We start from the raw sequence: 72,089 nt of genomic DNA, 5'->3' as shown, positions 1-72,089 counted from the left end.
CTTGAGCAGGAAACAGAAAGCAACAAAGATGAAAAAGTTAAAAGAGACAACCTGAAATCCTATTGGAGAGAACAGCAGAATTTCTTCCAGGTGGCCATTCCTGGAAAAGAATTGGCAGTGTCAGAGTTAATGTTTCAGGTCAGTGACCTTACATCAGAACTGGAAAATGTTAGAGATGTAAGTGAGTTTTACATCTGGTAACCGGTTCTGCTTGTTGCTTGTAGTCTCCTCCTAGCCCCATTTTCTATTGCCAGTGTACTGTTAAGTAGAAGGTCTTTGATTCAACCTTGGTTCATGCTGCGCTAGCTAATCTCAGCTGAATTCTTGCTTTAAGGGGGAAGGGGAGGAAATCAGCCATATTTTCAGATCTTGACTGAACCCTCATGGAATTGAATGAGTGGCTGTAAGCACACACATCTGGACTTCATGCCAGGACAGAAATGGGCTCATACATAAAGGATGGGCACATGGGCAAGGTAGTAGAAGGTGCTTCACCTGGGGTAATGTGCCCTAGCGAAGAGTTACTACATTAAAGAGTTAAGGGGAGAAATTTAATGACAGATTCAGACAGACAATAAAAAAGTAATTTCAACCTCCTGCTGCTCTTTGGAAAATTTAGTACAGTTTATTTATTTTTGCAAAACATTAAATATTTTCTCACTTTCCCTTTTATTAAGATCCCTGAAGCCAGTGAACAGAGAGGCAATCAGGCAGCAAACAAAGATTATTTGTCTTTCCAACATGTACATTTGTTCATCTGAGTAAATATTACTGTGTCTTTGTAAATTTGCATAGTGGATTGTAAGTCTTGAATCTGGCATTAATTATACAATAAGGTAACTTCTTCCATACATTTTCTTCCCTCCTGAAAGCACAGTGGTGTATGTTTCCATGGAAGCTTGTAGCTCTCTGTTAACTTGCTCGAGTTACAAGTGTCAGCCTCAACAGTGATGCACACAGACTATTTGGCAATTTTAGGCTTTGCAAGCTACATCAAAGCTAGTTCTTCCGTTGTCAAATTAACTATAATCGTAAGTCATGTGCAGACAGACTTGGAAACTGATTCTAAGTAAATAAGATGTACAATTTGCTGGCTATTAAACCATTCTGTTTATCCTGCAGGGTAGTTTCACAATAGGAAAATGTGGGTTGGGGGAAACAAGTGGGAAGTAACATTTTTTAAAAATTTATTCGTTCATGGGATGTGGTCATCACTGACTGGACCAGCATTTATTGCCTGTCCCTAATTGCCCTTGTGAAGACGGTGGTGAGCTGCCTTCTTGAACCGCAGCAGTTCACGTGGTGTAGGTACACCCACAGTGCTGTTAGGGAGGGAGTTCCAGGATTTTGACCCAGCGACAATGAAAGAACGGCCGATATATTTCCAAGTCAGGATGGTGAGTGACTTGGAGGGAAACTTCCAAATGGTGGTGTTCCCATGCATCTGCTGCCCTTGTTCTTCTGGTAGAGGTTGTGCATTTAAAAGGTGCTGTTGAAACAACCTTGGTGAATTGCTGCCTGTGGGAGCAAAAGCAATGATGCACCCATGACTATCACAGAATTATGGAAGTTTCAGCACAGGAGACATTTAGCCCATCCTGGAACTGCTCAACCTTTGTCTTGTTCCCTTATTTGTAACTATTTTTCTTCTTCCAGTGTTTATAAAACTCCCTCTTAAATGTAATATTTCCAAATTTGCTGACGACACAAAACTTTGTGGGAATGTGAGCGATGAGGAGAGTGTTAAGAGGCTTCAAGGTGATTTAGACAGGTTGAATGAATGGGCAAATACATGGCAGATGCAGTATAACGTGGATAAGTGTGAAGTTATCCAGTTTGGTAGGAAAAACAAAATGACAGAGTATTATTTAAATGGTGATAGGTTGGGAAATGTTGATGTACAAAGGGACTTGGGTGTCCTTGTACACCAATCACTTAAAACAAGCATGTAGGTGCAGCAAGCAGTTAAAAAGGCAAATGGTATGTCAGCCTTCATTGTGAGAGGACTTGAGCAGAGGAACAAGGATGCCTTACTGCAGCTATACAGGGCCTTGGTGAGACCACACCTGGAGTATTGTGTGCAGTTTTGGTCTCCTTTCCTAAGAAAGGATATACTTCCCATAGAGGGGGTGCAGTGAAGATTCACCAAACTGATTCCTGGTATGGCAGGATTGTCATATGAGGAGAGATTGGGCTGAATAGGCCAGTATTCACTGGAGTTTAGAAGAATGAGAGGAGAACTCATTCTGACTGGGGGGTTTGCACCAAGGGGTCACCATGTCAGGGTCAGGATACGGGGATACGGGAACATTTAGGACTCAGATGAGGAGAAACTTCTTCATTCAGAGGGTGGTGAACCTGTGGAATTCTCTACCTAAAAAGGCTGTGGAGGCCAAAGAGTGTAAACACCTAGACATCAAATTGGCTTTACCTTAAAGCTGGTGCAAACCCACTGGTTTAAAAGAATCAGCACTGGTATTACAATTAGGTCGATCGGGAAATCAAGGTTGAGGCTTTTAAAGGAGTCCGATTCAAATTAAACAAATTGCTGCAAGAGAAAAACCATGTTTATTTTGCCATCACAAACTCAGAAGTCGGAGCTGACCAGAATATGTAATAACGGCAATCCCTCAAGGTAGCTCATTTGGAATAAATAAAACAGAGCAAAAAAGACTTCCAAGATCTGTGCACAACCGACAGGAACAGAATCACCTAATTCTTTGTCGTTGATTTGGTTCGTATTTGCACCTATAAAAGGGAAGCAGCACTGCTTCCAAAAATGCAACTCAAAACAACTTCAAAGGAGTACCCACACCACCATGACTATGGTGTTTCCATATTTAACCCTGGGAATAAGAAGTTATTGCCAGCTTTCTGTCGTGCCCCCAGATCCGTTCAGGAAGTGGAGTGAGACAAACCCAAACTCATTTCACATAGCAAAGACTTTTACAACCAGTTAAGAGACAGATGACCTTTTGAACCCTGGTCCAGATTTGAAAGGATAGCACTCCAAAACATTAACCCAGACAATCCCTCTCCCTTCAAGTATTAATCTAAAACAAAGGTTATTAAAACACTAATGTGTGACACAAGCAGAGCAAGGTTCAATACTGGTGCAGAGAAAATATTTTTTGCAATATGTTGTTTGTGTTAGTACAGCAATGGAAGAATGAATACTGGGCATGACAATCATTTGAAACACATCTGTTCTCTGACTGCTGGCTGCCCACATTGTCAAGAGGTCAATGAGCTTATTTTTTGGTAATTAAGCATTCATTTTCACAAGCTGTAATTTTCAAGATACATAAATCAAAATTAATTTTGTGTTTCTTCACTGGCCTGTAAAATGAAGATTGTACTTTAGTTTAAAAAAAACACTTGCCTGAAAAAGATGTATAAATGTTAATTCATTTTTTCTTGTGTTTAACCAATATATCCGTAACAGCTCTCTGTAATTAAGAGACTTTGTGAATTTTAACATGAATACAGTTGTTTAATGATGACTGAAGTTTTAATTGATTTTGTTAGTATCAACGTTGATTTCCTGTGGTACTGCAAAGGAGAGTGAAAAAATTTTTTCAGGGTTTGTCTCTCACTTGTTAATTCTGCCTTCTATACTCTCCATATTTATCTTCCACACCATCCAACTTCCTTTTATTCTGTGTCGAGGTATAAATCTAACGCTTTCTCGTGTTGTCATCTGTTTGTCTATGATTTATATGCAAACTCATTTTCCAAAAAACTATCTTAGAAACATCCTTGATGATACTAATCAATGTCACTTTCTCTGCTCACTTAAAATGCATTGTAACAACTTTATTAATTAAAGGAACATCTTTAAATATCACCACGATGTCAGTGAAATCTAAACCTTTACATTGAATTGTACATAATATTGAATTTTTAGAGCAGCTTTCAGTTCTTTTCCAAATGATTATATGGGATAACATAAAGGGAAGACACCTATATCCAATTGTGCAATGTGATTTAGAGATGAGGTGGGTGTCATTCAGAAGACTTTGCAGCAGCATCTGTGAGAATGACCAAAGAATGTGTTTATGAGTCAGTTTTTGAGCTTTTTTGCCTGAATTGCTCATTTTATTTGTGCTTATTCCATTCTATATGTTATTTTTAAGAATATGTAGTCAGCCAAATGGAGAAATTTCACAGTGGTTGCATGCTCCAAAAACTATCCAGGGAAGGGTAAGATTGGTATTTTTGTGACTAAAGCACTTAGCAAAGATAGTTCTGTGATCTGATTGGCCCCAAGTGACTTGGTTTAAGTGCCTCAGCCCACCCGCAACTGAAACGTTCACCTGTGCTTTCATTAGCTCCAGACCCCACCCGTCCCATTCTCTTCTGGCTGGCTTCTCATCTTCCACTCTCCATAAACTTGAGTTCACCGCCTTCCCCATCGAAAGACATTCGCTTCATATCACATGCAATTTCACAGGCTCTGTTGGCACATCGCCTCAGTCATCTTTATTTGCATGGAAGCCTGTATGACCAGTTAGAGCAGAGAGTCATCTCAGGTGAGCCCGATTTTTGACCTCATCCGGTGTCCATGTTTGTTTCCAGCAGGGGTTACTAGGCTCACCAATTTTTCAGCAACCGAATCCTGAGCTGTTGCCGCTCAATTTGGGATCCCCATAGCTAGTCTCGCAAAGGTCAGCTAATACAATGCAAATCAATCATCAAACCCAGAGCCTTCTGAGTCTGTATGGCATATTTACTCAATGGGTAAACTTGCTGAACCATCAGAGAGAACCTACTTTCAGTCAACAACATTTACATTGCACCTTTAACATAGTAAAATATCCCAAAGCACTTTACAGGAGTTAAATCAGATAAACATTAACAATGAGTGAAAATGGTACGTTTTAAGGAGAGCCTTAAAGGAAGATGGAGGAAGGTGGAGAGTTTGAAGGAGGGAATTCCACAGTTTAAGGCTGAGATGGCTGAAAACAGAATTGTCAATGGTAGAGCTAAGGAAGAAGGGGATGACCAAGAAGCCAGAGTTCTTTAACATTTAACCGAGTGGTAAGACACTGGCTTCACAGCTTTCTGGTTAGCAGAGTCCTGAATTTGGTCAGGCTACCAGAAGAATTCAGCAGATGTGTGTAATCACGGCCCTTTTGTGAAAGGGAAGGAAATTAGAGGAAAAGTCAACCCCAATTACTCTCTAATCCTGGCCTCCCAACAATCACAGAACAGTGGTATCTACTGTCTGTGCTCTCAGCTGGTGAATGTTGCTTGGTTTAGGTTAGATCTTGAGATGGTGCAGAGATTTAGCAGAATGGTTCCAGAGATTAGGGAATTTAGCTACAAAGTTAGGTTGGAGAAGCCGAGTTTGGAGTTAAGATGATTGTGGGGTGGTGGGGGCATCTGATAGAGGTGTACAAGATTATGACAGGTTTAGATAAGGTGGACAAAGAAAAGCTGTTTCCATTAGCTGATGGTGCAAGGACTAGCAGGGACATATTTAACATTTTGGGCAAGAGATGAGGAGGGATGTGAGGAAGAACATTCTAACACAGTGAAAGGTAATGACCTGGAACTAGCTGACTACCAGCATGGTGGAAGTGGAGATGATTCATGATTTCAAAATAAAATTTGTGTAAGTACTAGAGGGAAATAAACCTGCAGGACTATGGGAATGGGCATGACTAGATTGTTCCAAAGAGAGCTGGCATGGAAATGATGGTCTGAATGGTCTCCTTCTGTACCGTAATGACTGTGCCTGTTAGGGAGAGGGACAGGACATATCTAAACCGGGGGGAAGGAGCACACATCTTGTGTACAATTAGTTTTTTCTCCGGAACCAGCATCAAGAATAAAAAATGCCACCTAGTGGAAAAGTGAGACCAGCAGCTGTAGCTGACGGGAACATTGGCTTTGATGCTGCTTACAAAAGCATGTCAATTTTCAAAAGCTTGTGGGTATTTTCTTATTAAATCATCCGCATTTCATTTAGAATATTTTCAAATCAATGTCGTTAGATAAGCTCCTGTGAATTTAACATAGGAGCAAAAAGGACTTTGACAGTTATCTTTTTTCTTAAATTGCCGGAATATTCATTTTTGCAGTATATTTTCTAAGTATGCCAGAGCAGAAATGGTAGCTTTCGAAACGAAAAACGCCTTTCTACTGGACAAAATCCATTCCTTTATATCCTGGATTAGTCTGTTTGATGCACTTTCTGTACTTACTTATTTCTGTACTTTTAAATGGTCTGCTTTTAACTGGTTGCTCTCTTTTTAATTGTGATCTTCCCTTGGGGCATATTTCCATGATAGTGAAATTATGCAATTAATTGCCCAGTGCAACAAACATCCAATAATTATTTTTCTAATTTGCATATCACATCGGATTGATCATACACAGACTTGCAATAGATGTTGGAGAGTGACATCTGCTGAGGGGCACGTGTGTGCAAGAAACAAGATATGAAGGGATGCAACACCACTATCTGATATTCTGAATTATTTACACCCAAGCTCCCAAACCTGCTCAATCTCAGGACTGCATCATTCTGCTGCTCCTCCTGAAGCCCAAGTTTGACTCCCATCAACCTGGCGAGGGACTAGAATATTTTTGCATTATTATGTTAAAAACTGTATTCTTTAGATAAGAGTCCTCTATAAATACAGCTGTGTACTTTTCACAGACAGAATGCAGTCCCTCAGGTTCCAGCAAGTTCAATACTGTAACATTTGTCAATGCCTCCTAAAATCAATGTAAGACATTATCAAATTCGCTGATAAATTTCCTGGGATTGCCCCTGACTTCTCCCACTCCACACAAACTGTGACATACATATAACCTTAGGCCCAAATCTCTACACTGCAGCAGAGTGGGAGAGGCGTTAGAAAATTTGAGAGGGAGATACAGTAGATGTGCAGACAAGAAGTGCATCAAGCAGTGTGGCTGATGTGAAATAGATTCTCAGCTAAATGCGCACCAATTAATTTCAAAAGGTCAGGAACAGGATTGAGGGTTATGAGGACTCCACTGCTATGGGGTTGTTGAGTTTCTAGGACTACATAAATGTCATGCCAAAAAAGGCAACCAATCAGGGATAAATAATGCAGCATGAAAAGCTAGATGGCGGCGATTGAGTTTTACAGCTGGCTAAATGTTTGGAGAGTTTACCCTCAGATTAAATGGGTTTGGTTAATGATGGAGCAGACTATTCATTATCTTCAGAACAAACTGAATGGACCCAACTGGCCTTTTCCTATGCTTTACTGTGAACACATAGTGTACCACGCCACGCTATCAGACATCAAGGAAAGGCCATTGAATAAGGCCCTTCCACCATAGCACACTGAGAAGCTGAAACCTGTTTAAAAATCCCTCGGGCTGTTTGACATGAAATGTAAATGAATGTTGTAAATAAAACCTGTAATGGCAAGTGAGGCATACTGGAAGAAACTGATCTCTTTTGCACTTTATGTAGTGAGAAATTTGAACTGTTATGTAATGTACTTTTACAAATTCTATGAATAAAGTATATTTCTGGAAACAAGGCTAGCTTTGTTGAGGGCCAATCATCTCAGTCCCAGGACAATGATATGGGAGTTCCTCAGGGAAGTGTTTTCGGTCCAACTATTTTCAACTACTTCATCAATGATCTCCCCTCAAAGGTGGAAGGGTCATGCGGACTTGAAACATTAACTCTGTTTTTCTCTCTCCACAGATGCTACTAAATCTATTGAGTTTTTCCAGCATTTTCTGTTTTTGTGTCAGAAGTGGTGATGCATGCTGATCATTGCACAGTAGTTCAGTTCCATTTGCCATTTTTCAGATAATAAAGCAGTACGTAATTGGATGCAGAAAGACCTGGACAACCTCAGGACTTGGGGTGAGGTGGGGGTGGGGAGCAAGTAACAAAAATAAATTGGATGAGTACATGAGAGAAAAGGAAATAGAAAGAGATGAGGTAGATGGAATGGGAAGAGGCTCATATGGAGTATAAACACCAATATGGGCCAGTTGGGCTGATAGGCCTGTTTCTGTGCTCTCTATTCTATGTAATTAAATATACATGCCACAGCAAAGGTGGCATGAAGTGGAAGCTGAAGTCTGAAGAATATGGAACTCGGGGAAGGACTTGTACAGCTGGAGGAGGTTCCTGAGATAGGAAGGTGTAGCAAGAGGAGAAGGATTTAAACACAACACTGTCTTTCATTGGGTTGCCAACCCTCTAGGATTGTTCTGAAACCTTCAGGAATTAAAGATCAATCCTCTGGACACTGTGGCAAGCAACCATGGAGAAATGTTAAAGAGGCTTCAAGAGGGAACGAGGGATGGACTGGTCTTGGTGCAGAATAGGATAGTGGTAACAGCGCTTGGGTGAGTTAACAATTCTTATTTTAAATAAACATAACTTTCTGCAATCCAAGCTAGAACTGTGTAGGACCCTTATCAAACCACATGAGTATTGGGACTGAATTCTACTGGGGGAGCAGAGTCCCCAGCCCAGGCATATATGTCAGGGGCGAGCTCGCCCTTGTTTGGCTGGCTCACTCTGTAATTATTTAACAGCCGTTAGGCCGTTAATTGACTAAAGGTGGGCCTTCCGCTCCCACCGGGAAGTCCCACTTCCAGGAACTGCCAGCCAATCAAATGGCTGGGAGTTCACTTGGCCCAGCTGCACCGCCAGGCCACTGCTGGGACTACGCAGTCCCAGATGGAAGGAAGCTGTGATGGAGCAGGACTTGAAGGCAAGTCCAGGATCTCACTGGGGCCAGGCAGGCAAGCTCTGAAGAAGGGGAGGAATGAGTGTCAGGGTGGAGAGGTGGTGGGGGAGAGGGGAAACCCAGGGGTGGAAAGATATGGGGGGGCATCCGATGAATAAATTCCCAGTGGCAGCAGGAGGAGGCCCGTTAGTAGCCATTAATTGGCCACTTAAGGGTTTCAATTGGCCCACAGTCAGGTGGATCACCCAACACCTCCCCCACCTGGGGAGGTGATGGCATAGTGGTATTTTCACTGGACCAGTATTCTAGAGACCCAGGGTAATGCTCTGGGGACCTGGTAAACACTGGTAAAATTGTTGTGGGGTAGCGGGTGTGCTGTAAAATTCAGTCCTCTCCGTACTATAGAAAGGAAATAGAAGCATTGAAGAAAACTGCAAAAGATGTTTACAAGTATGGTACTGGAGCTGGTTACAGGTATTGGGAAAGATTGAACAAGTTGGAATGTTTTAACTTACAAAAAGAGACCCCCCCTCCCCTCAACCCTTCTGAACTCACATTCCTTGTTAGCCAGAGCTCAATGGGTAACAAGGGTTGCCAACTGTGTTTAAATGTATTCCTGGGGGTTGCATCATATGACTCGCCACACGTTCCTGCCATTATTCAGCCAGCACATCCATGCTTGTGACATACTGCCTTCCTACTCCAACTGGAAAGCAAAAAAACTCAATTCCCATTTGGATGAAGATTGACTGTCAGCCAAACAGCCTTAATTCCCATTGTTATGAAAGTCAAACTTAGCTTAGAGTGGAGCGGAGAGTTGAGAACAGAGATTGGGAACTTCAACTCCTGATGGGCTCTGAAGCTCTGAGGCATGCACAGACCAGGAGCGGGCTTCACATACACAAATCAGCATTTTACATTCTTTGGACCCAGTGCGCCTGTGCATAAGGAAAAGAACAAAGAACAAAGGAAAATACAGCACGAGAACAGGCTCTTCGGCCCTCCAAGCCTGCGCCGATCATATTGCCTGTCAACTAAAACATTTTGCACTTCCGGTGTCCGTATCCTTCTATTCCCATCCTATTCATGTACTTGTCAAGCTGCCTCTTAAACACCACTATCGTATCTGCTTCCACCATCTCCTCTGGCAGCGAATTCCAGACACTTACTAACCTCTGCATAAAAAACTTGCCCTGCACATTTCCTTTATAGTTTTCTCCTCTCACCTTAAATCTATGTCCCCTAGTAATTGACTCTTCCACTCTGGGAAAAAGCTTCTGATTATCTACTCTGTCCATGGCACTCATAATTTTGTAAACTTCTATCAAGTCGCCCCTCAATCTCCGTCACTCTAGTGAGAACAATCCAAGTTTCTCCAACCTCTCCTCATAGCTAATAACCTCCAGACCAGGCAGCATCCTGGTAAACCTCCTCTGCACCCTCTCCAACACCTCCATATCCTTCTGGTAATGTGGCGACCAGAATTGCACGCAATATTCCAAGTGTGGCCTAACCAAGGTTCTATACAGCTGCAGCATGACTTCCCAGCTTTTATACTCAATACCCCTGCCAATGAAGGCAAGCATGCCATATGCCTTCCTACCTTATCCACCTGCGTTGCCACTTTCAGTGACCTGTGCACCCAGATCCCTCTGCCCGTCGATGCACTTAAGGATTCTGTCATTTATTGTATAATTCCTGCCTTAAAAAATGGCACAAAAACACAGGTCAAGTGAACGGGAGCAAAACGCCATCGAGAAGAGTCCCAGGCAGAGGGCAGGGAGAGGTCCAAGAGGGAAGAGGGACAGGGAGAGGTCCCAAAAGCAGAGTCCCAGAGAGGGGCCAGGGACAGGAAGAGGCCCAAGTTCTGTTAAAATGAGAGAAGCAGAGAAAAAAGGCTCAAATAGGGAAAGGGCTGCAGATAGCAGACTTCAAGTGTAGACAGTTCAAGGGAAGTCCTGGTAATTGAAGAGGACTCAGGAAAAGCCCTGAAGATCCAAGAAGGCAGCTGAAGGTTGGTGATGGGCCACTGGGGAAAGGGTACCCCTTTGGAGCAATAGTGTTCTGCTCAGCACAGCTGAAGGTCTGAAATTGTGCTTGTGGGTTGGCGTTTGAGTGTATACTCAGCAATCCAGGGGAACAGAATCTCGGGAGACAAGATTGAAACCCTGCGCAGTGGGCAGTTGTTGATGCCATTCAAGTTGGAGTGACTTTTGGAGAGAATTCCAAGGTTAGACCTTCAAAGGTGAAGCCTGGAATCCTTCATGAGAGACAGAGTTTCAGTGAGATTGGTTGACTGACAGTGTTACTGATGTCTGGGTGGTTTGAAAAATCTGTGGACTCTGTTTCAGTCGCAGGTGGCATTTATTGTGCAGAGTGGTGCGTTCGATCACAATTTGCCTGTTAATTCACATGTACCACATATTAATCCTGAATGTTAAAGCAGAAGATAGATATCACAAATTGTTTTATCTTTCTAACCTTATATAGTAAAGTTTGTTTATTCAAAACCCATGGGATCTTGTGGTTTTATTCACTGCGCAAGTTATCTTAAATCTCAAACTTTGTCCACTTTAAACAAAACATTTTTGGTCCCTAGCTGGATATTACCAACAATTTGGGAGTCTGGTCAAGGAGCATTACACCATTTTCAACATTAAAAAACCTTGTAAAGAGAAATGCTTAAAAAATAAAAAAAGACTATCTTTTTTAATCTCCGGATGATTTTTCTCCAGGGATGCACACGGCAGTGTCCTGAAGATTGATTTTCAATTCCTGGATACTCCAGGCCAATCTTGGGGGGTTGGTAACCCTCTGAAGCAGAAGATTGTGGGTAGAAGTTCGACTGCAGAGACTTTTGTCTCAAGGACTAGGCCAGTACTGAGGGAGTGCTATACTGTCAGAGACGCTGTCTTTTCAATGTGACGTCTATCTGCTCAGGGGGACGTGAAAGAATCCATGGTGCTATTTATTTCAAATAGCAGAGGGCAGTTTTCCCCTGTGCCCTGACCAATGTTTAACTCTTGACTAGCATCACCTGAAAAAAACATCATTATCACTTGTCCAGTCCCTTCCCACCTACATCGGTGATTCCTCTGACACCCTACATCACATCAACAATTTCCAGTTCCCTGGCCCCAAACACCTCCTCTTCACCATGGACGTCCAATCGCTCTACACCTCCATCCTCCACCGGGATGGTCTGATGGCTCTCCGCTTCTTCCTCGAATAGAGGCCCGAACAATCCCCATTCACCACTACTCTCCTCCGTCTGGCTGAACTTGTTCTCATATTGAACAATTTCTCCTTAAACTCCTCTCACTTCCTCCAAATAAAAGGTGTGGCTATTGGTACCCGCATGGGCCCCAGCTATCCCTATCTCTTTATGGGGTATGTGGAACATTCCTTGTTCCAGTCCTACTCCGGCCCCCTCCCACAACTCTTTCTCCGGTACATCGATGATTACTTTGGTGCTGTTCCATGCTCTCGTCTGGACCTGGAAAAACTTATTAATTTTGCTTCCAATTTCCACCCCTCCATCATTTTCACATGGTCCATCTCTGACACTTCCCTTCCCTTCCTTGACCTCTCTGTCTCAATTTCTGATGATAGACTGTCCACCAATATCCATTACAAGCCTACCGACTCCCACAGCTACCTCGACTACAGCTTCTCACACCCTGCTTCTTGTAAGGACTCCATCCCATTCTCTCAGTTCCTTCGCCTCCGTCACATCTGTTCTGATGACGCCACTTTCAAAAACAGTTCCTCTGACATGTCCTCCTTCTTCCTTAACCGAGGTTTTCCACCCACGGTGGTTGACAGGGCCCTTAACCGTGTCCGGCCCATCTCCCGGGCATCTGCCCTCACGCCTTCTTCTCCCTCCCAGAAACATGATAGGGTCCCCCTTGTCCTCACTTATCACCCCACCAGCCTCCACATTCAAAGGATCATCCTCCGCTATTTCCGCCTACTCCAGCATGATGCCACCACCAAACACATCTTCCCTTCATTCCCCCTGGCGGCATTCCACAGGGATCGTTCCCTCCGGGACATCCTGGTCCACCCCTCCATCACCCCCAACACCTCAACCCCCTCCCACGGCACCTTCCCATGCAACCGCAGAAGGTGCAACACCTGCCCCTATACTTCCCCTCTCCACACCATCCAAGGGCCCAAACACTCCTTTCAAGTGAAGCAGCATTTCACTTGCACTTCCCTCAATTTAGTCTACTACATTCATTGCTCCCAGTGCGGTTTCCTCTATATTGGAGAGACCAAACGCAGACTGGGTGACTGCTTTGCAGAACACCTTCGGTCTGTCCGCAAGCATTACCCAGACCTCCCTGTCAGTTGCCATTTTAACACTCCACCCTGCTCTCATGCCCACTTGTCCATCCTTGGCTTGCTGCATTGTTCCAGTGAAGCTCAACGCAAACTGGAGGAACAACACCTCATCTTCCGACTAGGCACTTTACAGCCTTCCGGACTGAATATTGAGTTCAACAATTTTAGATCTTGAACTCCCTCCTCCATCCCCACCCCTTTTCGATTTCCCCCCCTTTTTCCCAATAATTTATATAGATTTTTCTTTTCCCACCTATTTCCATTATTTTTAAATGTATTTCCATCCATTGTTTTATCTCTACCTTTTAGCCTTTTTCAATTCCTTCACCCCACCCAACCCCCACTAGGGCTATCTGTACCTAGCTTGTCCTGCTTTCTACCCTTAATTGGCACATTCCTCAGATAATATCACCACCTTCAACACCTCTTTGTCCTTTTGTCTGTGACATCTTTTGGTTATCTCCACCTATCACTGGCCCTCTATCCAGCTCTACCCCCCCCTCCCCCCCTTAAACCAGCTTATATTTTACCTCTTTTCTATTTTTACTTAGTTCTGTTGAAGGGTCACTCGGACTCGAAACGTTAGCTGTATTAAAATAAAAACAAAAATATAAAAACAAAAAACTGCAGATGCTGGAAATCCAATACAAAAACAGAAATAGCTGGAAAAACTCAGCAGGTCCGGCAGCATCGGCGGAGAAGAACAAAGTTGACATTTTGAGTCCTCATGACCCTTCAACAGAACTAAGTAGAAATAGGAAAGGGGTGAAATATAAGCTGGTTTAAGGGGGGGAAGAAGGTGGGGGGGTGTTGTTGGGATAAGCCAGCAGTGATAGGAGGAGATAACCAAAAGATGTCACAGACAAAAGAACAAAGAACTGTTGAAGGTGGTGATATTATCCAAAAGAACGCGCTAATTAAGATTGGAGAGCAGGACGAGCAAGGTAGCTCTAGTGGGGGTGGGGTGAAATAAACCATGGGTGGAATACATTTAAAAATAATGAAAAATTTATATAGAAAAATCTATATAAATTATTGGAAAAAACAAAAGGGAGGTGGAAGAAATGGAAAGGGGGTGGGGATGGAGGAGGGAGTTCAAAATTTAAAGTTGTTGAACTCAATATTCAATCCGGAAGGCTGTAAAGTGCCTAGTTGGAAGATGAGGTGCTGTTCCTCCAGTTTGCGTTGAGCTTCACTGGAACAATGCAGCAAGCCAAGGACAGACAAGTGGGCAAGAGAGCAGGGTGCAGTGTTAAAATGGCAAGCAACAGGGAGGTCTGGGTCATTCTTGCGGACAGACCGCAGGTGTTCTGCAAAGCGGTCGCCCAGTCTGCATTTGGTCTCTCCGATGTAGAGGAGACCACATTGGGAGCAACGAATGCAGTAGACTAAGTTGGGGGAAATGCAAGTGGAATGCTGCTTCACTTGAAAGGAGTGTTTGGGCCCTTGGACGGTGAGGAGAGAGGAAGTGAAGGGGCAGGTGTTGCATATTTTGCGTTTGCATGGGGAGGTGCTGTAGGTGGGGGTTGAGGAGTAGGGGGTGATGGAGGAGTGGACCAGGGTGTCCCGGAGGGAACCATCCTTCTGTTAACTGTATTCCTCTCCGCAGATGCTGCCAGACCTGGAGTTTTTCCAGCTATTTTTGTTTTTGTTTTGGATTTCCAGCATCCGCAATTTTTTGCTTTTAACATTATCACATTGCAGTTTGTGGAATGGCTACTGCATTTCTTGAACCAGCGACTATGCTTCAAAGCTACTTCACTGGCTGTAAAACACTTCAAGACGACCTGAGGTCGCGAAAGCTAAATGTTCACAGATCAGAGATGGTAAGTCCAGTCAGCATGCACCTGGTGCATCTTCCACCACCTCCTGCTCAAACGTCATCACGCAATGTACATGTCCCCGCCCCGCGAAGCACCAGGTACAGGCACGTGCGCAGTGAAGGCAATGAAGCCGAGCCGTCGGGCAGAAGAGCTGATTGCGCTTGCGCATCGCCGGCGTCGTGGGAGGCCGGGCTCGCAGCGGGCCTCAACGTCATCACGCACAGTACGTCCACCCTTCCCCCCACCCCAGCCCCCCGCCGATTTATAAGCAGCGCCTCTGCGCAATGCAAGGAATGAAGCCGAGTTGCCCCGTCGAGAGGCTGACGGCGCTTGCGCATCGCCAGTGCATCGGGGTAGTCGGGTGGGAGCGCGCGCGCGTGCTGGGGTAATTTTGGCGCCAGGGTGCAAAGCGGGAGCGGTTGGAAGAAATTTTATAAGCTGCTGGGGACTCGACCCGGACTAAAGGATGGCGATTAGATTGTCGGAGGGAGCCATATCGGTGCGTACGCAGCACTTTTTGCCTCATGAGAATCGATTTTATTTTTATTTTTCACGCTCTTTGTTGTGTGGACCCGTCAGCCAGTGTCGCAGCGCGTAATTCTTAATTAAAGTTGCTTAAATGTGCCGGTGTGCTTTGAGAAGAAAAAGGGGGAGGGGGGGGAATAGCATCAGTTCATTATAAAATGGCATACTTACCTTTTTACACGAACAATTAAAAACATAAGGGGGGTGTGTGTGTGTGTGGTGGTGGGAGAGAACGTGAAGCCTCTGCACCGGGCCCTGGATGTGCAAAACAAGAGTTTAATTTGGCCGGTGCTGCAACCTTTTTTTTTAAAAAACCTCGCAACTTTCGCTTTCGGATGAAAAGGCAAATGCAGCTGGAGTTAAAATGGGTTATCCCTTTCAAGTGTAAATTCCTAGTAGTTTTTTTTTGATACAGGTGTTGTGAATTTCCGGGGTAACCCGCACAACTTGTGTTTACATATATCTCTTTTAGTGTAAATTAAAATGACTCCAAAAGGCAGCTGGAGACAGGGCTGCCAACAGTGGGGCCATCAAAATATTACTTATTGGCTTTACTTGCATAAGGAAAATATGCAGTGGTGGAGATAGGCTTAGACTTGTGTTTCTGTACTGCCTGTCATGTCCCTACAATTTCCCAAAGTAGCCAACTGAGTGAGTGCACCTTTAACACGCAGTCACTCCTTACGTCAGTGGATATGACAGGCAACTTGTGCCCACAAAGGAAGTAATTTTGAATTGCTCTAGCAAAGATCGCACACAGACACATTGGGCTGCACATGCTCATTTTTGTGCTGTACACTTCTATAGGTTAGTCAGTATCTGAAGGACAAAGGTAAAGTTCTGTTCATAAGAAACTTTTTTGGGTCAAAAGATCATAAGATGGAATCTGGCAGGAGAATGATGTTTGACATGTCGAGCTTGTGCCAGCTGCTCAAAACAGCATTCCAATTTAGTCCTATACCTTTTTGTCCCCATACTCTGCAAATTAGTCCTCTTTAAGTACATCTTTATTCAGCCTCTGCTTGCTGATCCAGGAATTTATGATTAGCATCAAGTCTAAAGATGCTGCACTTGTTCTGCATTGAAGTGTTGAATGAATCCCCCTGCCCACCTCTTCCACCCAATTAAGCCATTGCCTCAATTCTTTGAAGGGATTAATTTTTAAAATATAAATTTCCTTTGGTTTCTCAATATTTCAGCTTCTGACTTCACATTGAACCGGATCATTCTATGATTGCTGACCCATAAGGCTGCCACAAATTCGATTCCCTATATGAAGCCTGAGTCATTTATTACCAATTCAAAGAAACCTCAAAATAGTGCACCTGCATAGCTGCTTCATGCAGTAGCTATGCAGTACATTTACCAATTTCAACACCAACTACTTTGATGTTCGCAATTTAATTTTGAAGTGACATCACAGAGAAAATAACTATTGTTTTTACATATATTCTGAAGAGGTAAAGCATGTAATCCAGAGATCCCAAGCTAGTGCTCTGGGGACATGGGTTCAAATCCCACCATGGCAGCTGGTGGAATTTGAATTTGGTTAATAAAATCTGGAATATAAAACTCATCTCAGCAATAGTGGCCATGAAACTATCATTGATCGTCATACCCACCTGGTTCACTAATGTCCTTTAAGGAAGGAAATCTGCCTTCCTAACCTGGCCTGACCTACATGTGATTCCAGATCCACAGCAATGTGGATAATTCTTAACTGCCCTCTGAAAATAGCCTAGCAAATCACTCGGTTCAAGAGCAAGTAGCGATGGGCCACAAATGCTGGCCTTGCTGGTGATGCCCACATCCTGTGAAGAATAAATTAATTTCTCATGCTCCTAACCTGGTGCTTTATAATACACCCCTGATGTTAACTGTCCTTTTCACTTTTAAAGGTGTCCAAGCATATCAGTTCATCATGCAAATTTATAATCTCCCACATGTCCCTAACAGACAGGATTCCTCCAACTTTTTTTTTACTTTTCTGTCTCTGTGCTGTTTCATTGTGTTATGAAACAAAACTTGGCATCAAGCCACGTGAGATATTAGGTCAGGGTGGAAAGCGGGAGCGGTTGGAAGAAATTTTATAAGCTGCTGGGGACTCGAGCCGGACTAAAGGATGGCGATTAGATTGTCGGAGGGAGCCATATCGGTGCGTACGCAGCACTTTTTGCCTCATGAAAATCGGTTTTATTTTTCACGCTCTTTGTGTGGACCCGTCAGCCAGTGTCGCAGCGAGTAATTCTTTAATTAAAGTTGCTTAAATGTGCCAGTGTGCATTGAGAAGGAAGGGGGAGGGGGGAATAGCATCAGTTCATTATAAAATGGCATATTATGTTTTAACTGTTCCTGTAAAAAAAAAAATAGGGTGTGTGGTGGGAGAGAACGTGAAGCCTCTGCACCGGGCCCTGGATGTGCAAAACAAGAGTTTAATTTGGCCAATGCTGCAACCTTTAAGAACCCCTCAACTTTCCCTTTCGAATGAAAAGGCAAATGCAGCTGGAGTTAGACTGGGTTATCCCTTTCAAGTGTAAATTCCTAGTATTTTTTTGATACAGGTGTTGTGAATTTCCAGGGTAATGTGCACAACTTGTGTTTACATATATCTCAGTGTAAATTAAAATGATTCCAAAAGCATCTCACAAGAGTATCATCAAACAAAATCGATACCGAGCCATAGATGAAGGTGTGACGACAGATGACCAAGGGTTTGGTCAAATACCTAGGCAGCTGGAGGCAGGGCTGCCAACAGTGGGGCCATCAAATTAAGTAATATTACTTATTGGCTTTACTTGCATAAGGAAAATATGCAGTGGTGGAGATAGACTTAGACTTGTGTTTCTGTACTGCCTTTCATGTCCCTAGAATTTCCCAAAGTAGCCAAATAAGTGAGTGCACCTTTAACATGCAGTCACTCGTTATGTCAGTGGATATGACAGGTGCCTTGTGCCCACAAAGGAAATAGTTTTGAATTGCTCTAGCAAAGATTGCACACAGACACATTGGGCTGCACATGCTCATTTTTGTGCTGTACACTTCTATAGGTTAGTCAGTATCTGAAGGAGAAAGGTAAAGTTCTGTTCGTAAACTTTTTTGGGTCAAAAGATCATAAGATGGAATCTGGCAGGAGAATGATGTTTGACATGTTGAGCTTGTGCCAGCTACTCAAAACAGCTTTCCAATTTAGTCCTACACCTTTTGTCCCCATACTCTGCAAAGTAGTCCTCTTTAAGTACATCTTTATTCAGCCTCTGCTTGCTGATCCAGGAATTTATGATTAGCAGCAAGTCTAAAGATGCTGCACTTGTTCTGCATTGAAATATTGAATGAATCCCCCTGCCCACCTCTTCCACCCAATTAAGCTAATGCCTCCATTCTTTGAAGGGATTAATTTTTAAAATATAAAATTAAATTTGATTCCCTATATGAAGCCTGGGTCATTTATTACCAATTCAAAGAAACCTCAAAAAATAGTGCAGCTGCATAGCTGCTTCATGCAGTAGCTATGCAGTGCATTTACCAATTTCAACACCAACTACTTTGTTCGCAATTTAATTTTGAAGTGACATCAGAGAAAATAACTATTGTTTTTACATATATTCTGAAGAGATAAAGCATGTAATCCAGAGATCCCAAGCTAGTGCTCTGGGGACATGGGTTCAAATCCCACCATGGCAGCTGGTGGAATTTGAATTTGGTTAATAAAATCTGGAATATAAAACTCATCTCAGCAATAGTGGCCATGAAACTATCATTGATCGTCATACCCACCTGGTTCACTAATGTCCTTTAAGGAAAGAAATCTGCCTTCCTAACCTGGTCTGATCTACATGTGATTCCAGATCCACAGCAATGTGGATAACTCCTAACTGCCTTCTGAAAATAGCCTAGCAAATCACTCGGTTCAAGAGCAAGTAGCGATGGGCCACAAATGCTGGCCTTGCTGGTGATGCCCACATCCTGTGAAGAATAAATTAACTTCTCATGCTCCTAACCTGGTGCTTTATAATACACCCCTGATGTTAACTGTGTCCTTTTCATTTTTAAAGGTGTCCAAGCATATCAGTTCATCATGCAACTTTATAATCTCCCACATGTCCCTAACACACAGGATTCCTCCAACTTTTTTTTACTTTTCTGTCTCTGTGCTGTTTCATTGTGTTATGAAACAAAACTTGGCATCAAGCCATGTGAGATATTAGGACAGGTGGCCAAAAGCTTAGTTGAAGAGATTGGCTTTAAGGAGCGCCTTAAAGAAGGAAAGAGAGGCAGTGAGACAGTGACTTGGGGAGGAAATTCCTTAACTGAAGACCAGGCATCTGAAAGTGTGTAGCATTAAGTAAATTTGCCTAAAAACAAAAAACTGCGGATGCTGGAAGTACAAAACAAATACAGAATTACCTGGAAAAACTCAGCAGGTCTGGCAGCATCGGCGGAGAAGAAAAGAGTTGACGTTTCGAGTCCTCTTGACCCTTCGACAGTTCTGTCGAAGGGTCATGAGGACTCGAAACGTCAACTCTTTTCTTCTCTGCCGATGCTGCCAGACTTGCTGAGTTTTTCCAGGTAATTCTGTATTTGTTAAGTAAATTTGCCTGTTGGTTTAAAGCCCAAACCAGGTAGTATTTTATTGTGAAATGTTGAAAATGTACCCAATATTACTATTGGAGAATGCATTCTCTAAAGTAGGACTGTTTTGACAATCTAAATAGGAACCATAAACATGACTTTAAAATTCTAATTAAAGCTGTTGTGCACAACACACTGCTGAAAACCTTTTACTATTTCTTTGCATGATTTGCCACTCTCGCTGAGAGGTCAATTTCATGACATGTTTGGTATCCTTTGAGGTGATATCAGTTAAGATCTAAGGTCACGTAATGTGGTGGGCTCCATGAGTACTGTCATTATTTGCCCTACTTTGTACTTGTCATTCTTGTTAACATCGAAAATCCGCATACTTGTGAAACTGCTGCACTAGTTTTTAATGCTGATTTGGGGGTGGCATGTAGTGCTGAGACTTTGGTTTATGTCTGCAATATGAAGTCTGATGTCATGAATTTGGGGAGATGCTAAAGGGATGGCAGGACCTTCCTAACTGGAAAAGAAATGTTGCTGTACCTTCCCTGAGATGAAGTGTTTCTGAATAATCTCATATTACAAACTCTTTTCAATTTGATTGCGAAGTACTTCAACCAAAAAGCCTGTCTTTTATGGTGACTCAAAGGACTGTTGGTTTGTAATTGCTGTGAAAAGGACAATACACATCTAACTCTTCAACTTTGTTTTGTAGTCAATAGTTCAAGGAGGAACTCCTTCACAACCGCTTTTACAAGTTATTGTAAGTATCTTCTTTTCTGTTGTATATTACGGCCTTATAATTATGTCAACTGATTTGGCATTACACATCATGTGAATGTCTCTACTTAACTGTGTGCCAAAAGTGATTTTGCAGTCTTGAGTACCACAGTTTAGAATTAAAAACAAGTCCCAGAGCATTGAAATACTGGTTTGAAAATATGAACAATACATCATTTGCCTAATTTGTAATCTGCTAATTTATTCCACTTATTGGTGAGATTTGACTTCAATTCTCATACAGAATTTTTTTTTTGCCATAAAATATTAAGTAGTGTTTCTGTTTTCTGTGCCCTCCCCACCCATTTATGTGCCATGGCACTATTGATAGGAAAAAAGGTGAGGATGGAAACTGACTCCACTGCCAACGATGCTCTTGATATTCCATACTGGGATGGGGAAGAGATTCTTGATTAGTTCAATGTGTTCTCTTCGGTTTCTGTTACCCCTGTAGAAAAATGTGCTTCAAATGCGCCACATTAATAATTATCAGTTGATCTCACTGTTTCATTACAGGGTGTAATGGAAACATCTAGATAATTTAAAAAGAATTTAGCATAATATGCTGCTCTTAATAAAAATTTAAAATGTGAAATTCTTGGTTTTGTTGCTGCAGATATTTTGCAGTCAGTTGAACAGAATGGGTGTTGCTTTTGTTCCTGTTCTGTGGGACAACTGTTAATTATTTTCAACATTTATTTATTTCCTCCTACCAAAGATAGTTGAACAGAGTGGCTCGTTTAGAGCAGCAGAAACATCACAGGGATAGACCTAGAACTGTAGGGTAGAGTTTTCTTTTCGAGCGCAGTTAGTAATTCGAGAGCACGTTGTGCTCAAAATTGAGCTAATTTCGAGAAGTGCTTTTTTTCCCTGAATTTCCACCCCTAATTCACTTGCAACACAAAATCTGCCAAGAACCAACACAATCATGTATTTTAAAACATAATTTTAAAAAGTAAATCTCTGCTTTAAAAATTGATATATTTGATTGTGATAATTTGGTGCAGTATGATTAATGCAGCTAAAAATGAGTTTTTCATGAAATTAACCTGTCAGTGCAGCACCTGTAAGTAACCTGAATTTAAATTGCGGAAAATGACTTTAAAGAAATATTCAGAGCCATTTGCTAGTAAGATTGAGATATGGTAGTCACTTTCCTACTATGTAAAAAAAAAAAACCTTCAAAAGCTATTACGACAGGTTCATGAGTGCCCAAAAGGACCAGCTCAATTTTTAAAGTTTCCTTGAAGGCCTGCAAAGTTGGCAGAAATTTCCATTGGTGGTTAATTCATCTTGGATGAGGCCACTTTTGTCTAACACCATGTTTATTAGACTAGTGCAAAAAATCAATCTTTTGACCGCATTCCATCAATTTCTGGCAAATTGCACCAAAAAAGCCAACAAAACCGAATAGAAACTCCACCCTTTTGGTTCTCTCTTCTAAGTTTCAAATTGGGCTTCAACACAGCTGTTAGGATTGCAGCATTAAATTGTTCAAGTTTTGGTAATCCCAGTTTGAATGAATCTGCAAACTGGAAATGGCCCCTTCTGCTTACTATCAAGCAAATCAATTGTATTGTATAGTTGTTGTTTACAGCCAATATTGTTTCTGCCATATGAACAATTTATCTTGATTCACATAGAGTATCCGACGCATTACAAATGGGCCCCCGAGGTATCGTGTGCTAATGAGTGATGGAATCAATACGCTGTCTTGTAAGTATTGCAGATCAGAATTTGTTTGCGTTAGCTAACTAAAAATAATTTAATTGTTCAACCAATTCATTGAATTTTATGTAACATACTAGCATGCTAATAATGGTTCATGGATTTACTTCATGCAATTTTAAACTGGAACTTCTCTACAACCACTTGTATGCTGCTTTTAACATACATTTGTGAAGTGCCTTCAAGTTTAGGCAGGAATTGAAAAATGACTGAAAACTTGCCTGCAGACAGATTTTGAGGAGGAGAAATGTGCCAAGCTTGAGCGTGTGTTTTTTAAAATAATTTGAGCACAGGATCATGATAATCGAGGGCCTTGCAGTGGAGCAAGGTGGAGGGGAGGAAGCACACAGTTGTCCAAACCTAAAAGCTAAGGTTGCGCACATGCAGGAGCGGGTTACATGCAGAATGTAGAAGGATTTGGACTTCATATAGTTTGAACTAGTTAGCTTTGATCTGACAGTTGTTTAGCTGAAGGAAGGTCTTGGCTTATCCACGACTTGATGTTTGGTCAGCAGCAGCAGTTGTGTAGTTGAGGTATAGTCGGAAGTCTCAGTATACGTTTGGGTAGGAACACCATGTTTGCAGCTTATGTTGCTGAGAAGTTCAGAGCTCCCAATCTTTACCAAAGATAGGATTAACCCACATTGCATGTGAGCTAGTTCAAAGTCTGATGCCCTGTGTTGGAGGAGCTGCAGCTTTGTCCAGTTAACATTGGGAAAACTGAACCAATTCGCCTCCTCAAATTGTCTCAAGCTGAACTGTACTATCTGTGGTCTTCCTGTCCTATTTGTCTGAGTTCAGCTTCTAATCCCATGCCCTCTCCATCACAAAGGATGCCAACTTCAATCTCCAGCATTGCCCAAGTTCTGTCCTGCACTTAGTCCCACTCATCTATCAAATCTATCCTTATTGACCTACGTTTGGCTGCTGGTTTCCCTGCAACTTAAAATGATCATCTTCTTGTTTAAATCCCTTTGTGGCTTTACCTTGTCCTATTTCTGTAGCTTCTACACAATCTGAACTCTGTGCCTGTGACTCTGGCCTCTTATGGACCCCACAAACTGTTCGCCAAACCATTGGTGCCTTGCCTTCAGCTGCCTAAGCTCCATGCCCTGTGCTCTGGTACTTGTTTCATTTCCACCTCCAATTCTTCCTTTTAAGTCATTCCTTAAAACCCACCTCTTTGACCAAGCTTTTAGTTTCGCCACCTAATGCTTCTTTGATTTGGTGTCCATTTTTATCTGATTTCACTGTTGTGAAGTGTCTTCGGATTGTTTCATGTGTTTTAATGCAAAGTTTTGTTCATTTTTGCCAGCCTTTTTAGCTTTGGTACTTTGCAAAACTTCAAAGAAAAGTTGGGTGGTGATCATTCAGATATATCATTGAGACCATTTTCAATATGGAAATGTTGCTTGAAGGAATTTGCATTGTTAAATTTAAATGTTATTGAATTGCATGAACATTTATCTGACAATATTGGAAATATTTTGGAATAAAAAGGTCAAAATCTTCTTTTTGCTTTCCAATTCTTTAATTACACAAAACCTCTGATCAACATAATCACAACAGTTTTATTTAAAGAATATTAATTAGCAGTTGATGAATTGATGAGGGGTCAGAGGTAACCCTGAAATATTAGTGAGGCAGCAGCTTTTACATCTTAACCTCTTCCTTTTTTCCAATTTTTCCATGGCCCTTGCCACTCCCTATCTGATAACTCTTGCAATGCCACAACCCTCCCCCGAGGAACACTGATATCTAATTCTGGCCTTTTATGCATTTTTCAATCCATAATTGCTCCACCATTGATGGCTGTACCTTCAGTTGTCTAGGCCCTGTGTTCTGGAATTCCCTCCCTATATCTCTCTACCTTACTTTCCTCCTTAAGGCACTTCTTAAAATCTACCTTTTTGACCAAACGTTTGGTCATCTGACTTAATATCTCCCATTTGTGGCTTGCTGTAATACTTTCCTTTATAACACTCCTGTTAGTGCCTTGGGACTTTTGTTACATTAAAGATGCAATAAGTTGTTGTTGTAGAGTTGGGATGCAAGATGCGAAGTGCTCTTAAAATCAATTTAAAGTAAAATTCTTATCCTCTAGCTTTCCTGCTTGCAACTCAGCTGAACTACATGGGTGATGAGGGCCTCATTGCAGTAAACTGTGTCTGCCAGATCAACCGGTTCATCTGTAATACGATGAAGGATGGAAGGTATGTGAGCATTGAAAATTATATTAATGTTTAAATGGTAAGGGGTTTCCCTGTACAATAAAGGACACTCTCACCTGGGCTGGAGGGGGAGAAGATTCAAGGGTAAGTGAGAAATATACTTACCATTGCCTGGTTCAAGAGCAGCAAAGAAGAGAAGATTGGCAAAGACAACGCGTATGGATCAAATCGGTGAATAGGTTTGAGAGAACTTGTATTTTTGTAACATCTTGTCCCAAAATAGTAGTAATGCTCTCACCCCTAAGTCAGTTATGGTAGTTGTGGCTTTATGTCTAACTCTAGAGACTTGAGCACATAATTGTGATTCTTTGGAATTCTCTACCCTAGAGGGCTGTGGAAACTCAGTCATTGAGTATGTTTTAAGGTAGAGATTGATAGATTTCTGATTAACAGTAATGTAAAGGGTTGTGGGGAAGTGTGGGTAAAAGGATAAAAGTGTTCGGTGAGCCATGATTGCATTGAATGGCCTTCTGTTCCTATATAATCTAGGCTGATACCTCAGTGTAGTACTGAGGGAGTAGTGTGTGGTTGGAGACACCACCTTTTGGATGAAACAAACTTAGGCAGGGTTTGGAAATCAGATGGATGTAAATGATTCCAAGACACTGTTCGGAGAAGAGCAGGAGAGTCCTCCCCAGTGCCCTGGCCAATACTTAAGTCTCAGCCTACACCCTAAATCAAATTATCTGGTCATTATCCCATTGTAATTTTTGGGAGCTTGTGTATAAATTGTGCTGCGCTTCCCAATATGACAGCAATGAGTAAACTTTCATAAGTATTTAATTGGCTCTAAAGTGCTTTGGGACATCCTAAGAAAGTGAAAGGTGCTATATAAACACAAGTTGTTTCTTTCTAGTCAGTTACACAGGAAAATACAGCTGGTTTACACTCAGCAGGGTCTCAGAGACATAAAAGAACAACTAGCCTGGTAGTATGGGTTGACATAACTATTGCCCAAGACACTGGTACAACTTCCTTGCTGCTCTTTTATAGAGCCATAGAATATTTTCTATTGTAGTTTCATAGGGTCATGGTTTAATGTCTCAATGGCACCTCCAAAGATGGCATCAGGGCTTCACTGAAATGTCAGCCTAAATTATGTGCACAAATTTTGAAATGGGCCTTGAGCCCATGAAGATGGGTAATATTTAAATAATGACAGGGATTTTTTTAATTAGAGCTCAAAATAATAAAATGGTGCAGATTCTGTGCTGTTGGAAATAGTAATGTGATGTGCTACTGTCTGTTTCCAATATTCAATTTCAGGTGAAATATGCAGTTATCATTTGAAGTGTCAGATTCTGTTTTTTAAAAATAAAAATGGCCTCTAGGGTAACATGAGCTAAGATGCAGTAAGCTGTCCTTGTACCAGGTTTATCCAGACACTTGGATAAATTTGATGGGCCAGTGAAAGTGAAGTAACAGTGTTTCTTTCTGGAAATAGTGTTTTCAGTTAGGATATTGCAATAAGAAACAAACTACCTCAAACGTCAACTCTTTTCTTCTCCGCCGATGCTGCCAGACCTGCTGAGTTTTTCCAGGTAATTCTGTTTTTGTTTTGGATTTCCAGCATCCGCAGTTTTTTTGTTTTTACCTCAATGTACCTCCTGTATTTTTTTTTTTGAGGATACCCTCCATTGTGTTTTGTGGCACTACCACCGTGCTAAATGAGATCGATTTTAAACAGATCTAGCAACTCAAGACTGGGCAACAATGAGGCGCTTTGGGCCATCATCAGCAGCAGAATTGTACTTTAGCACAATCTAACCTCATAGCCCAGCATATCCCCCACACTTCTATTACCATTGAGCCAGGCTCAATGAAAAGTGCAGGAGGGCATGCCAGCAGCAGCACCAGGCATACTTAAAAATGAGATGTCAACCTGGTAAAGCTACAACACAGGACTATTTGTATGCCAAACAGCATAAGCAGCAAGTGCTAGACAGAGCTAAACAATTCCACAACCAGCGGATTAGCTGTAAGCTCTGCAGTCCTGCCGCGTCCAGTTGTGAACATTGATGGACAATTAAACAACTCTCAGGAGGAGGAGGGTCCACAAATATCCCCATTTTCAATGATGGGGGAGCCCAGCACATCAGTGCAAAAGATAAGGCTGAAGCATTTGCTACAATCTTCAGCCACAAGTGCTGAGTGGATGATCTGTCTCGGCCTCCTCTGGAGGTGCCAGTCTTCAGCCAATTCGATTCACTCCACGTGATGTCAAGAAAAGGCTGAAGGCTTTGGATAGTGCAAAGGTTATGGGCCCTGGCAATATTCTGGCAATAGCACTGAAGACTTGTGCTCTAGAATCTGCCATGTCTCTAGCCAAGCTGTTCCAGTACAGCTACAACACTGGCATCTACTGGCCATGTGGAAAGTTGCCCAGGTATGTCCTGTCCACAAAAAGCAGGTCAAATCCAACCTGGCCGATTACTGCCCCATCAGTCCGCTCTTGGTCATCAGTAAAGTATTGGAAGGGCTCATCAACAATGCTGTTGAGTGGCACTTACTTATCAATAACCTGCTTGCTGATGCCCAGTTTGGGTTCTGTCAGGGCCACTCAGCTCCTGACCTTATTACAGCCTTGGTTCAAACATGGAAAAAAGAGCTGAACTCCTGAGGGGAGGTGAGAGTGACTGCCCTTGACATCAAGGCAGCATTTAATCGAGTGTGGCATCAAGGAGCCCTAGAAAAACTGGAGTCAATGGGAATCGGGGAAAACACTCCACAGGTTGGAGTCATATCTAGCACAAAGGAAGATGTGGAGGTCAGTCATCTCGGCTTCAGGAAATCACTACAGGAGTTCCTCAGGGTAGTGTCCTCAGCACAACCATCTTCAGCTGCTTCACCAATGACCTTCCTTGCATCATAAGGTCAGAAGTGGGGATGTTCGCTAGTAATTGCACAATGCTCAGCACCATTTGTGACTCCTTAGATACCAAAGCTGTCCATGTACAAATGCAGCAAAACCTGGACAATATCAAGCCTTGGGCTGACAACATACGCATCACACAAGTACCAGGCAATGACCATCTCCAACAAGAGAGAATCTTACTATCGCCGCTTGACGTTCAATGGTATTACCATCACTGAATCCCCCACTATCAACATCCTCGGGGTTACCATTGACCAGAAACTGAACTGGACTAGCCATATAAGTACTGCGGTTACAAGAGCATGTCAAAGGCTTGGAATCCTGTGTCGACTAACGGTCACCTCCTGATTCCCCAAAGCCTGTCCACCACCTACAAGACACAAGTCAGGAGGGTGATAGAATGCTCCCCCCTTTCCTGGATGAGTGCCGTTCGACAACACTCGAAGCTTGACACCATCCAGGATAAAGCAGCCTGCTTGATTGGCACCATATCCACAAACATTCGCTCCCTCTACCACTGACGCACAGTGTACACCATCTACAAGATGCACTGCAGGAATTCACCATGGCTCCTTCAACAGCATCTTCCAAACCCACGACCACTACCATCTCAAAGGACAAGGGCAACAGATAGATGGGAACACCACCTGGAAGCTCTCCTCCAAGATACTCCCCATCCTGACTTGAAAATATATCACCATTCCTTCACTGTCGCTGGGTCAAAATCCTGGAACTCCCTTCTTAACAGCACTGTGGGTGTACCTACACCACATGGACTGCAGCAGTTCAAGAAAGCAGCTGACCATCTTCTCAGGGGCAACCGGGGATAGGCAATAAATTCTGGCCCAGCCAGCGAAGCCCACATCCCATCAATGAATAGCAAAAAAAAAAAAAAAAAATTTTTTTAGCTGGCCCTAGAAATATAACCTTGGCTTACCACTTATTGCATTCGAAGGGAAAAAGTAGTGAACTTGTCTAAATTTCTTTTGACAGTGTTAAGACTGATCCATTGCCTCGGCATCAACACAAATTTCCTGGAGCTGCTCATTTGGAGATTGGGCTTGTCTGGCTCCAGATAAACTGAACATGGGACAGCAGACAAATTACAAATGGAAGCATTGTTACATACCACAGGAAGTAACTAACCACAAGAATGGCATTGTTTTTTTTTAAACATTTGGCTATATTTCACAGAACAATATTGCAATCCATTTGGACTTGTTAGCATTCATTTGAAAGAGAGAGCACTCTCATCCACTGTTGGATTGCTCGTGCCAACTGTTAATGCAAGCATCATATTATTTGCTGCTGCTTCAGTTCTCTACCTGACCCACAGCACTGCAATCTCCACCATGGGTAGGGCAAGGAGGCAGGTCCCAACTCCATCCCAGCTGGAACAGGGATCAAACCGCATGCTGTTGGCACCAGTCTGATCCACACAGGTTATCCAGCCAACTGGCCTTCCAAGGAGTCCAAATTGCTGTGGCAATGTACACTTGTTTTTACAATCTTATTGTATTCCGGAGATAGGAATAGTGGTGGTAGAGGCTCCAATTCTCTTCCCATGAAATGGCTGACCAGGAATCTCTCCCTCTCTTCCCACTTCCCATTGGCGCATACTGGAAGGATTTGCTAATTGATATTCACATCTGTTTGGCATAATATGAACACACTTTTCTTGGCCATCAAGTCCTGGAGCGGAACTTGAACCAGGAGCTACTGGCTTGGAGGCAGGCATGCTACTTGCTGGGCCACAAACTTTCTTATCACTACTTGCCATGATTGAAAATGTGAACGTCTTTGATTGCTTTCCTACTGTCTGAACTATGTTCTCCCATTAATGATCAACCACCCAACTTCTCTTCCGCTATCCCGCTCCATGTATTGGGCAACACTGCAGCTACAACAATGAAAAGTAAGCAAATTCAGTTCTGCAGCATTTCTCTCTCATCTTTGCAACTTAAAACACCTCTGTCATGCTGCATTTAATATATATAATATCGAGTCTTATAATGGAGAGTCAATATAGGATTGAATGCACAAAATAGCAGCAGGATTAGACTGCATGGTCCACTGAGTTCGCTCCGAAGGAACAACCATCGTGCAGAAAGAGTACCTATATCTTATTCGGAAGCACAATAAGCCCTGTAATCTAACTGCCAAGATGTTTTGACAGTGGACAATTTAGTTTTCCGACTGCAGTGCTGAAGTTGGCAAAGCCCATAACCAGCTCTAGTGCACATATGAACAAATTTGTGCTGGATCCAAGTTCAATTTGAAATGTGTGAAAAGAGTTGTATTCTCTTTCTTTCTTTAGCTGCCATGCACCGTTCCAGACACTACTTAACCTAGCATGTCCCAGAAAGATTATATTTACATTGTTTTATTTAACACTACAAGGCACTTTTATACAACATAAATTGCTAGAACAGTTCAGATCTGGCAGCTTCTGTGAATAGAGAAATGGGGTTAATATTTCAAGTCCATATGACACTTCTCCAGAACTGAAGAGAAGCTACTTTTATTTATTCGTCGGACAGCCTGTCTCAATTTTGTTCCAAGTTTGTTCCCCTTCATCACAAAAGTTGTTTGCATACATCAGATGTCACCAATATTATGCACAACCTAATGATTTCTCAGGCTGTTTCTGAAACTGGCCCCTTCATAGTGCGGTACTAATGCTTCTAATTGCATATTAACAGGAATATAAGTGTAGGGTACTGAAAAGTGCAAAAATAGTTGAGAACAAACCGTGGCCTCGATTTTAAATAGTATTTTAAAAAATAATGGTAGATTAGAAAAATCATGTTGAGTGAGTCGCAAAGAGTCAACAATGAAGAGCAGAGGTCTTAAATGTAACCCAAATTAGTGGTTATGTTGCCTGCATATTCTATCAATCTATTTTGTTTTCTCCAATATCAAATGCATCAAGGACTGAAGGAAGGTAGGTACTTGCACCTTGGCACATGATCACAGCTCTGGAACTGCTGCTTATCGGCCTTGTAGAAGTCTGATGTGAAACATTCCCTGTTGGGAGGCTAACCCAAAAGACAAATGCACCCAAGGATGAATATAGCCAAAACCTCACTGGGGAGTCTCTTCAATGCTGAAAATATTTCCATTTGGCTCAGCATTGACTGCATCTTGTTCAAGTTCAGATATTCAATGTTCCAACTCCAATTAAAAGCACTCAGGTTTGGATCAGTAAAAATAGTTGCCACTATGTCAGGATTTGAATAACACATTTGTATAATACCTCAGGGTAGTGCTGAGGAGTGTTGCATGCCAGACATGCTATCTTTTAAATGAGACATGATTCTGAGGCCCTGTCTGCCTCTTGTGCTATTCCAGTGTCCTAGCCAGCCCCACTTTAAAACCAATTAACTGGTCATTTACTTAATTGCTGATTGTGAGACATTGCTGTATGCTAATTGGCTGTGAAGTTCTTTGAAAAGTCTTACTTTATGCTCAATCTGTCTCACTTTTGTTTCTTCCTTTGTCTTTGCCTTTTTAAAAAAAATACAAATCTGCTGTCTGTACACATCCAATCAGCCTTTTCCATTTTAAGCTTCTGTGCCTATATTTATCATGGAAAGCTTGTTACACTTTAATTACATCCTCTCATCCTCATTAGGGTTAAGTCATGTGTTGAAGAGTTTGGATGCAAATTGGATGATGAACCATGAAGCAGTGTATGGGGTTGTGTGTGGGTGCGCATAGAAATGTTGAGGGGGCACATGGATGATATAGAATAGAATAATGTGCTTTTGGGGCAGCAGTTGATGAGCTTGACAGTGGTTGAGTGGGTGGCACAACAGGACAATGTTGGGGGTGCTTGGTGCAGTAGGTATGAGTGCATTTAACTCAATGGAATGGTGTTTGGGACGCATTTTTTTTAAAAAATGGTGATCCTTGGATTTAATGTAGGCGTAAACTGAAAGAAGCTTAAATAGTAATTTAACATTGCTGATAGTATGAGGTTCAGTTCTTAAGTCACTTTTCTTCAATTTGTTAAACCTATTCCATCAGATTGCCTTATTCCTGCAAAAAATCTACTGTCTTAGTGCCAAGATTCATTTTAAAAATTCATGATCCTCTAAAGCAGTTCTAATTTGGTGGAGGTTTCATCTCATTAAAGGATTTCAATCTTTTACTACAGATTGGACTGTCTCACTTCTTGCTGGGATGTGGTAAAATGTGACTGTGTGACTATTCATAGAATTAAAAGATTAGCAAATTAGTAGGCTAAGCAAGTGGTCATTTATATGCTTGATTTATTTTTCCCCCATTCTAGACGTGCAGTGGTGATTGTTGACTTGAAAGTTGTCAAAACAGCCGATCAGGTGAATGGGAAAATTGGTAATCCGGTACCAATCAACGAAGGCAAGTGTCATCTAAGAGTTTTTTCACATAGTTTAACTTGTATTAAAGATGAGTATGTTTGGTTATGATACATTAGTATGATTCAATGCTTTGGGTGGAAAAGTGGCAAATGGAATTCAATCCAGGGAAGTGTGAGGTAATGCATTTGGAGAGGGTGAACAAAGCTAGGGAATACTCAATAAATGGGAGAACATTGACAGGGGTAGAGAAAGTTAGAGACCTTGGAGTGCAAGTCCCATAGGTCCCTGAAGGTGGCAGGACAGGTGGATAAGGTGGTAAAGAAAGAAGATGGAATGCTTTCCTTTTATTGTATGAGTTATTGAATACAAAAGCAGGGATGTAATGCTGGAACTTTATAAAACATTGGTTAGGCCACAGCTGGAATTTTGTGTCCCGTTCTGGCCACCACATTACAGGAAGGACATAATTTGCTGTGGAGAGAGCAGAAGAGATTTACAAGAATGTTGCCAGGGCTTGAAAATTGCAGCAATGAAGAAAGATTGGATAGGCTAGGGTTGTTTTCCTTAGAACAGAGGAGAATGAGGGGTGACATCATTGAGGTGAACAAAATTGAGTGGCCTAGATAGGGTAGATAGGAAAGAGTTTCCCCTAGCTGAGGGGTCAGTTACAAGTGGATTAGATTTAAGGTGATTGGTAGGATTAGAGGAGGCATGAGGAAAAACTTTTTCACTCAGGGTGGTGAGTGTCTGGAATTCACTACCTAAATTGGTGGTTAGGGCTGAAATGCTCAACTCATTTAAAAGGTGCTTGGATATGCACCTGAAGTGTTGTATCCTGCAAGGCTACAAACCAGGTTGCTGGAAAATGGGATTAAAAATGAGCAGCTAGCTGCTTTTTTTCCCCCTCTTTTAATATGGGCTGAATGGCCTCTTCCTGTGCTGTAACATTTCTATGGTATGCAAAATAACATTAAGTTGAGCTTTGATTTTTCTAGTTTTTCTCTCTCTCTCTCTCCTCTCTTTCTCCCCCCGCCCCGAGAATGTTGTTTTTTCATTTTAAATTGGCGTAGGTCACCAACATTTTTAAATTTTGGCATTATGCAGGTCAGACACCGCAGCCAGCTGCTCTTGCCAACCAGCCAGCAGTTAAACCACTGCAAAATAGCTATGCATCTGATGCTGCTTCAGGTAAGAAATTATGGTGTCAAGCCCTTCATATTTATATTGATAAAGTCCTGCACTGCTTCAAATGCTTTCCCACGATTTATATACTTTTTAAAAATGCTTATTTCATGGTCATAATTTTGTAAAGATGCGAATGCTGGAGCTCCTTTCTAAATATTTCAGTGAACTTAATGGAGCATGGCCCTAATAAGTGTAATTTCGTCACTTAAAAGTATTTTTTAAAGTGCTTTTTAAAAGATAAAATTGGAAGGGCAGGGAATGAGTATGTGGATAACTCTTAGAGATTCAGCATGATGGGCTGAATGGCTGCCTCCTATGCTGTAAAATGCTATGATTCTAATTAGTAAATGATAACGAAGAGGCAATCTCAGAAGAAAATAACTAATTTGCTCCTGAGTCTTATAGCTATTCGGTACACTTAATTTTGTTGAATGTGAATTTGTAAAATCAACCATGAACATTGCCTAGAGCCTTGTATAAAAGTTTCAACTTTTTTTTAAGGAAGGATGGCATTAATGTGCAAAATATCTGCTTATAGTTCACAGTACTCTAGTAAAAAATGAGAACAGGATACCAAGCAAACCTGGTGGTATCAGAGGACTACCCAGCAGCACTGGAGGGTCACAGATCAAAGTGGTACCCATTGCCTGCCTTAACCCCTACCAGTCCAAGTAAGTGAACTCCAGCCTGTTCTAGTTGTATGGCAGATTCAATGTTAGTGGGTGATTGGTTTGGTCCTGCACTTTTAGGGTTAGCATTTTGTTTCTCTGAGGTTAACAGTGCATCTGCGATTCTCTCCATAGAAATTAGGTAAATATTAATATCTTGCCTTCTGTGAAACACAAACTTGTTAATAGCAATTGCACAATTAATTTGGTCTTCAGGTTAAGTAATTGATGTTTAAATTTCACTACAGTAGTTTTCTGAATTAGAATTGCAACCTGCTTCAATGTCATTCTCCACACTTTTTTCCTTTGAAACATCTAAGGTTTTAATTTAAAAATTGGTGTTTGGATTGTACATGATAACATGCCATGCATACATTGTGAAAATTGCATCTTCATAAGTAAAAGCACAGGACACAGAAGGAGACTATTTGTCTCATCAAACCCAATCTTTCAGTAGACCAGGTATAATTTGTTCTTTCTTGGATTGTATGCTCATTCAATCTCCTGAAGGATGTGAATAACGGGTAAAAAATTTGAGAGAGATCAATATCTATGGCTAATCGCTAACTCCCAAGGGTAATCATGCAGAATTATAGGATATCAATATAGCATTACATTATTCTAATTGACAAGTTGCATTTCACATGACATTTCCATTGTCCTAGTAGTACAAAATACAATGGAGTATTTGATCCCCTTTGTCTATACTTGGGCCTATAACCTTTAGGCTATCTTAAGCAAATATTTATCCGCTTAAAAATCAAATTAGCAATAGCTGATTTTTGCTGGGTGTTTTTATATTTCTTAGAGAAGAAAGAAATTTCATGCAATTTTTTTAGTCTCATGTCCTCCAGTTTTGTAGCTTCAGCCTTATCACGTGCTACAGAAGAAAGATGTTTGCATTAACTGATGCTTCAAGGACTAGGGGATGCAGATTTAAGGTTTTGTCAGGAAATATGGAAAGATGTGAGTAAGGACTTTTCACGCAGTGAGTGGTAATGGCCTGGAACATTCTTGGAAGCTGAGACAATCGATGATTTTGAAAGGAAATTGGGTGGGCACTTGAGAGAAATAAACTTGCAGGACTACAGGGATAGTGCGAATGAATGGAACTGACTGGATTGCTCTACAGAGAACCGAATAGCAGCCTTCTGTGTCGTTATAACTCAATGGAGACGATTGACACTATTGAAAGTATCGCACTTGATTTTTAGGCCAAATGACATAACTATAAATTACAATTGAATCTTTTTTGTAAATGTTAAAAGAGCCAAGTATCTGCTGCTGATTTTCCACTGACCTGGAAAAGTTGGCCTCTGCCCAAGAGGAGGTGCTGAGTATTTACAAGCAGCTACTGATTTTTGAGCACCAGGGGTCCAATAAACTTATTCCTCCTGCTGACTTGGGAAGAAAACAGGAACTGCAGCTGACTTTTTTTTATATTTTAAAAGAAATAACAACAAACTTCCCTCTGCCATTAGCCTCTAATTGATCTTGGGATGTTCCTAATTTGGAGCATTTCTATATGTGGGGTGATAGACCGGTTAAAAGATCATTTGTCTGGTATGCTGTGCTCCAGTGGTGCTTTTAGCCTTAAGGGAACAAACCAGTTTAAACACCTTAGCAATAAACAGTTATCCTCAAAGCAGTCACACTCTATGCCTGTCGGAAAAGGGTTGCCAAGCCAAACATGTATCCTTTGTTATATAATGCGTTGTGTAGAGTATGACACAAAACTCCTGTCACTTATAAAATAGTGTAGGCAGCACCATGGGAGATCTAATTTAAATAAATTAACATCTTTATCACCAGATAATGTGATTACAACTACATCATCTTTACCTGTCATTTTGAAGGTCTGCATAATGCCCCCCTACCAACAATACTCTATTTCCCCATTGCTGATGAAATATATTTGACATTCTCGTATTGCCCTGATTCATAAATTGTCATCCTTTTATAAGCCTCTAATATATTGATGAAATTTTTAAGGATAAGATGCCCTACCACTGAACTATTACTGTGGTCTTACTAATAACAATAAAATGTTTTGATGCATTCCAGTCTTGAACATTTCAATTGATCTGCCATACACAGCTTTCTGAAGGAGTGAGCTTCAGATCCCTCTATCTTCAAGTGAGAAAGTATTTCTGATTTCACTCCTAAATGGCCAAACTCAAATGTTTAAGATTATATCCCCTTGCTCTGGATTCCCAACACACAAAACGGTTGATGCAGCAAAACTGTTGAATCCTTTTTTCAGACCTTGGTTAGATTGCTCCCTCAATCAAAGCAATGCAAACCAAACCTGTTTCTAAAATCAGTTTCTACAACCAGTCCTCATAATTTAGTCTTTTGAGTCTGGTATCAACCTGGTGAATCTGCACTATGACCCCTCCAAGGCGAATACATCTTTCCTGAGGTTTTGTGCTCAACTGAAGGCAGTGCACCAGATGTAGTTTAATAAAGGCTATGCACAGCTGCAGCATGACATGGTTACTTTTGTACTCCTCATCCCACAGATGACTTTTTTATTTTAAAAAAGCATGCTATAGAGAAGATATTTTACTTGTCTCCTTCTAAATTCAATTATTAAGTCAGTCTTCAGTTCAGCTAGCTAATTTGCAGTTAATTCTTTTAGTTTCAGTCTTTCATGTGGATCTTTTATAAAATGCCTTTTGAAACCCAATATCTTGATAGCCATCTGTTAATTTGGTTGCCACATCAAAAGAACTTGAGTTATGATTTATTGCTTTAAGAGCCAAACTTATTATTCCCAATGTGGATATACATCAGTAGCACTTCACCAAATTGCTTTTGAAAAATTATTACTTTTTTGTCCCAATTGTTTAATGTAGCTGTTCTACTTCTTGGTGTCTGTCCTTTGGAAAGATGCACCGTTGGTTTTAATAATGTCACTCCTTTGCTGGTAATGGGTCTCATTTGCACACTGTTTGCCATGGCTCTTTTTTATCATTCTCCTTTACAGCCACATTTGTGATCCCCTTAATAACCCTGCCAGTCATATGAACCTTACTTGATGGTGTTTTCCTAATGCTTTAAAGTATTGATTCTTGCCTTCCCCATCTTGTTATCTCTATTAGAAATCATTGACATTTGTATTACTTTTTTTGGAACTTCGAAGTTTTCCTACTACCATGTGGATAGCAATAGGCATTGGTTAAAGAAGGAATTTGCATTTAGATAGTGCCTTTCACAACTCTATCTCAGAACGCTTGACAGCCAATTACTTTTCTTTGAAGCGTAGTTACTGTTGTGATGTAAGAAATACCATAATTAATTTATTCACAACAAAGTCCCACAAACAGTAATGAGATAATGACAGATTCAACGTTTGAGTAATGTTGGTTGAGGGGAAATATTGCCAGGACCCCAGAGAGAATGTCCTTGCTGTTCAGAATCGTGCCAGGGGATCACTTAAGTCCACCTGAGTACAAACACAGCATCAGACTAATGTTATCCAAAAAGAGAACAACTCTTCCAATGGATCATGTTGTTACATTACTGGAATGTCAGCCTGAATTTTGTGCTCAAATCTCCAGAGTGGTACTTGAACCTGCAACCCCCTAACTCAGATACAAGAGTGCTTCTACTGAGCCACAGCTGAGATCCACCAAAAGATTAGCTCCATCACCATCTAAATTCTGATTTTAAATGAACCATAGTTTTATGCTCTTCTGCGTTAACAGCTTATCTCCTCATACTGTCTGCATCGTATCATTACTTTAAATGTTCCTTCCATTCAAATGTAGCATTAACAGCAAAAAGTTGAAATTATATAGCACCTTTCATGTAATAAAACCTATGTTTCATAATCTAACACAGCTATGGAAGATGACCTTGGGACAGGTGATCTAACACTTGGTCAAAGAGCAAAGTTTTAACTGGATTCCTAAAGAGGGAGAGCATGTTTTAAGGGTATTCAAGAATTTAGGACCTAGGCAGCTGAAGATATGGCTGCCAGTGGCGGGGCAAACAAAAGTGTGGGATGCACAAGGTTGCTCTGATGTATGCAGTTGCCAAACAAGTTGGTTATCACTTTTATTAAGAAAAATACTTTTGAGCAGCCACTTGGTTTGTCAATAAATTAAGACATTCTTGGGTAACAGGCTGGGGAGGTGAAGTCACTATATTAGTTGCTGCTTTTTAATTAACTCAGATACACCATAAAATGTGCAGTACTTGCAGTATTCTACATGTAAGAATGTTTCTGAATGTTAATGGAGCTCTGCCAGGGATGTTGCTACTGATTGAGTTTGACCTGGCCTTAGGGAATTTTTAGATGAGCAAATAAAATGGGTGTTTTTTTGAAATATGAATAGTCGGGCCAAACAAAATTGGAGAGTTGATCAGACTTCAGATATTTGTGTCTAGTCAGGTCTCCCCTGGACTGTGGGGGAAAGAAATATTGGCTGAGCAAAGTAACCCTAACCTGCCCCCCATTTGTAACTGCAATATTGCTTGCTCAAGGCATCTTAAATGTACATAGATATTCTAACAGTACTTGTTCATGGGTAACTTTGATGTAAGTTTCCAAGATGTGCAACGCATAGAAGAAGAAAAAAGTGTTCTTTCCTGAGGACAAGTCCTGCTTCTCTTTTGTTGATTACGTTAATCCATTACAGTGTTTCACAAGTAACAAAACATTTTAGAATATTCTACAAATTGATTTTTGTCTGTTTTGCCAGAGTATTAACAAGGCTGTTCGGTATAATCTCTGCTCAGAGTCTATTCTGTTGAATTGGCTTAAGTTGTGAAATAAAAAGGCTCTATTAAATCTCTCCTTTCCCTAGGTGGACAATCCGGGCTCGTGTTACCAATAAGAGTCAGATTAGAACGTGGAGCAACTCCCGTGGAGAGGGAAAGCTGTTTTCCATTGAGCTGCTAGATGAGAGTGTAAGAATCCTACTATGAATGTTTCTCTGCAATCAGTTTTGTGCTTTGTTTACTCAGCACCAGGAGGTGGTCCCAGTAAACAGCTTCATCTTCAGCAAACCTTGTGCTGGTCAGCAGGGGGCAGTCTTCAGTTGCTGCTTGACTAGGCCTTAAGGGAAATCTTTGTACATGGTGACCAAATCAATCTATCTTTGTTTGGACTGTTTATACATAGAGCATATTTTAAAGTCAACTTATTGATTGAGTTGATGGACTTATTTTTTTAAACCTTTTTAAAATTGCGTATTGATTTGTTTTAATTTTTTTATTAGCCATGTTGGTTTCATTATTAAGGCTTTTTGGGGGAAAAAATCCAATATACTATTTAAAATGATTTGTTGATAATAGCTTTTCAAATACTTGTTTGCATGTTAGAGCACCGTGCAGGCCAAAGATTTCACAGTCTGGCACCAGACTGTCCCGTGGTTTCTGAAGACCTGCCATAACCTGATTTTTCTGTGGTCTGCACAGCCAGCGCTGATCCAACATTAGGTTTCAGGCCATCCTGATGATTGCACTTAACGGAAGGATTTAGAGCTACTCTCTAATTGATTTGACAAACTGCCTTTCAGATATCATTTTCATATTGCCATGCCAAAAATATCTGCCAAAAAAATTGAAGAATCTTGTTAGCTGATCCAGTCCTGTTGTCTACCTGTTAACATTTTCTGAAGACTCAAGTGTGCGAGCTGAATTTCTATTTCCCTACTAATTTAAAATATAATTTTAGCAGCTGCAATGATTGCCACAATTAAATGCAGTTATTTTATGCAAATGAGGCTTTTAACCCTTTTTCCAATATCAGAACGGTTTCTATTAATGTAATTTATAACGGTTCTTGCACTGTTTTCTAACAGGCAGGCTGGCGAATTGTCCCCAGCTGCTGGGTGTTCTGAGTTGTGCGTCTGACTTCAGTTTAGAATGCCTGGGGTCACAGAAATATGATCCTTTGTAAACTGCGTGCATACGTCACATGAAAAAGCATTTTCTCAGATGCAGTATTTTTAAAAAGATGTAACTATTCAAAAAATATATATTTTTTAATTCTATACCCCATTTTTTTGGTCTTTCCCAAGATGCTAACTCATTGTGTAGGTGTTCTATAAACACTTGCACTTTGGGAAATTGGTTGGGCACTTGAGGGAAACAAACCTGTAGAGCTACAGGGATAGAATGGGGCAATGGGACTGACTGGATTGCTCTGTAGAGACCCAGCATGGAATCAATCAGTCAAATGCCCTTCTGTGCTGTAATAATGACTCTGACTCTAGAGGTGACTGTAAGCAGGCTAATTTGATCATGGGGAAACATCACAACTGTACTCATTGCTGATCCTGTCCTAGATATGGATGAAGAGTGGAAAGACCAATCTTTTCCCCTCACTCTGCCACCCAATCTGAGTTTTGAGGATGTTTTAGCTTACTGTAGGAAAGCTGCAGAGGTGAGCTAACTCTACTGACTAAGAACAGAATCTGCATGCATGGCTTATATACTATCAATGTAAATGCGCAATCATCAATTATAGTATTGAGTCATAGAATAGTCACACAAACAGGCCATTTGACCTGTTATGTCCATGCCACCTCTCCAAGAACATTTCATCTTGTCCCACTCCCCTGTCCTTTTCCTGTAGCCCTGCAGACTTTTCTCCTGGGACGATTATTCAATTCTCTACTGTCATGAAGCTATTAATGTATATAACATTTTTGGAAATTGTGTTTTTAAAAGAGGTTTAGTCTATGGGTGTGTCTTAATTGGATTAAAGCCAGAAAGGTAGATTACATTTGCATTTTATTGAATAGAGCATTCAAGAAGGGGAGTGAAACCTGGCACCTAGCTAGCAGAGACCAAGCAACGTTTATATTACTAATAAAATTTGTACTATGAAAGGGGTTTTATTGTTAGGAAAGGTGGAGTTCAAAGGGGCTGGTGATACAATGCAAATTTACATTCAATGAGATGTGCTGGGTATAACCGATAGTAGTTGTGTGTGCGCAGGGCAGAGGCAATGTAAGATCAAAGCCTGTAAGCTTGCCACTGTTTCCACAAAGGAGTGAAATGAACCTCATATTTTGAATTTGTAAGGTGAAAATGCTTTGCCTGGTGTCTGCATAAAGTCTATAGGTTGTTGCCTTAATGGAGATTAGTTTGGGGTCACTGACACGATGAGCAGCAAAGTCTCTCACAATACCCTGTACGAAGCTGTCCGTGAGGTCCTTCAGGGATCCCAACAGAAGTCTCGCAAGTAAATCTGTCATGAGTGCCTAATGTCTTAATGTAGGATGGGCACTTGTGGAGTGTAAACAGTTTATATCTGGTATAAGTAGACATGACGATGCACTTCATAAACATTGAAACGCTTTTGAAGCGGTGTTGTATTTCTCAATGATTTAAGTTCAGTCTGGTTAGATGTTTGTGCAGAAAAGGATTTTCTGCCCTTGTCTTCAAGTTTGCATGTTTCTTTTCTGAAAGGGATTCTTGCATTGTGGGGCACTGGTTATTGGGAAAACAATAACCCTAGAGGGGATCCTTTAAAGGCTGGTTCAAGAACAGATCTGGGTGTCTGCACATGTCACTTGCTGTTTCCAGCTTTACATGGATAAATGGTCAACACAATGCATCAACACTTGGCACCTTGGCCATTGTCTTCTAATCAACTTTACTAGTCCTTACAAATCCTGATAACAGGTATTATTTATTTGCATCCAGTGATTCCATTCATGCTTTGTGGTTGAATATTAATGACCTCATGGTGGCTTAGAATGTCCATAGAGAGTGGTGAATATATGGAATTCATTGCCACAGAGGGCTGTGGAGGCCAGGTCATTGAGTGTATTTAAGACTGAGATAGATAGGATCTTGATAAGGGGATCAAAGGTTACGGGGAGAATGGGGTTGAGAAGCTTATCAGCCATGATTGAATGATGGAGCAGACTTGATGGGCCGAATGGCCTAATTTCTGCTCCTATGTCTTATGGAATTTGTTCAAAGTTATGATAGTTGTAATTTGTAGCCACGTGATATAGTTAATTTGTGTAAATTAATAAATGTCTCATGTAGTTTGATTTAAAAACCTCTTGAACTGGTGGCCTGATTCCTAAATTTATAGCTGCATCTCAAATATACCACTTAAAAATATAGGTTATGACAGTTGTTTAAAGCTTCTCTCTTGGAGTTTTAAATAACTCAGCATTACCAACTGCTATGTTTTAACATCTACCCATCTTCAACTCCTGGCCTTTGATCGCCATAAGAAGCGGCTCATCAGGTTGGGCTCTGGAATCCTGCATAGATTTTGCAACAGTAAGTTCCAGGTATCTAAATTTGTCGGCTGTCTGATTTTTATTCTCTCATCTTACTATAGCAATGTGAGGGAGGATGCTCTGTTGGAAAGATCACAGCCTGTCAATTAAATTTGGTTTTAACCACAGGACAGTGGTGGATTGGCTACCCACCATAAACTGCCAGCCTGCCTCACCATCTTTTCATGACTAAAATGTAATGAGGGATAAGGCCCCACAGGAAAGTTATGAGGATGGATTTATTGGTCTCTGTACTTTGGGTGTCCTTGAGCAGCTAAACTTTGCAAAGCATTCTGGCGACATTCTAGTTAGTACTTTTTTTTTTGGCTAATTTTTTTTCAAATTAAACTAAAGTCCATTCCTGCATGTAAAGGTTTAAAAGAAAACAGCCATTGAACAATGCAATTGGTAAAAAAATAATATGCAGCTTATGAAGTTGGTGGTGAGACTCCACAGTCAGTGTCCATTGCCATGGTAACATGCTGGCATGGCAAGATATGTAACTGCCTTACCTGTCGAAAAGATCAGCAGGCACTACTGACTGTTATACTCCCGGGGCTGCAGGCTGGAGAGAGCACAATTTCAACAGCACTGCAGCTGAAAGTGGGCCAGCAGTCAAGCTGTTGCCCAGCATGACTGCCATTTGATTTTTTTTTTTACCTCCTTGTTTTCCCATCCATAGAAAATGCTGTAACTTCCAGTAAAACGTGAAGGGAACGACAATCAGACCAATATTCCACCCACTCTGGTGCCGAGTACTCTAATCCTTAGCGGCTGTGTGGCTCAGGCACAGCTCTTCCCTTTCAGTATCCCATGTCTAAGCTATGAACGGAGAGGTTTTGGCTGTCATGAAAGGCTGAAGATCTCTGGAAATTAGATGGGTGACCTAATATGGGCCTTGCAAATCATTGAGTTGTTTGATAGGGTAGATATAGAGAAGATACTTACACTTGGAGGGTCGACAGGCAGGGATGATTGAATCTGGGACTATAAAGATATGGTTAATAAATCCAATAGAGAATCCAGAAGAAACTCCATTACCCTGAGGACATGTAGAACTCAGTACCACATGGAACAATTAAGGCAAGTAGCAGAGATGCATTTACAGAGAAGCACACAAGGGAGAAAGCAATAGAAGGATAAACTGGTAGGGTAGGATGAAGAGGGTGGAAGAGGAAGCATGTGAAGCAATAACACCAGCATAGAACAGTTAGGCTGAAAGGCTGTAGAATGAATGTACTTTCTAAGGAGCCATCAATCCAGTGTCACTTGTTCCACATTCCTAGCTAGTTATCCATCCTCCTGTTAGAACATTTGTGTCTTTGACCAGCAAAAAAAAAAAATTCCCTTCTGCTGTAAAAGCCCAAGTAAGAATGTTGTTCCAGTGGGAATTTGATCTGTTGCTTCCAGGTTTAGAATCCCAGTACTGCAACTTTGAAACTAATCAAGCTGTTTTGGGTGTATTTACAACATATTTTGGCAACATTGAGCATTATTGAACAGAAACCATGCACCCAGCAGAGTAGGCACTAAGTTAATACTGCAGATCATGATCTCCATTAAACAGTTGACCTTAGAACTTAAGAGAATTGCATGGGATGCAACTTGTACCTGACTCCTCAGAATTCCAATAGTTTTTTCTTTATTAAACTAAGGGATTTCAATTTATGTATGGTCTTGCTGGGTCATCTAATCACAAAATATAACACGCAATGAATTGTACAACAAAGTTTGCTGTTTACTGATATTTGAATGTAGGCACATACAAGGTAAGAGGATGTAGAGAAGAGCCATAGTATTTCTATTTGGAAGACAGCTCTGAAATTTAGTCTGCAGTTCTTTGATTAATATAAGATAAAAATGTTGTCATGATTACATACATAGATTCTACAGCACGCAAGCCAGTCATTTGGCCTTTGCCACTGGTTATATTCCTCACACTCTGTCTGGTCATCTCTTTTCACCCTACTCACATATCCCTCTATTCCCTTCTCCATTATGTGTCTGTCAAGTCTCCCCCTCAAATTTATCTGTTTCATCCACTCCATGTGGCAGCAACTTCATTTTCACCAGAGGGTAACGCAATTCCTCCAATTCTTCATGTTATCTGTAAGTGGCTATATTTTTTTCATTCCACCCCCTGTTCTGGAATACTCATCTCCTCTTTTAAACCGCAGACCATTTGCTTCATCCTGGACCAGTTGACATAACGCAAGTTGCAAATCATGCACAAACTGGATAATGTAACATAAGGTGTAACTCTCCAAGAATTTAATATACCTGAAGCTACCCTCCACATTATTGCTTCAAATGTGTTCCGACAGTTCTTAATACCCCTTCCTATGAGGGGTCCATGAACTCTATTCTTATGCGTCTAAGTTTGATATTTGAACATCAGAGTGATTCTGTTTCATCTTTATTACCTGGACTGTAATCTGGAAGAATGAATTTCACACTTTTCATAGAACACGTCTGATTTTCAGGACTTTATTTTACTGTGTAATGTAATTTGATTTAACCTCTTTTCAGTTGTTACTGCTATTTTTTGTACCCCGACCTTAACATTTCTCTGGCATTGGATTGATCCATTTATAATTGTAATACTTATTACTCTACACCCATATGTTGCTCATTGCGATTTAACTGCTGATTTTTGCATCTGCAAATTCATTCATTCACTTTTTGTGACTGCAGCAATGTTTGTATCTATTGGCATTAACACCATTATATCCATATATCTCTTGCTACTTGAGTGTAATACTCTTGCCATACCTTGGTGCTGTTTTTAAAGGTGCAATATTCCTTTTGGTCCCAATTACGAGTGGATCTATGTAACACCTGCCTTTGCAAAAGAAATGTTGATTTGGATCTGTATAATCAAGTGATCTGTTTTTCTACCCTTCTTTAAATAAAAGCTTCTAACAGGAAGATCCACAAAGCCCACTTCTGAAATGTCCTTTTACTTTTTGTATCAGGATTGGCAAATGGTAAATTATGGATTTTTTGGTTGAAAATTGGTGCATTTGGTTTCAGCTGTCAATTTTTCAATTGTTTTGATAACTCTCTATTTCTTACTGCATTTTTTTCCACAAACACATTGCATAAGTGTCTTTTTCTGTTCTCTTGTTAATTTCTTCAACAGATAATCAGGAGATGTTTGGTTGGAAGAACAGTAATATCTAAAATAGATTCCACTGTACTGCTTGTTAAAATACAATGAACTTTAATTTAAAAAGTAAATGGAAGCAATTTGTCTCAAAGCAGACTATTTAATGGAATAGTTTGGTAACATTGATTTTTCAATGAATTACACTAAGCATAAAATAGCATAAGTTAGACTGTCCCACTGACACACAATTGGAACATAGTTTCTCACCTGTGACTTCCCTGCACAGTAATTTCTTGATCTCAGCTGAGACCCTCTGGGACAGTTCCTGATAGAGAAATTGTATTCTTAACACACGGAGCATGGGGCAAGAATGAAATGGAATGTTAGTGAGCCTGCTGGAGGCTATCGATGACTGCAGTAAAAGTTAATTCATTTTGATCTTAATGTAGAAATCTTCCTTAACTAGATGCAGAATTCCTATTGATTTGAATTGCTTTGTTTTACAGGGTGAAATTAGAGCCACAATTTTCACAGACCAGGTGGATAAGTACTTCCCGCTTATTGAAGTGAATAAGGTAAAGAGTCCCATGTTATTCTGCAGAAATGCACCACAATACTTAAAATATGAAAGGATTGCTGACTGGTTGCTAGGCTGTATTCCTAAAATATCTTTCAGCATAAACTCAGAAGTATTACATAATGTATGCTCTAGTCTGGAGAAACGAGATTTGTATGCAGGAAACTTGCTTCCAAAATGAAGGTGATGTTGAAAAGTGGACAGATACTTCTACATTCACTGACTGTTATTTGATGCTATTGTACTATGGTGGTACCTACCTTCATTTCAGATGGAGCTTGAAATTTACTAGAACATAGCTAATTTTCCTTATATAAAATGACTAATATTGTGGAATTAATTTACACTTGCAACTGTAAAGTTTGTGAAGTGGTTTCACTTTGCAACAACCTAATTACATTATAAATCTGGAGTGTGGATCTGCCTGATTCCCAAAGTGTAGCAGAAGTCCCTTACCGACAGTGAGTCTTCACTTTGCTTTGGAATCAATTGAAACTGAAAGTGGACTTTAGCTCCAGGGGAAAGCCGAACTCTTTTACACCAGCACTACAGTTGCATTGATTGACTTCCTCAGAGTTTAAAGATCTTTTTGATAGAAGGCATTGTGTTCCCTACCCTGTGGGCACTTCAGTTCTTTTGTTATTTGTTCAGGTGATGTGGATGTTGCTTGGCCAGCATTTATTGCTCATTCCTAGCTGCTCTTGAGAAGGTGGTGGTGTGCTGCTGCCTTGAACTGCTGCAGTCCATGTGTTGTAGGAACACACCCACAGTCCTGTTAGGAAGTTGCAGAATTCTGACCCAGCAACAGTGAAGGATGGCGATATAGTTCCAAGTCAGGATGGCGTGTGACTTGGAGGGGAACTTGCTGGTGATGGTGTTCCCATCTGTCTGCTGCCCTAGTCCTTCTAGATGGTAGAGATTGTAGATTTGGAAGGTGCTGTCGAAGGAGCCTTGGTCAGTTGTTGCAGAGCATCTTACAGATCGTACACTGCTGCTACTGTGCATCGGTAATGCAGGAGTAGATGTTGAAGGTGGCAGATGCCAATCATGTGGCTACTTTGTCCTGGATGTTGTCGCACTTGTGTTGTTGAGCTGCACTCATCCAGGTCATGAGTATTCATCACATTCCTGACTTGTGCATTGTAGATGGTGAACAGGCTTTGGGGAGCCAGGAGGTGAGTTACACTGCAGAATTCCCAACCTCTGACTTGCTTGAGTAGCCGAAGTATTTATATGGCTGGTCCAGTTCAGTTTCTGGTCAATGGTCATTCCCAGGATATTGATAGTGAGGGATTCAGTGATAGTAATGTCATTGACTGTCAAGGGAAGATGGTTAGATTCCCTCTTGTTGGAGATGGCATCTTGTGTGGACTGCTTCAGTGTCTGAGGAGTCACGACTGGTGCCAAACATTGTGTAGTCATCAGCAAACATCCCCACTTCTGACCTAATGATGGAGGAAAGATCATTGATAAAACAGTTGAAGAAGGTTGGATTTAAGACACTACCCTGAGGAATTCCTGCAGTGATGTCCTGGGGTTGACATGATTAACCTCAAACAACCACAACCATTTTCCTTTGTGTTAGGTATGGCTCCAACCAGTGGAGAGTTTTCTCCCTGATTCCCATTGCAAGATTTGCTAGGGCTCTTTGATACCACACTTGGTCAAATGCTACCCTTGATGTGAAGTGCAGTCATTCTCACCTCACCCTTTGTTTTCATCTTTTTTGTTCATGTTTGGACCATGAGGTCAAGAGCTAAGTGGCCATGGCAGAACCCAAACTGAGTGTCAGTGAGCAGTTATTGCTGAAACATATCCTAATGTCTAAATGTGATAAGTGAGTGAAGAACGGCTGGTATGGTATGTAGTGGGTTATGGCCATTTTAACAACATGGTTGAGATTGTGGGTGAAGTTTTGCCTGCTTTTGAGTCCTTTTTCAAATTAGAGTATAAATCTAAATTTGTAAAAGATCTTGCATTAATGTACACTTCTGTCAACATTTTCATTGTAAACTCAGGTCCATATTCATGGGCTGGCTTCATTTTCATGCTGTAATTGCAACCTCTCACCAGTGGAGATGCTGCTGCTCCAACATTGGCAAGAGGATTTAGTTAGTTTTCATTGGCAGCTTCCATTATAACTATGGGAATTCAAAGATACAATGGAATTATAAAGACAGAATATGTGACTTCAGAATGGTTAATGGCTTGCACTTGCATGTCCTGGTGCCTTCTAACCCAGCTTGACTTGACTTTTTTTTTTACTCGTCGTATGCGACACTGAGATTGACTAGTATCCTTATTCCTTGGAATAATTGGTTAATGTTATGAAGAAATTTTTCACTGGCAGAGTGAAGCTAAAGCAGATCCAAGAGTTTTTCAGAATCATTAAAGGTTTTGAGAGGACAAACAGTGGTAGGCTAGTTCCACTGGCCATTGCATTGATAGCAAAAGGGAATGGGCGAAGAGTTATTAGCACCAGGAGCATTAAAGAGGTAATTGCTGTTGAGTCAGAGACTATCACTTAACAGGAATATAAGTATGTGATAAGGGAGAATAAAATAAACTGTTTTTCCTTTTTATGCATTTATGGGATGTGAATGTTGCTGATGTGGTGGGATTTGAGCTCGTGCTTCTGCATCATTAGTCTAGGCCTCTGGGTTACTAGTCCAGTAACAGCTGCAGTGCTACTGTTTCCATTAAATGTTATTAGAAGTTTCCATTTGAAATTATGGCTTCAATACAGGCAGAATGGGACAAATGACACCTGAACATGTAATTTTGATGATCTCTGTCTTAACTATCAATTTTAAAATTAATTGCCATTTCTATTGTAAATCAGAAGACAAAATTGAAATAAGTTATCTATTAACACATAATACTTTTGTTAAAAGCTATAGATTACTTAAAAAAAAATGTCTCTGGCCTGAAGTCTGTGTCCAGAGTCCATTTATTTTCTGCTTAAAATAGTCTGGCAATGAAAAATACTCTGAGATGGTAGCCAGTATTTTACAGCATAATGTTGTGGAGAGATCACTGCTTGGCCTTTTGTTTCTTAGTTCCTTACCACTGCAGTTTTGGATGATGGTCAGGCATTTACACATTAGAGGAGGTTGGTCATAGGAACAGGAGTAGGCCATTCAGCACCTTAAATCTGTTTAGTGGATCAGGAAGGGTGTCTTCATTGAGTTTTTTTTTATTGTGCCTCTTGGGAGCGGTCTTCTTGGCCAGAGGCATGTAAGGATTGGGAGGAGGTGCAAGGGCTCTCAAAAACAAAAAATGCAAGGGGTGAAGCCAGTACCAAGTGATGTGAATAATTATGGTCAGCTTGTGTATGGCAATCTTCACATCATTACCATTGAGCTGCTTTATTTATGAGCTACATGCGGAGGTTTGTATTGACTTTAAATTTGAGATTTGGTGCAGGAAGTGGGAGAAGATATGAATCTTTACCAGTGGTATGAAAAGTACTTGAGTGAAATACTGCTTCTGCTTTGTCATTCCAGGTATATTTTGTGTCAAAAGGAACATTGAAGACTGCCAATAAACAGTATACTTCTGTGAAGAATGATTATGAGATGACTTTTAATAATGACACCACCGTGATCCCCTGTGATGATGTAGATGACTTGCCTACAGTCCAATTTGAGTTTGTATCAATAGATCAACTAGAAAACAAGAACAAAGATACAATGCTAGGTAAGAGACTTTAAAGGGGGAGGATTAGTGCGAGACTGAAATTTCCAAAGTATAGTACTGCTTATGATCACTGGGTGGTGCTGTCTGGAAACAAGTTAACAAAAGGGAATGCATTGGATGCCTCACCCTGTTCTTCCCTAGAGTCATAGAGGTCTACAGCACATAAAAAGGCCCTTTGGCCCATCGAGTCTGTGCTGGTCAAACAAGTAGCTAACTATTCTAATCCCATTTTCCAGCAATAGGCCCATAGCCTTGGCATCGCAAGTGCACATCCAAATACTAAAATGTTATGAGAGTATCTGCCTCTATTACCCTTTCAGGCAGTGAGTTCCAGATTCCCACCACCCTCTGAGTGAAAAAATTCTTCCTCACATCCCCGCTAAACCTCCTGCCCCTTACCTTAAATCTATGCCCCCTGGTTATTGGTCTCTTCACCAAGGGGAAAAGTTCCTTCCTTTCTACCTTATCTATGCCCCTCATAATTTTATACACCTCAGTCATGTCCCCCCTCAATCTCCTCTGCTCCAAGGAAAATAACCCCAGTCTATCCAATCTCTCCTCATAACTAAAACTCTCCAGCCCAGGCAACATCCTGGTAAACCTCCTCTGCATTCTCTCTAGTGCAATCACATCCTTCCTATAATGCAAAATCCAGAACTGCATGCAATACTCTAGCTGTGGCCTAAGCAGCATTTTATACAGTTCCAGCATAACCTCCCTGCTTTTATATTCTGTACCTTAGCTAACAAAGGCAAGTATCCTATATGCCTTCTTAACCATCTTATCTACCTGTTCTCCTACGTTAAGAGACCGGTGGACATGCACACCAAGGTCCCTCTGACCCTCTGTACTTCCCAGGGCTCTACCATTCATGTATTCCCATGCCTTGTTTGTCCTGCCCAAGTGCATCACCTCACACTTATCTGGATTAAATTCCATTTGCCACTGATCAGCCTGTCTATATCCTCCAGTAATCTAAGGCTATCCTCCTCACTATTTACCACTCCACCAATTTCCGTTTCATCTGCAAACTTACTGATCAACCCTCCTACATTCAAGTCTAAATCGTTTATATGTACCACAAACAGCAAGGGACCCAACACCGATCCCTGTGGAACCCCATTGGACACAGGCATCCAGTCACAAAAACACCCCTCATCACCCTCAGCTTCCTGCCACTCAGCCAATTCTGAATCCAATTTGCCAAATTGCCTTGGATCCCATGGGCTCTTACCTTTGTTATCAGTCTCCCATGCGGGACCTTATCAAAAGCCTTGCTGTAGTTCCAAGTAGACTACATCAAATGCTTTACTAGTGCAACTTCTATCCACTACAAAGTGGATTAAAACGTGTATAGTAATTTGGCAGATTTTTCCTCTTAAGACAAAATAAAAATTAGCTCCCCAAACTTGCCATTTTTTTAAGAACATAAGGAGTCTGCTCTGCCATGTAAGATTGTGGCTGCTGATCCTCAACTTAAGCTTCACTTTCCCACCCAGTCCCCATATCCCTTGATTCCCTGAGCTGACCTCAGACTTGAATGTGTTCAACAGCTGAGCTTTTCGTTTCCTTAGAAAAAGGCTCTGCTTCAACTGTAACTTGAACTTGGGACAATTGGCTTTCAACCCACATGGATTCTGGGCCACTAAATTCTGGGCATTGTACGCGTCCTTGTTCTAAATTCTCCAAAGCCCTGTGGGTATTTGTGCTCCTTTTTTTGATTAGTATATCCTTTTAGAATTTGTGTAGTATATCCTTTTAGAATTTGTGTAGTATATCCTTTTTAGAATTTGTGTAGGTCACATTTTTTTTAAAATGTCTCTTTCCAGATGTTATTGGAGTCTGCAAGTCATTTGAAGATGTCACTAAGATAACAGTGAGGTCAAACAATCGAGAGGTATCCAAGAGAAATGTTTATCTGTTGGATATCAGTGGAAAGATTGTCAGTACAACACTCTGGGGTGAAGACGTAAGTATCTCCTTTTTTATCAGAATTTTTTTTAGATCAAATTAATCAGTAGTTTTGCAACTCTTGAAATTATGTGCATGTTCTTGCAGCAGAGTTTATGCAAATTGAGTATATTGGCTATTGACTCAATTCTGATAACTATGGATATTTTTGTGCTGCAGCTTTCAGGAGGGAGGCAATGGGCACCAGTCTCCTGATTGTGGCTTACACCAATACTGCACACTACTTGGAGATGCAGTTGTACCAGGGTAGCTATAACTAACATCCTCTTTATTCTTGCATCTATCTCTTCCTTAGACTTTTCACATCAGACAATGTCATCCAGCTATTAATGTATATAACTGTCCCTTTTGTGTGTCCTAAAAGTCTGGCATTCTGCCCTGAATTAAATTTAAGACCATGGATAAAGCGCTAATCATCCAGTAATGTATCTGAATCAGTTCAGCCTTGATTTTGTGTATTGCATTTCATCTTGTAAGTTTTGTGCTCTGGAATTCCATGTAATTGGAAGCTTGTCACCCTTTTTGAAATAGATAAATACAAAACCAGTTTGCAACATCAGGACAAATGCATTCATTTTTCAGGTAGAAGTGGGGCATCACGGATTATGAAAGACTGCAGGAGTGCATGGATACATAAGGAGATTGGGCAGATAGGAGACAAATACAATTCAATGTAGAATACATTTAAGTAACAATTTGGAAGTAAAAATAGGGAAAGGAAATACTTCCTAAGACTCCAAATGGAGCAGGGGGACTTTTTAAAAATTTGCTCATGGGATGTGGGCATTGCTAGCAAGGTCCATCTCTAATTGCCCTTGAAAGCAGTTAAGAGTCAACTACATTGTTGTGATTCTGGACTCACATGTAGGCCAGACCAGGTAAGGACATTGTGAACCAGATGTATTTTTATGACAAATCAATTGTTTCATGGTTACCATTACTAGATGTTTTAACTAATTGAATTTAAATTTCATCTGCTGTGGTGGGATTTGAACCTGTGTCCTGGGAGCATTAGTCTGGGCCTCTGGGTTACTGGTCCAGTGGCATTACTGTTACATCGCTGTCTTCCCCCTTGGTATGCAGATACTCAAATCATTAATGATGGCAATGCAAGTTGATAAGGCCATAATGCAACCAAAATCTCTTGGCTTTGTTTCTGGAGCCATAGAATATAAAGACAAGAAAGTAATTTTGGACTTGTTACTCTGTGATACGCAGGTTCTGACATCCTGTTATAACTTGAATATAAAAACAATTGAAAATGTACAATGTAGGTTCACTCACATATTACCATAGATGAGGGATTACAATTTAGAAGATATAGGCTGTCCAGGTTCTGTTGATGTATATAGTGATTAATTGTTTACACTGATCAGTGAGATCATAACAAGGGCACTAATTTAAAAATACACTCAAGTGAAAGTTAGAAAACATATCAAGGGTGATTCAAATGTGGAATATCCTGCCGCAAACTGATGAAGCAGTGCCCATACGTTTATTTTTAAGAGTTTTAGATAATTGATCTTCATTACAGTTAAGTGAGGCAATGTAAAGAGTGGCTAGAGGCCATAACTTCCGAGCCCTCTAGCGTAGCATGGGAGGGTGGGGTACCCCAATGTTGCACTGGGGAACCTCCCTCAGAACTTCAAAGGCGAGGGTCTGCATGGCAATTTCCCAGAAGCACAAACTTCCTCTGGGCAATTGCCCTGTGCTGGGAACCATCCAAAAATGCGATTTAAATTGCAAACTTTGGATGGCTCCAACAGGGTTACACCAATGGTTAATCAGAGAAAGTTAGAAGAAACAACCTCCTCCTAACTTTTGGGTAACTATTGTTACCTCACCTCCATGGCATTCCCCCACCCCCATAGGACTACCTCATTCCTCCTGAGGTTCGACACCCCCCCCCCCCCCCCCCCCCACCAACCACCACCCAAATTCTGTCCACTTACCTTAGACACTTACCTTCTCCCTGGCCTGTCAAGGACCTTTAAATTTCAATGGAATCTTCAACTGATTTGCAGCAACTAGTGCAGTTTTTAAAAAAAAAAAGAGGGGGGCATGTCCTCCTTCACTGACAGAACTGGACTTCGATGGTGGACATTGAGGACGAGCTGCACTGCCTGGATCTCACCTGGCCTGAGTTGGAAGGTTGGGCGACACAGGCTTGGGGAAAAAATTACGTACGTAATTGGGCGCGGAGTGGCAATCCGACACTGAGTGCCACTCCGAAGAAGTTAAGGCCCAGATGCCTGTTTCTGTACTGTTATATTTTGATTCTGATTTGCAGATGGGGTTGCATCTGATTCCCAAAGTGACAACTTTGTGATTTCTGGCTTGTACTTCTGGGGGAGGCACATTGATAGTAAGCAGTAGGTGCTCCTCCTACAGGGAGGGGAAATTCTCATAAGAGCTATTTTTGGCCATTTTATCAACACAGGTTCCTGTCTCAAGGCCAGCAGTGGCAGAGACCCTGGGACGGGTGCCTGCTTCTCTGTGCCAGAAAATGCTGAAACTTTTTGCTTTAAATGATCTTTAGCCACCATTGATTCCAACTTTTTTTCTTCTTTCTCTTTTCTAGGCTGAGAAGTTCGATGGATCACAGCAGCCAGTGGTGGCTATTAAAGGAGCCCGGCTTTCAGATTTTGGTGGACGATCCCTGTCTGTTTTGTCATCCAGTACCGTAATGATTAACCCTGACATTCCAGAGGCTTTTAAACTGAGGGCGTGGTGTGTTAAAATTTGATTTTTTTGTTCTTACTCCCCAAAACTAACTCGTGTACAGTGTTTGAATCTTAAATATGTTGTAATGTCTATACTTGCAACTATAGTGTCTCCATAGCCTGTTCTTGCTTTGCACCAATGCTGCAGTTCTAATATAAATTAAATCAGAATCTGGAATATGACTTAGTTTGGGCTGTAAACACCTGATTTAAGCAAATTTAGTGCTGATGCAATTTGCAACTGCTTCACACAGATGCTATAACGAACATGTGATTACCAGTATTTTCCAGTGCTCTCATGAGGCACTGGATGTACGTAACTTACTTACCCCATAGAAGGATGAAAAATACATTGTGCATCCCTAACTTGTTGCTGTTGGATGCTAGAGATGTGAACAGATCACATGCCTATTTTTCTGCATGATGTACAAGTTCATACTACTGTGCAGCAGCTGTTGAAAACCGATTGTATGTTTAACTGCGCAGCACCTCCCTTACTGTATTGCTTTTAATGACTTCTACATTTTGAAGGTAAAGCAGCATTGCAGAGTCATTATGAAGACATTGAAAGTTTTTCTGCAGTACGAGATTAATTGTCAAGGCATGTGTACCTGCCCTATTGGCCTCAGATCTTCATCCTCAGGACTTCACAAGGTAGATGGAGAGGTTGTTACCCCTAGCTGGGGAATCTAGAATACAGGATCATAGTCTCAGGATAAGGGGCCAATCATTTAGAATTGAGATGAAAAATTTTTTGACTCAAAGGGGTATAAACCTTTGGAATTTTCTACCCCAGAGAGCTGTGGATGCTCCATCATTACTATATTTAAGGCTGAGACAGACATTTTTTTGTCTCAGGAAATTGAAAAAAGTGGAGTTGAGACTGAAGATCAACCAAGATGGCATTGAATGGAGGGACAGGCTTGATGGGCTGTGTTCTTATGAGCTGGTTTTTGATGAGCAGGGGCCAGAGAACAGGTCAAAGCTGTATATAAGTGCATATTTCTGGAATTGATCTCTTCCTATTCCAGAGTGGATGGTACTGGGAAAATTTTCAAATAAGTGGTGCATTATATGCAAGCCTATTTTATACTCTGCAACAACTTGGGGAAATTGTAGCTTTAATCAATGAGTGAGGAGAAATTGATTTGATCCTCTGAAATTCTGTTTTGGATTAGATGTATGTTAATCTACAGCAGACCCATTTGTCTTGCCAGCAAGTCTAAGAAAATGCCTCCAACTGACAGTCAGTGTCAACAGTGAAAATCTTCCTTGTAGTTTTTATAGGACTCCTATCAATAATTCAGCTTGCAGACATGCAACGCAGGCCTGTTTTATTCCATTGCTCGCATGCAGTGGTGGAGGCAGGAAAATTATTGCTTCCAGTTTGTATAATGGATTCATTATATTGACAGATATGGATAAGGAACTAAACAATACACACAGGAGCTTTGGTGAAATTGTGCTATTGTATTTGAGAAGTTGCACTTAAAAGGAACACTAATACATTTGAGCCAGCAAATTCAACATGTAGATGACCCTAATGTGAACCTAGTGTTCATTTTAGAATGCAACTTGTGATAGTGGAAGTATGAAGCAGTATATCTACACAGTTAGAACCAAGCTGTCCCCTTTTCCCTATAAACTTTTTTTGTTGGCTTTATTTTAGAATTAAGCAAACTGTGGCAGAGAAGTTATTTAGGATATATTTCTGAATGTTTTGTACTTAAATTTGTTGTTTTTGTTGTTGTATACTAGTAAAGGGTGGTAGTAGGTTTTCCAGTTTGTATCCATTAACGTGCTGCTTGGAGCACATGCAGATCAAGCACAACAAAATCAAGATCCAGGGCAAAACTCCCAATACCATGTTTCAAAAGTGCCTGAGACACCTTGAATAAGCACTGCCAGCTGTACCTTTGTTTCCCATATCAGCCAGCTTTACACCCTGAATGGAGATTGGTGCTGAGTCATGAGCAGTTTGATGTTGTGAACTTCCAGGAATTGTTATACTCCCTAGACTGATTTTGCTGTATCTGGCCTGCCTTCATTCTTTTATCCCCCAGAGAAAAAAATACTTCTATGTTTTAGCTGCTTAGCCTTCAGGTCTCATGTATTGAATTGAACATCTAGTTCAGTGAGAGCTTGACGGGTCTGTTGGGTAATGTATTGGAATCTACAAAATTGTGGTGGGGGGCGGGGAGGTGGGGGTTTGTGGAGTGCACCTGGAAATTATTCTGGTGGTTTATGTCTTGCACGTCATCTCCAACCTAAGCCCCTGGCCCCCCCATAAACAGTTTATTGAATCAAAAGTGGAATTAATTCATTTTTTGTATGCTCTTATATTTGCAGATGTTCTGCTTTTCAGTTTTAAATTTATTTCTCTTGGTTTCACCATGGCAGGAAATTCTTGCCTTCCATCTCCAGTCTATGCTGATTCCAATCAGAATGATGCAGAACAATGCAGTTAGGGTCAATATTCCTGGGTATGGGAGAGGAAAATGTATAGGATTCATGATCTGATCAATATTTGATGCACCTGTTGTTGAAGTTGTGGGGACTGAATTGGGCACCACAGTGAGGCTCCTGAAGTTTGAATAAACAGCTTGTCTTTACTGACTGGCTTAAGCAGGAACACCTGCTTAGACAAGGTCCTGAAGGATGACCAGTGTCTGCAAACCTTGCCCCAGTAAGAAGCTAATACATTTCAGAAGGAAGTGGAGAAAATTGGCAAGAAAAGTAAGGGCATTCTTTCTTCTCCACCTCCCATGGACACCACAAGCCCTTGCTGAACTCAGATGTTTTAATTTAACACATTCGAGCTGAAGGCTATGCAGCTAAAACACAGAAGTCTTTTAACTCTGGGGGGCAAAAAAACAAATGCAGGCCAGGTGAACCAAAATGAGTCTAGGGCGTTTCACGTGGTCTGGTTATAGCAATCACTTCTGACTCACTAGCTCCACTAGTTAGTTGTTTGAAATTATTTTTTTTTAAAAAGAAGAAATATAGAACCATGCCAATAATGTGACAACTGTTTTCGGAACATAACAAATAGGAGCAAGAGTATACCATGGGTCATCAAGTCTTTTCTGCCATTCAATACTATCATGGCTGATCTTGGGCTTCAACTCTATTTTCCTGCCTGCTCCCCATGTCCCTTCGTTCCCTAAGAGATCAAAAGTCAGTCTGTCTGTCTGTCCCAGCCTTAAATGTATTCAACAATGGAGCATCCAAAACCTTTGGGTAGAGAATTCCAAAGACTCACAACCCTTTTGAGTGAAGAAATTTCACCTTATCTCGTTTCTAAATGATTGGCCCCTTATCCTGAGACTGTGTCCCCGTGTTTTAGATTCCCCAACCAACAGAAACAATCTCAGTACCCACACTATCAAGCCCTTCAGAATTTTGTACGTTTCAATGAGATTGCACCTCATTCTTCTAAATTCCTGAGAATATAAACTCAATTTACTCAGCTTCTTATCATAGGACAACCCCCTCATCCCAGGGACCAATTTAATGAACCTTCGCTGTACTGCCTCCAGTGCAAACGTATCCTTTCTTAAATGTTGAGACCAAAACGCCACATAGTACTCTAGATGCTGTCTCATCAAAGTCCTGTACAACTGTAGCAAGACTTCTTTATTCTTGTACTGCAGTTCCCTTGCAATAAAGGCCAACATGTCATATGCTTTCCTAATTACTTGCTGCACCTGCATGCTAACTTTTGTGTTTCTTATACAAGCACACCCAAGTCTCATTGAACATCAATACTTGCAAATTTCTCACCTTCTAAGAAATATTTCGCTTTTTTTATTCTTACGAACAAAATGAATAACTTCACACTTCTCTATATTGTACTCTATCTGCCAACATGTTGCCCACTCATCTAACCTGCCTATGTCTCTCACATTTTTCTAGCAAACTGATTTGGACTGTGAAAGCATGTATGTTCCTGCCTATTTACCATGTTTAGCTCTGTTTAGTGCTGCTAGACAGTCTGTGCCCACTACTCTACTTTCAGCCTAACTGGAGCTCAACCAGGAGCTCTTTTTCACCCCATCCCCTTCACCTGCTACACTCATTCCTGACCATCAGCTGTAGCTTGGGCTTGACCATAAACCCTCACCTGTCTGCCCTGCCATTAGACATGCCAGGTCAACATGCACTTGGGACCTGCAGTATCTATATCGGACCTGGATGGCATAAGTTGAATTTGTGAAATATTTTGCTGTGAAGGTTCATGTATACATGTTTGCCACACAGGTTTGATACGGAGGGCCAAGCGTTAGAAGGGACATCCATTTCAGATGTGAAGAGTGGTTCCTTTGCTGGGGGAAGCACAAACTGGAAGATGCTGCTTGAGGTTAAAAATGAGAATTTGGGCCATGGAGATAAGGTGAGTTTAGATTGATTTTTGGCATGTAGCCCAGCTGGCTGCAATGATGATGTAAAGCTTGTACAATCAATTGGTATATGCAGTTAATGATTTCATGCTGAGAATTCAGCACTAGGACTTCTGGTGAATTATATAGTGTAATAAAAATTTGTGTTTGTGTTTTCCAATAACACAGTTGTTTCACTTTTCCTCTGCTTTCAACTTTCTTTGCCCTTTTTCACTTCCTAAATGCTTCACATATTTGTGGAATACATTGCCATGGATGCATGGAACATATCAGTGTCTTGCCCAGGTTGACAATGTGGGTGTTTCAACTAAGTGTTGTAGGCTGTTTGAAGAGTTTTGAGGTCAAATTGAATAACCTTTACCTGATATTTGCTTCTAGTTGGAGTTTGGGAATGAAAAACTTTTCTCCTTCTACCCCATCTGCAAAAATAATTGATACAGGGGCCTGTTGTAACCACTGTCTTGGGTGAACTCAGGCTGTGGACCAAATCTGTGTTCTCTCCGGTCTGTATGGATCTGCAAAATGCCAAGGGGTTGAAATGCTTAAAGGCATGGGAAACTTGCTGCCCCACATCAAACTTGAACAAAACTTATTAGCTGAACCAATTTTGAATGTGTTAGAGTATAATGATAGAAATGTAGTAAGGAAAGGATGAGAAAAATAGTGGTATATATATTCTTACTCAGCTGTATATGAGTGTCCTTTAGTTTAAGAACTGTATCTTTAGCCTGTACTTAATTGTTCTTCTATATCATTTCTAAAGCTGAGAACTCATGATGCATCTACTGGTTGTAGATATTTTGGTACTTAGCAGTGTTGGGGAAGGGAGATGGGTTTGGCTGCTTTTAAAGGTGGTCCTGTGCTTTGGTTAACACTGGAAAATGGTCTTAAAGTTTCACTGTACCTATTGGAATTTCACAGGAAGGGGGATTATTTGACCTGGCATCACTGGGAAGAGGAGTTTGGATGTGGAATGTAGACCCTGAGGCCTTGCAGGGGATGGGTGCAATTCCTGGTGATTATCAGCAGTGCAGGCAATAGCAGACTATGGCTTGATAGCACTGGATTGAGGGGATCCCACCTCTGACGGCACTGGTTTGTGGCTTCCTAAGGGAGCTCTGTAAATATTGAACTTGGTCTTTTGTGACTGGTTTCTATTTATCTTCTCTCTCGCTTTCTGACAGCTGTCAGAAAATATAAAAATTCAAATTTGACCAACAAAATGCTAATTAAAGCACTCAAAATACAACCCCTTTTTTAATGGAGGGAGTGAACTCGCAGCATGGCATCTGTTGATAATTAGATTTTTACATTTTCTGGCATCAACAAAAGCCGGAAACTGTCTAAAGACCTACTTCTAAATTCAAACAATTTATGATCTTAAAGTTGGAGGAAAAACCATAGCATGCGTTTGTTTGTCTCTGTATCTTGTAGTTGCTCACTGGATTTCGCTTCTCTCTCTAGATCTCTCGTGGTTTTGCTTGCGCTCTCAGCTTAATGTGCTTTCTAAGGCTTATAAAATGCAAAATCGAAGTTATAAAAGTATAATCAGTTCTCTTTTTCTCACCCATGTGCAACTTGTCATTTTTAAGCTCAAAACTCACTTTTTTAATAAATAAAGCTTTTAAAATTTGTCATCTAGCTTTTCTCCAAATAATTTTGTAAAACAACTAAGTAGAAGCTAAAGATGAGATATTATCGTGGTTGAACTAGTGAATGATAACATGCTCAGACTGCACCTTGTAGATTCACCTGAGTCCTGGTCGTGAGAAAATATAAAGATAATGTTCAGGCTTTTGGAAGAGGCTGCTCCCAAGTAGACTTTTTTTTATGAAGGCAATTCATTGGATAAATATAATTGTGTCATTTAAATATTTCATTTTTATTTTGAATGAACACTTATTCAGGACAATTGAAGCTTCAGTTACTTAGGCATAAAAAAAGTCTTTTTGAGTGACTTATGCAGAAGGAAAGCAAAGTATCACCTATTGGCCAGGTTGGCAAATTTACATTGCAAATGTGGGCATAGGAATTTGTTGGATAACATTGATACAAAAGTGGGACAAATAATGCCACAATGGGAAGTATGGTTTTGTAGGGAGGAAATGTCTACCAGTGTAATCTTTTTGTTATTGTGCTGTGGCCTCCTTCCCTGATGGATCTCTCCACATCACTGTAATTATTTTCAAGGAAGGGTACTAATTGTAATTGTGCTTCCTGGAGAGAGGGTAAATCTGAAATGTTGCCAAGTCATGCAGCTGTTGTGCACACACCAACTGATCTAGGAATAATGGCTGCATGTGTACTGGTTGCCCAGGAGCAAGACAGGGAAGAAAAAAACTTTTTTGCAAATGAAATGTAAGGAAGGAGACTAAGAAGAATTGGGCCGCTGAGTGTGCATTTCCAGTTAAGGGCCAGAGTTAGAATCCAGCACTGCTGTTCCAAGCTAAGCAATTGTGGACAACTTGTTTTGACTGCTGTTGGAAATATTGTACCTCAGTAGTCAGACCGTCAGTGTGGACTTTTCCATACTGCTGTCATGATGGAGATCTCAGAATGGACTTTTAATGCATGTTTTAGTGTGCAGTAACTTCATCAATTGGTCATTTCTACTTTGTGTAATCCTTTACCTGAATAACCTCTCTCCTGCAGGCTGACTATTACACCACTGTCGGTACAGTTGTGTACCTGAAGAAGGAAAACTGCATGTACCAGGCATGCCCCACTACAGAGTGCAACAAGAAGGTTGTTGATCAACAGAATGGCCTTTATAGGTGTGAGAAGTGTGATCGCGAGTTTACCAACTTCAAATATCGTATGATCTTATCAGTAAGTACAATCTGAGAACATTGCAGAAGATTTGGTTTCAACTGTCTTACTAAATATCCTATTCCCATGATGCAATGCACCTAGCAGGTTCTGAACTTTCCAATCTGTTACATCCTGATGGATGCACAAAACTGAAGGAGATGCCTATCATCACTGGCATGCATGGAACAACTCAGTGATTTTGCTCATGACTGATGTTCTGTGAGCATAGCTGTTGTGTTTAAAACCTAGAATAGAAAATTCTCTTGGAGGTTGTGTGAAAAAAATCAAATTACTCATCATGCATAGCTTCTAAGCACTCTAATCTTGTAATTTTGTTAATCCAACAGGACTGCAGCTAGAAGTTTGTGTTACTGGAAGACTAGGATAAAACAATTCAAATCAACTATTTAAGGGTCTTCATCTTGTAATTCTGTATTAACATTTTATCTGAAGGTTTTAATTACATGGAATTAGGCTTGTGAAATTTCATTCAAAGCTTTATTCCACTTTTTTAATATAAAAGAAATTGTCCTTACAATTAAACACAATATATTAACAGTATGCCAGTGGTGGGCAGTGACTGCACATTCACTTGTAGTCCTATCAGTAGACACATACTGAGATTGTGGTTGTTGGGTTAGGAGAAGCATGTTGTAATGTGTAACTCATAAGTGTTTAGAAAAAGTGGGTAAAGATTGGCTCCAGTTTTATCTTTCAATGGGTGTCCTGGAGTTAACACAACTTTTTTAATGACTAGCATTCAACGTTGTTGTCCAGGTAAATCTAGCAGACTTTGGAGAAAACCAGTGGGTGACGTGTTTCCAGGAGACTGCAGAGGCAATTCTTGGTCAGAATGCTACTTATCTTGGAGAGCTGAAGGACTCGGTAAGTGTTTTTTTTTTAGTTTAAGCAAACCTGTTGTACCTTTCAGCTTTAGACAGGAACAGTTAAACTTCCTCTACTATTTTTGTATTTCTTTCCACCTCCCCTACTTCTGAAAAATTGTCACAGATCATTTGCTATCACTGTATCAGCTGGTCCCAAGGCACTACTAAATGCTACTGTTGAAGCATTTTTTTTCTTCACATTTTGGGACTGAATAGTTATTGTATTTAATTGGGGTTCTTGAATTAAAAATGTTTGTTTTTAAAAGCTACTATCATTACACTAGAGATAATTAGTTTTTTTGACACTGCTAGGGTTTGTCCAGATTCATCTCTACAATTTTTAGGCACTTTGAAAGCTGAGTTTTGCAGAAATCAAGTGCTGTGGGAGAAAAATATGTAAATGGGAGTTTTCAAACAGGTCCAAGTTCTCAAGATTTATTTTGCAAAAATTCATTTCATTATATGTTTGAAATGTTGTACACTTGGTGTATCTAAGGCAATAATCAACCTGGACCTTCTGATTAATGCTTAGCATTTCTCACAGTTGAATGTTATCTGAACGCTTGAATTTCCCATTCACTGAAGTGAATCCGTTATCATGCCTGCTTTGTCCAAGCTTTTGTCTTTTGTGGACTGCTTGGGTGAATTTCATGAAGCAACAGATGCCATATATAAAGTTTATTTTCATGTTCACATAAATCTGCATATATTTCAAGATGCTGATACTTACAGATAATTGAGAATTTATCCCCCAGTGAGGCAGCTGCCCTTTCCAATTCTCCAGGCCCATAAAATTCAAACAAGACAAACCAGTGCAAATAAGACTGAATTGGTTGGGCTTTACAGCTGGGCCACCTGGGCTCAGGGATTGTATATGTGGCACTTATGCTGCAGTTGCAATGTGTTGTGCCTCCTGTAAAATGATCATTCTTGGTTGACCCTCTTTTGTCTGCCAGCGAGCCCCATTATATTGTACCCAATCGAGTTCTCTTTTAATCTCAAAACATTTCTCATAGTCACACAGCTAAGCAGGAAAAACTAATACACTGTAACCTCTCCAATGCAGAATGCTTGGGAGCAAGTCATTTCTAGATTTCAGAATTTTCTGGATATAGAATGATGTTAGAATGCTTAACCACAAGTATGTGAAATGGAAAACACTGTAGATATAAATATTTACCTGAATCATAAAATAGTGTTACAACATTATAAAGCAGTAATAAAAATTGTTTTACTTTCCTAAATGCTGTATCTTCCATGTTTCTGCTCCCAAAGTATTGTACTAAAACAGTCTGAGAGTTGCTTGGGTCTATTCAAAAAATTTCTGGACAATTGGTCTTTCTGAACGATAGATTTCTGGACCAGAAAGGTTATAGTGTAGTAATGAAAATGTAAGCACTGAAAAGTGAACAGTTTTCAAAACTGAATATATTCAAGGATGTACCAGTGAAGGGTTCTATGTTGACCTGCCTACTCTTTCACATGATGATTAACCCGTGTTGCATTTCTGGCACTTGGCTTTAATATTTACAAAATTTATTATTTTTTAACCTAATTGGTGTTTAGGTCTTTTTAATTATCAGCATAGTTTGAACAGCTTTCAAAGACACATGAGCATACCCCACTCCACTTCCTCTCTTCTCTCTTTTCCCCCACCCCGGCAAGCTTTATCATATGTTTTGTATTTTGCGGATTTCTTCTCTAAGGTCTACCTACGGTATTATCTTGTCTTTGTAGCCTTTCAGATGTGTTTTTGCATTTTAACAGCAGGAAGGTAGAAAGATATGAGGTGTAATGGGCCAGAAAAGATTCAAGATGAAGGAGCAACAATTGAGCTTCGATGGAGGGAGAAATCCACATTGCTTTCTAGCTAGTGATTTTATTTGCCTTCATAACTGATTAAAACTGGAAAGAAAGTTGTACAAGTGAAACTTTCTAGCCTAAGTTGCATGTTGCATTTCCTTTACCTATTTGATCAAGAAAAGCTGTTCAGTTAAGTTTACTAACGTCCAGGTGAGTGTTCAGTGTTTTATTCAGTCAGTACTATATGGAATAAAAGATGTCAGTGTGATCCTGAATTATAGTTTCTGTACTCAGCACTCATGCTGATATAAACACAAAACCAACGAGGCAGAAATGACAGATGGCAATAAATAAAAAACAATTAAAGTGAAATATGATTGCATTCTAGTGTGCTGGAGAAACATATGCAGCTGTTTGGTGATAGTTTTCTGGTTTAGGGCTGAGGTTTGAGTCTTTCTAACAGTTCATCAAAATATTAGGTGGCCGTATGTTATTACTTGTCCTGAGAGGATGGACAGGTGCTCATCAGTTCTATTTTTGAGCAGGTTCTTAGAGAATTTGCAAGGTGCATTTGGTTTCCTTCCCCTACCTCCCATTCCTTCTCCTATCCCATGGCTAGGGGTGAGAGCTGGAGAGGGGGAAAAGTGTTAAACCACCTTGACTGTGGAAAGGTTAGGGAGCTTATTGGGCTGAGACTTTGCTGCCATACCTAAAGTCTTTGAAAAGACAGTTGAGTGAAGTAGCCTTTCTACTCGACTCTAGGGGTTACTTGTAACCTGAATTGCATGCCTTGATCAGAAAAACATTTTTTTATTATTTGTGGCATTATTCTTGCTTTCTTCGTAGAACGAGCAAGCCTTTGAGGAAATTTTCCAGAATGCAAATTTCCGGTCATACATCTGCAGGATCCGTGTAAAACTCGAAACATACAATGTGAGTAATTTCATCTAGAGTAAGTTTTTTATATTATGTGGGCAAGTTTTCTTTCAAGGAAATACACCAGGGTTAGTGCCACAGTCACCTTATTTCAATAGGTTTTCAACAAAATAAAACGCTCAACAGTGCTTCAATTATTGTGTCTGATGTTTACCTTTCTAATTGAGCTTGCAACCTGACAGTTTGAGAGGATGGAGTGTCTATGACATTTGATCAGTCTGTATCAGATCTAGGCCCCACTGCTATTAAACTTGCAGTGGTGTACTGTGGTGTCACTTGAAGCTGAAGTTGGATCTAGTTGTTCAATTTTACTCCTACCTGGCTTCTTCCCAACTCTTCCAACTGCTGTGTGCCAGTTCCTTCTAAAAACACCTCAGAGCGTATTTTAGTCTAAAGGCAGTATATAAATGCAAGCAATTGAAATTGGATTTTAATGGGGTTTGAATTTCTTGACATTTTGGCCTTCTGTCTGCAATCAACATAGACATAGGGTATTTGCAGGCAGTCAAGTTGCACAAAATCATTTCCCTTAACAATGAAACGTAATTGTGTTTGCCTCCGGTAAATTTAATCCCCTACTCCCTTTTAATAATTCATCCTTTTTGAAAAGGAACATCTTTGACTGTGGGCATGATCTGGGAAGTAAGAGGGGGCCACATTTCTGGCATAAAATATCAAATGTATCTGTGCAAAATAAATTAAACAACCACACTGAAAATATATATAAAAACTGCTTTCACCAACTCCTGGAAAATTGCTATTCTCTTCTCCTATTGGATTATAGTAACTTTACTGGAGAGATCTGTTGACTGTTTAGTGTCTGTGGCTGACCTTGAAATTGCTCTTGAACAAAATTTTAACCAAATGGAACGTAAGAAATAAGGAATAAAATGTTAGAATCTAATTTGCCCTCAAATGTTACCTGTTCAGAGTGGGCAGTTGTTTGATTTACGGATCAAGACTGCAATGTGTTTTCCACTCCACCCATAGCAGGTACTGTCATTAGTAATGCCCCCTGTGACTTATATTCTGCCTGTCCATGCTTATTGTTTATCTCTCCACTGTCTATAATACCATTGATCTTCATATCTTCCAATGTCCCTTCTCAGCAGTCCACCTACATCTTGCTGCTCTCTCCTGGTTCTGTCCTTACCCACCTCAAGTGATTTGCATATCTTCCATTGATTTCTATTGCCCTGCCTGCACAGCCATCATTTGAGGTTTTCATCCTTTGTCCCTGTTGAATTCTTAGGCTTTTACTCTATTTTTCTTTAGTATTCTGTGTTTTAGAATGCAGAGTAATTGAGCAACAACGGCTTACATTTTTAAAAGTGCCCTTAAATGCTCCTGTGAAGTAACTACTTTATCAAACAAAATTTGATACCAAGCCACATAAGATATGGCTTGGTCATAGAGAGGGCAGGTTTTAATGAGTATCAAAGGAAGACAGGGAAGTAGAAGGGTTTAGGAAGGGAAATGCAGAACTTAGGACCTTGGAAGTTGAAGGCATGACTGCCAATGGTGGAGCATTTAAAAATCGGGATGGTCAAGAGACCAGAATTGAAGGAGTGCTGATCTCAAAGGGTTGTAGGGCTGGAGGAGATTACGGAGATGGTGAGGGGTGAGGTCATGAAGGGATTTGGAAATGAGGATAAGATTTTTAAAATTCAGGTGTTGCTTATCTGGGAGCTAGTGTATGTCAGACAACACAGGAGTAATGTGAATGGAGTTTAATACAAGTTGGGACAAGGACAGAGAACCCACTTTGCTGTGATTTTACCTTTCTGGTTTTATCATGTCCTCGACTGATCGTCCTTGACATTAGAAGGCAGTATAACAAAGCTACAGTACCATGGCTTCAGCTTTAACAGCCAAACATTTATTGAACAGTAACAATCATACAACATAGAATTTTACAGTAGTTATTAAACATAACTGTCTCCTTGAGCAGGTGGAAAATAATTTGTAACCACTGCACCAAAATCTGTATTAAGTGGCAGTTCATTTTTTCCTTTTCTCTGTCCATGGAAGCGCTCTGGATCAACTATCACTGTCTCTAATTTGAACCAGCCAGGCTGAGAATTAATTATCAGAAAACCACTGGGATCGAGCAGATTTAAATAATTGTCTGTTAAACTTGAAAAAAGTGCCAATCAAACACCTATTTGAACAAATCCCACATGATGTTTGTATTTGAATTAAAAAGGTTCGGCCCCTCCTTCAGATGCTGAGTTGAAACAAAATTACTAAACTCTGTAACATTCAATCAGGATAACTTAGAATTTGATACGTGGTTGAAGCTGGCTTTTAACTCCGCCTTACTTGACAGGCGAAAGCCATGTCACAAGATGTACAAATTTTTTTGCCACAGTCTTCTGTTGATACAAATGTACCCTCTTGGTGACTCCAAGAAACATGAGATTGGATTCTACCTTTATGCTGGTGATACACATTTTACCTTTCCACCTCCTGTTTTGAGTCAAATGCTGTTCCTCAACTCAAAATGCATTGGATGAATCAAAATTGCTTCCAACTCAAGTGTGAGCCATCCTAAAGCTATCGTGTCAGCTCTTACGTGTCTGCTTTTTTAAAAAAAATTCATTCATGGAATGTGGGCAAAGCTGGATGGTCCAGCATTTATTGCCCACCCCTAATTGTCCTTGAAAACGTAGTGGTGAGCTGCCGCCCTGAACCACTGCAGTCCATGTGATGTAGGTATCCTACAGTGCTGGTAAGGTGGAAGTTCTAGATTTTGACCCGGTGACAGTGAAGGGACGAAGATATATTTCCAAGTCAGGATGGTGAGTGACTTGGAGGGGAACTTCCAGGTGGTGGTGTTCCCATGTGTCTGCTGGCCTTGTTCTTCTCGGTGGTAGTGGTCGTGGGTTTGGAAGGTGTTGCCTAAGGAGGCTTGGTGAGTTGCTGCAGTCCATTTTGTAGATGGTACACACTGCTGCACTGTGCATCGGTGGTGGAGGGAGTGAGTGTATGTTTGTGAAAGGGGTGCCAATCAAGCAGGCTGCTTTGTCCTGGATGGTGTCAAGCTTCTTGAGTGTTGTTGGAGCTGCACTCATCAACACTCAAGAAGCTTGATACCATCCAGTAAAAAGCAGCCTGCTTGATTTTCACCCCATCCACAAACATCCACAAACTCCCTCCACTACTGACATACAGCAGCAGCAGTGTGTACCATCCACAAGATGGACTGCAGCAACTCACCAAGCCTCTTTAGGCAACACCTTCCAAACCCACGACCACTGCCATCTAGAAGAACAAGGCCAGCAGACACATGGGAACACCACCGCCTGGAAGTTCACCTCCAAGCCACTCACCATCCTGACTTGGAAGTATATCACTGTTCCTTCTATTCTTAAATGCATACATGTGTTTAAATACTATCTTGGATTAAACCCAATAGTTTGGGACCTTATTGTTTAATCTGGAGCTTATCTTCCTTCCCCACACCTGTTTAATCAATGCCCTTTTGAACCTGTGAAATAGTGCCTGTCTCTGCTCCTGCTTGTTCTTTTCCTCCTCGTATCTCCTCACCCTACAGTTGCCAAGACACAAATCCATGCCTTTATAATGCTTGTCCCCCTGCTCGCTCCGTAAGTTACAACGCGTTCCAAATTCTGCCTCTGTCCACATCTTTGCTCACATAAGCCCTTATGTTCCCTCTCCCCACTCAGTATCTATTTCAAAATCTTTCTCTCTTCCTTTCAAGCCCCCTCTGGGCTCAACCTAACCTGCCTCTATGATTTAACTAAACTCTGTGGCTTCAGTAGCTTTTCTGACATTGATCTGCCATGTTCTCTATCCTCTGGTGACATTTGCAGCCACCATATCTCTTATCTGGAACTCCGTCTAAATCCGTGTGCTTTATCTCTCTCTCTCTCTCTCTCTCTCTCTCTCTCTCTCTCTTCCTCCCCCCCCCTCCCTCCCTCCAACCAGCTTTCAGAAGTTGTCTTAAACCTTTTTTGCTTGCTTAATTCCACATGTTCTTCCTCCCCATCTTGTATGTGTTTCTTTGCACTTAAAACTTTTCAAGATACCTTTCTGACATAATGAAGTGCTATATTTACTTAATTATTTAAGGTGTGTTTCTTCCTATTGAACAGCTTGGAGGTGCTTTTTGACATATTGTACATTTAATTCTTTCTAGAGCTTTGAAAATGTTCAAATAAACATCAAGTAAAGTAACTGCCCAAAAATGTTCCAGTATTTGCAGGTGTTGCTGTAAATCTTAAACTACTGAGATGCTTTAAATCTCCAGTGTTCAGGTTATGGAAGATTACTATGGCAGTGACCAGTTGTGAATGAGTTCAAATAAGAAAAGATGTCAGCAATTATGCTTGCAACCAATTCCTAGAGCATGTTTCCCAAATGAGACCAGACTTTAAATCCCCATTCTGCCCGTTCGCTTGCTAATGGAGTACATTTGTATTCAAGATGAAAAATGATTCCTTTAGCTTTTACAGATTATGATGAGTCATACAGCCACTCAGAAGAGCAATATACAGAGGTATATAGTCAGCTTGTACAGTTGGATAGCACCACATAAGGACATATAATTGGTATCATTTTATGGGATCAATCTGTGCAGGCCAAGCAAGGACAAGAATGATGACAATATTTAGTGAGAGACTGATGGGGTGGGTTCTTTTACTATTTTTCCTAAGCACTCGACTTAGCGGCAAGGTTGTCAGGTGAAATTCAGACAGAATGAGTATTTTGGTGTCTTTCCAACATGAGACTTGCTTTATACTGCACCTATTGCAGCTTGCAGAAGTCCATTTTTAGCCATGTATACAGTATGGTGAAGATAGCAGGATTGTGCCACAGTTTGAATATATGCCCCATGGCCCAGAAGGAGATCTTTGCGAGCCAGCATGTTGACTATGCCGTATCACAGATTGAGCATAAGTATAAAGATGGTAGAGGAATAAGCTTGTTCCTGTGCCTCCAGGGCATTCATCCAGAATGATTGATGGTGTTAATGGTATCTGCATGAAATTTTGAATGGGCTGAAAAATTCTCACTAGCGAGTAGAGTATAAATACAGCAACTTAAACTTAAGTGCAACAACTCAAAGTGCAGAAATTATAAAAGTTTAAGATTAGAAATGATTTAGGTCAAACCCATTAAACTGTTGCAGCTTGTCTGTACGTTTTATATCAGTGGCCATTCTTTAGAAGTAGATTGAGTGGGACAAAAAAACTACCACTTGTTATCTTTCATATGCATTAAAAAGATTCCAATGCAATTTGAACAACTGGAGGTGATCTATGATAATAAGGCAATGAGAGAGCAAATCTGTGATATGGATTTTAATTGTTTCTGGTTCATATTTGCAGGATGAATCTCGCATCAAAGCGACAATGATGGATGTGAAACCAGTGGACCATAAGGAGTACAGCAAGAGACTGATAATGAATATTAGGAAACATGCAGCTACACAAGCTTACTGAATGCTGAGTAGATGTGAAGAATGAGCACTGCACAACTGGAGGAAGCTGGGTGCTTTAGATCTTCAATTAAAAACACTTTGTATTATGCTTTGAAAGCTTAAGACTTTTTTTAAACTTAGAATCAGTTCCAGAATTCTGCATTTCCATGGATGCTATAGAAGTGCCACCCCGTGAGAACTAGAGATGTTGAATTCTGATCAACATGTGTTGGATGATGAGACAGAATATTTGTATGTCGATGTAGGCTTTCCTACCAAGGTATGGTTTACCTATGTGAAGTAACATTGTAAATCACTGGGCGGACTGCAAAACCATTTTTCCTTTTTTTTCCCCCCTTCATACTTGCACAACTTATTTCAGTGCTTCATTCTAATAAACACTGACAAATAGCTTATGAGACTTGAGTGTATCTGTTGGAATGATTCTGTATCAAAATGACAGTGTAGTGATGAAAACTATCTGTTCAATCTAAAGGCCTGTTTTTAGTACTTGCAGTTGATTTTCCTGTGGCATTGCTTAAGGAACGAAAAAAATTATTTTCTCTCTTTGTCTTTGTTTTCTCCTGTCTTTTTGTATCACTGTCCTCTCCTGTTTGTATTCAACTTTATCCCCTTGGGTATCAGCCATAGCTCAGTGGGTAATGTTCCTGCCTCCAAGTTATAAGTTCAAACCCACTCTAGAGATATGAGCACATGATCTGGCTGACACTCCAGTGCAGTACTGAGAGTGTGTTGTGCTGTGTGGTTGTTAGCACACACTAGTTATTTCCCCCATTTGAAGGAGTGAACAGTGGGAGGGATTTTGTTTTTGCCCTATGAGCCACAACAGTCTGCTTGATAGCTTGTTCAGAGCATACCCTCCAATTTCAGCTGGTGCATAGTTTAAATGACAAAGCAGGGTTTTGTCTTTTGAACCAGTAAGCCAGACTTCGTTATGAATGAGACAAAAGCATGAGCTGGCCCTGGTAACTTAGACACTGAATTATTTTTGCCTAACGTTTAAAGGATAGCAAGCTAGAAGCCTTTCAAAGAAAGACCTTGAAAGGCTATCCAACTCCAGTTGTTGCATAGGGTATAACGCACCGAAGCAGATTGCTCGGCTTAGCCTGTCCATGCTGGTGTTTATACTCCACTTGAGTCTCCCCCAGCTTTTATCTAAATCTACCATCATAACCATCTCTTCCATTTTCCCTCATGCTTTTCTAGTTTTCCCCTGAAATGCATCTATACTATTTGCTTCAACCACTTCCTGAAATAGCGAGTTCCACTTACCACTCTGGGTGAAGAATTTTCTACTGAATTCCCAATTGGATTTCTTGGTTCCTATCTTATAGTGATGGCCTCGAGTTATGCTCTTCCCCACAAAGGGAAATCTCTCTCTATAGTATATCACACTATGCAAACCTTTTATAATTTTAAAGATCTCTAGGGCGCACCTCAGCCGCCTTCTCTCTTGGAGACTTAGCCTGTTAGAACTTTCCTGATGTGTATGCCCACAGGTATACATCTGGTATCATCCTTCTAAAACTTCTCTGCATCCTCTCCAGTGTCTATAAGCCTTTCATAATATGGCACCCAGAACTGCAGGCAATATTCCACATGTGATCTAACCAAGTTTCAATACAGGTTTAGCATAACTTGCCTACTTTTCAATTCAATTCTA

The 72,089-nt window shown here is 40.7% G+C and overlaps 1 protein-coding gene across 3 annotated transcripts; it reads left to right on the top strand.

Annotated features, from left to right (window-relative positions):
* Positions 1-15,135: 15,135 nt before the first annotated feature.
* On the top strand, positions 15,136-70,819 carry rpa1 (replication protein A1). Of its 3 annotated transcripts, XM_041197732.1 has the most exons (18): positions 15,160-15,300; positions 17,482-17,552; positions 20,691-20,738; positions 22,399-22,471; positions 24,588-24,696; positions 31,884-31,972; positions 33,037-33,120; positions 33,656-33,788; positions 38,600-38,702; positions 45,659-45,727; positions 49,236-49,428; positions 51,258-51,397; positions 53,981-54,129; positions 58,383-58,515; positions 61,175-61,351; positions 62,111-62,218; positions 64,870-64,956; positions 70,314-70,819. In XM_041197732.1, exons 2-18 carry the CDS (start codon positions 17,520-17,522, stop codon positions 70,425-70,427), a joined length of 1,842 nt encoding a protein of 613 aa, XP_041053666.1. In that variant the 5' UTR covers positions 15,160-15,300; positions 17,482-17,519; the 3' UTR covers positions 70,428-70,819. The 3 variants fall into 3 exon arrangements, with proteins under 3 accessions (XP_041053665.1, XP_041053666.1, XP_041053664.1); XM_041197731.1 differs by lacking the exon at positions 17,482-17,552 and having other exon boundaries at positions 15,136-15,371; XM_041197730.1 differs by lacking the exon at positions 15,160-15,300 and having other exon boundaries at positions 17,410-17,552.
* Positions 70,820-72,089: the final 1,270 nt, after the last annotated feature.

Source organism: Carcharodon carcharias, chromosome 10 (assembly GCF_017639515.1).
Source record: "Carcharodon carcharias isolate sCarCar2 chromosome 10, sCarCar2.pri, whole genome shotgun sequence".
Taxonomy (NCBI): Eukaryota; Metazoa; Chordata; class Chondrichthyes; order Lamniformes; family Lamnidae; genus Carcharodon; species Carcharodon carcharias.
Note: the sequence above shows the minus strand (reverse complement) of the source record. Positions and strands in the feature narration are given on the sequence as shown.

Excerpts from the sequence above, each read along its gene's own strand:
- rpa1 (XM_041197731.1), top strand. The coding sequence starts at position 15,339 with ATGGCGATTAGATTGTCGGAGGGAGCCATATCG. Across the intron at positions 22,472-24,587 it reads TGGAATCAATACGCTGTCTT|CTTTCCTGCTTGCAACTCAG; the intron begins GTAAGTATTGCA and ends CTTATCCTCTAG. Across the intron at positions 54,130-58,382 it reads GCTTTTAAACTGAGGGCGTG|GTTTGATACGGAGGGCCAAG; the intron begins GTGTGTTAAAAT and ends TTTGCCACACAG.